Source organism: Stegodyphus dumicola, chromosome 11, assembly GCF_044657685.1.
Source record: "Stegodyphus dumicola isolate Sdum_Otavi_A_Nest chromosome 11, ASM4465768v1".
NCBI classification, from domain to species: Eukaryota; Metazoa; Arthropoda; class Arachnida; order Araneae; family Eresidae; genus Stegodyphus; species Stegodyphus dumicola.
Genome location: NC_140778.1, coordinates 87,553,618 through 87,618,208, shown reverse-complemented (window position 1 = coordinate 87,618,208; position 64,591 = coordinate 87,553,618). Strand labels below are relative to the sequence as shown.

General features: G+C 34.1%; 1 protein-coding gene across 2 annotated transcripts; it reads right to left on the bottom strand.

Moving 5' to 3' along the window:
* Positions 1–24,422: 24,422 nt before the first annotated feature.
* Positions 24,423–64,293, bottom strand: LOC118200208 (pantetheinase-like). 2 transcript variants are annotated; one of them, XM_085826969.1, is made up of 4 exons: positions 64,136–64,271; positions 38,797–39,132; positions 31,861–32,068; positions 24,423–25,849 (listed from the first exon to the last, which is right to left on the bottom strand). In XM_085826969.1, the coding sequence occupies exons 2-4, from the start codon at positions 38,865–38,867 to the stop codon at positions 24,506–24,508; spliced, it is 1,623 nt and encodes a 540-aa protein (XP_085683095.1). In that variant the 5' UTR covers positions 38,868–39,132; positions 64,136–64,271; the 3' UTR covers positions 24,423–24,505. The 2 variants fall into 2 exon arrangements, with proteins under 2 accessions (XP_085683095.1, XP_035228037.1); XM_035372146.2 differs by lacking the exon at positions 38,797–39,132 and having other exon boundaries at positions 64,136–64,293.
* Positions 64,294–64,591: the final 298 nt, after the last annotated feature.

Genomic DNA, 64,591 nt, shown 5'->3' with positions numbered 1-64,591 from the left:
AAATTCATTGAAGGGTTATAAAATATGCAATCGATAAGAAAACAAATTTCAAATTCAAATTAGGGCTTCCACATTCTCACATTTTATGGAAGATTACGTTATTCAAATTTTGATGGCTCTAGGTACCATTGTTTTATCACAGTGCAAGAAACATACATAAGTGATTTGCCGTTTATAGTTTTCGACGCAAAATGCCAAAACGAAATTAATAGTCCTTTTTAGGGTAAATTGCCCCTTTGGACGGGAAGCTTTGCCATAACGTCAACTTATCCCCGTTATGTTTAATAAATAAATTGTAAAGAAGTAGCCACTATACGTTCATTGATTAAGGCCAAGTGTATTAACAGTACACTGTAGGGAACAAACTTCTTTAAATATATTTATTAACTAGAGATAAGAGGGGTAAAGCAAAAGATAACAATTTCTCTTTTTTGAAAACAAATTCGAACGTTCATTTTTTTACATCAAAATCGTTTTTCACTATTGCGATTTGAGAGAAAAAAATTGGAATGCGAAGAATTTGACACATACTGTAAACGATGTCGTCACACCCCTCCTTTCCGGTGAAAGAGTTACATATCAAAGTCTTTCAGTTATAAAAGAAATGTCACTTTTCGACCAGTTCATGTGTTTCTAACGTCAATGTCATGGGAAGATGATTGGTACTAGTCACTGGTTATGAGATTTTTGAGTTATCGGTTACACTTGTCTGAAGATTAGCTGCTACTTAATCTCTGAGACTTAAACCAAGGAGGTTAGAATAGAAGGAGGGACGGTTCGCAGTTCTTTCGGGAAATGAAATCCTACCTAACAAGTGGCGTCCATGTTTGCAATGCCAAAGCATTGCATTACTGCAGTGAAACTTACGTGTTTCTAAGCTGTTCCGTGCATGTATTTTCCAGTAAAAATATGTTAAATTTATCTATCACTATTTTTAAATTTTTGTTTTAAAGTAATAAGGATGATATCCACAATTTACGATGTACAGAAAATTATTAAGAAATGGTTCGAAATCTAAATGTATGTGTATAATATTAAGACTTTTAAAAATGATGTTTCTGCATATTTCAAGGATTTGTTTAGGTTTTATTACTAACCTGTTGGGCGTACTTTCCAGTTTTTCCTTTAAGAAGTGATATTTCTGATTTATTCACAGTATTATTATAATTTATTAAAGAATCCTTTCCTATACAAATGTTTAAGAGATAGGAAAGAAAAGTATTTTTATTTTAGTATGCTTAACAATTCAGCTTTAAGTTGTGACACACTAAAACAGAAATTCACATATTTATTATTGGCATATTTATATTGGCAGCTGTTGAAATAGCTAATATCAGGAGAATGGTACTTGATGCAAATAGTGTATTCTTTTTTAAACATTTATTGGTATACTTTAAAAATTTGAATAATTCATAACTTCAATTTAAAAGCACATTTTTAATTTTTATCCATTTATCAATTTTTTGAAGTTTTTAGTGGGAGGAGAGATTGTTTTTGTAGAAACTTGAAAGTGTTAATTTTGATTCAGCTACATTAAATGAAATAACTTCTTGGAATCAGAAAATCTAAAATGCTAAACAAATACAGATAAAAATAAACAGCAAATAGATTTTCATGATACAAGTCAAAAGCGACAACAAATTATGGGATGGTCGATTTCTTTGGTTGCTCAGCTAAGTTACATTAAAAAAATAAAAGCCTTTTTGAATTCTATTCTAACTTATTTCTAATGCTTTCCTGATCAAAAAATTTCTACGTGTAATTGAAAAATGTCTTTGTCTCATATTGAATAAGAAATGCAACAGTGAAAAAAAATCATGCCCATTTTTATTAAAATTACAATTGTACACACAATACAGCAGTACAGTTGTTCCTAATAGATTACAAAGGTATCTAAAGATACTTTGATACTATTGTTATTATCCTGGCATGCAGCGGGGAATTCCTGCTCTTGATTTTTCCAGTTTCCTGAGTAAATCCCGAATTGGGCCTGATGTCTGAGGAAGTCTGTAAAAAGTATTCTCCAGATGAGGTATAAGCTAGCTGGGAAAAACTTTGAAGCCTATTGCTTCCTGCAAGGTAAGAAATAAATTATATTCAATTATAGTTCAAATGTACCTTTGGCCATTTAAGTGAAAAAATAACGTAAAAAGGACAATTAAGGAGAAAACTGTAAAAAAGGAATAAATATCCTAATAATTTTACATACAAAATCATAAGCCTTCAGAAAAAACATAACTCAGTAAATTTATAGCATTCTGAAACAAATTCCTTTCATTGATTAAGAAACATTTATAACACTTTCTTCTTCATAAAACAGCTGATAAGTATAATAAGATATTCATTATAAATATATTTATCATTTCTGGAAATATGTAACAAAATATTTTTTTTAACTTCAGATTATTTACGAAACCTCACATACAGATAAAATCTAATTTTTAAATGTAATAAACAAATGGTTAAATATGACAAGGTCATGGGCATATCCAGCTCAAAATACGGGGGGGGGGATGCCCGCTACGACTCCTATGGCTATACTTCTACCTATTACAGTATCTTCAAGTATGTGGGTAATTATTACGTGACAAATATATTATGTTAATGACAGTTATATTTATACATAATAATTATATTATAAATTTTATTATTAATAAATTATTATTAATAAAATAATTTTATTAATAATAAATTTTATTAATAATAGAATTATGTAACATAATTATGAATGTAATGCATTTAGTTATCGTATTTATCATTATTACCTTACAAACATATTAAATGCATAACTCAGTGTTTTTGTTTTTCACCTTAACCGCTTTAACCTTCATTAAAACAATTTTAAAAATCATAGTAAAAAAAATAATAAATAACAAAATTAGAATAATGTCAGTAAAAGTACTTCTAGTATTATACGTTCATTTCTGACGTACACACTCATATACATACAAAGAAATGCTAAAAAAGTTTTGAAATTCATGTTACTTTTTCATAATACTTCTATAAAGATAAATAAGTATATAAAATCGATATTTCTATTCTACATAATAAACATATTGAAATAAATATATAAACGTTGTAAGTGCATCATATATTTTGGACATAAAATTAAATTGCAAATAAAAAGGGGGGAAAAAGAAAGCAAAAATGTTTCTGGCCTTTCAATTTTGGTTGGGCAAATAAAATATTCCTGAATTTCATTTTTCGTGGCTGTAAACTGGCAAATATATCAATAACTTTCTCAGCTGATGTTTCCTTGGTATAATGAATACGCGTTAATGCCAAAGAACTTCTGCGCTCTTCCGTCATAGTATCTCGATTATAATTTTGCAACCTTTTCAAAGCACTTACGGTATGCTAACATTCGCAAGATGTTATCGACAGGGTAGCTGCTTTGTGCAAAAGCACATCAATATTTGGGGAAAAGTTTGTATTCGAAGCTTTTAAAGTCACAGCTGGTTTTTCTTGGGAGCTTTGCTTTGGGAATAGACATAAAATGTCGTCGCCAACGTTTGATCTCTTTTCTTTTAGAAGTGTGTAATCTCTACATGTAATCTTTCACACATTTCCACAGCATGATCAAAAATACTCTCAAAACTCTTTTCTACATTTTCACGCCACCGCCCGGACAATAAAGTGGTTAGAAGAACCGACTGCGATAACAAAATTCCCGGGTTCGAATCCCGGAGAAGGCATGGTTGTAACTGTCCGTCCCTTCATAGGAGGCAAAGATGGTCTACCTATTAGGTTCCTTCATAATAAAGTGACCACCACTTCTGGCCTTAGCAGTGGCCAAGCCGAAGTAGGCTGAGGGCCCGCCATTGGAAGAAAAAATGTCACGCTCAGAAAAATATAAAACTCAATTATTTCCTGGACCGTGGTATAGGCTTCCACGATATCAAAAGCTTGCCCCTGAAGTTTAACTGTAATTCCTTCTAAATGAGATAGATAATGTGTTAAGAATGTTACAATGAAAGCAGATTGAATTCAGCAGAAGCATAGTGTCTTGCTTACATTGCGTACTTCGTTGATTATTGAGTACACAATGTGCTTTAGGGCTTCAATGATATCGAAAAAGCTTTGATAAAAATGCTAGTTCGCCTTATGCTGCATGGCCCATCTTGTCCGGTAAAGGTCTAATAATATTTTCCGTCGACCTAAATCGTGATGCATTCTGATTGACAGTTTGACTAAGAATATCATTTCGTTCAAGACTGTTTTAAAAAAAAAATTAATTGGTTTATCATATTGTGAATTTCTTTGCCTGAGTGTACGATTACGAGATATAGGCAATGACAAGTGCAATGCACGTAGATTGCTTTTCGAGCGAAAGCTTTAGTCCGAATATTGAACTCCAACTTTGTTTGATGACATGCTACCTGCTCCATCATAACTCTGATCTCTAATGTTGCTAGCATCTAACCCGAATTTTGAAATTATTGAAATTATAGAGGATGAAATAAATTCTCCTGCAATCCTATCTAGTCTGAGAAATTCTAAGAACTATTCTAGAATAATGTTTTGACTATTGACAAATCTTATACACAATGATAAAGTTTCCGCATTATTTGAAGTGACTTTGTAGAGACATTAGGATTTTTTTGGAAGCAAGAGAAGAGAAAACTGAGCAACGTTTTCGCCGGGAATCGAACTGCGGACCTCTGGAATACGCGTCCAGCGTGCAGACCACCACACCACGAAGGCATGCCAAGAAGGCGGGAGAAATACCTTTATCAGCCATAATGGAATAAAATTTTGCATGAAAGGCTTTAAAAAAATAAAATCAATTCTCAACAAAAATATGAGTGTAAAAGTTTAGCTTAGGCTATATGATTATGGTAAAGGCATTTTCTCAAGGTTAACTGCCTAAGGAATAGGATACCTTCGTGGAGGATTCTCTAATATAAACTGGATTGTATTCATATTATACATGGAGAAAACTGAGAAAAACTCATGCCTCAGCCATCCGGATCCTCGGAATTTCAGCCCCGATGAAAATTACCAGTGTTCAGCAATTTTATTCATAAGCGTAAAATCATTCATAATGAAATTCAGAACGTCTGAAGCTTGAAACTCTGTTTTTATTGAGTGATGCAAAAGTAAAATGCGGTGCATACTAGAAAATTGAAGTTACATGTTTTACATAAATAAACAGTTAATTTTTTAAATTTTAAGGAAGCATCTTCTTCACTTTCCGAACTACATAATGTGTTTGAAAAACAAACATTTATTTATTTACTGTGAAATTATTTATTTTTCGAAATTTAATTTTTTTCTTTTGCCCTATTAATTGATGGAATATTCTCGACTTGTGTTGCTCTTATTTAAATACGTTATCTGGTGTTTTTGTTTTAGTAATTAAACAAAATCCCATTTAAAAGCCTACTTAATATGAAAAATTTATGAATTTTCGATAATTTCGGATTCTTTGGTATTTGAATTTCTAGTTAATAAGTTTTCTATACTATTTACAAATTTCAGAAATCTCTTTCATGTACGTTTTAAAATATTTCACATAATACATTTATAATACATCTAAAGCCAGAGTACTTAAATTATTAATCTTAATCGTAATCCTCGAAAAAATTGTAAAGAATTATTTTATTTACAAAGTATTATGCATAATGAAATAAGTGCGTAACAATGAACGCAATTTTTTTTTTTTTTTTTTAAATAATTAAAAGCTATTTAAGAAACAGAATGCCTTGCCTTGGAGGGAGACTCGATGGTTTAATGTAACCGAAAATGCGAATTTATTAGCCATCAAAACGTTTACACGATAAGGTACAAATACACTTATATATAAATTTAGCCATTTAATGATATTACACAGAAAAGCAAATTCATAATATCATAAGAATAATAGTGAAAATAGAATTTGAAATTTATCGCATGATAGATTCGTTTCAGTTTTTAATCTCAATATAAGTAAAACAATAATTTGAATGTAAATAAAAATGGATTTCAGGCAATTCTTTATCTGTAAGAAGAGTTAACGAATGCTAAGCTACAGAATGCGATTTTGCGCTTTTTATATTCTAGTCAATACCCTGAGGGATTTACAGTTTTTTTCTCTTCATTTAAACGATTTATTGGAATTCATTGATTTCAACATAAAATTGAATTATTTTATCTGTATTATTCAACTTATCTTTGTGAAATTTGAAGGCATTAAATAGTATGAGTCTTTTTTAAAACGACAATCTTTTATTGCAGACAATTTTGATCTTTTAATCAAATAGTCGCCGTTCTCAGAAATATCGTTCACTTTTATAAGATGGCCTTCTAAGGGAGATGGCCATCATAAGGGGATTTCTTGTATTTAATTTGTTTTTAAAACAGAAAAATGAATTTTTCCCCTGATAAATAGCATTCGAATGTGTGGATATATAGCTGGAAACAATAATGATATCTTATAAAAAAAATGATTGCCTTCTATTATTTTTTATTAATTTACTTTTACGTCATTGAAATTATCATTTAAGTATAAAATTACTTTTTAACTTTTATTTTAACTCTGAGTGGATTAGTTTATGGATTAAAATTTTGTGAAAACTTCTATAACACTTTAGATATGCTAGCTCACATTTAAACGTTTTCATAAGCAATAAGTCAAATTACATATTGACTCGGTCTTTTTAATTGACAGAAGCGGCACAGATTAACTTGTTTACTGTAGATTCTTCAATGTAAAAGAGTTAGAGGGCTTTGTATTTTTCTCCTGTCACCAAGTAGAGCATAAGAGATTAAACAATTCAATTCTTGGATGTAGGAGCAATGAATATGTCACAGCGTATGGATAAGTAGAAGACATTTTCTTTTTACAGCTCTATAAAATCGGTGAAGTTGAGACATTATTAGCAAATCTTAATTTAGTCATTCCTTTAGTTTTAGTGTTGCACTTCGAGAAAATATTCAAATAAGAACTAAAATAACTGTCCCCTTATTAATATCATACACTGAAGAAATAATTTTGTTAAGAAAATTATTTTCTCTAACTACGCAACTTGGGAGCATTAACTATCTGTATGATAATATCTCTGAATAGTATAGTTAAATAAAATTAAAATTATTGCAAATGAAGCTAATGTTTGGAGTAAAATTCATAACCGCAGATAATTAATAATTAAACAAATTTACCACCTACAAAAGCTTTCAATTTAGATAAATACATTTAAATAAACAATTGCACGTACTGCAGGAATGTTGAATGGCATAAAAAGTTATTTTTTTATTATAATTATATCTATTATTAAAATAGCTATATAATAGCCAGAATTTTCAAATCAGGGGGAAGACTGCTTATCTTTTTCCAAAACAGAAATGCTTCCGATAGAGTTCACTTCGTTAGAAAATGTACAAGTTTGTGGAGAAAAGAAACTAAATCTTTTTACGCTTTTTTGCATTTTTTCCCAATTCAAGCTTTCATTTTTTTTCAGGGCGTTCCATATTAAGCGATTTATATTAATTCAACACAAATTAACGTATTATTTCTAGTAACACAACACACAGCAAAATTTGTAGGGAAACATAGTAACTTTCGCGGATCTAATTTGTTACTTTTCACTTTCTCATGATAAAATTCGTAATTGGCCGGGCCCCTCATAGTTTATCCCTAAAAACTGATTGGACCTCCTATAGTGATTCTCGCGATTTAGTAAAATACCTCTGTTCTATTCGTCGACCCGCCTTTGTTCTTAGACAGAAGACCGCAAAGAGAATCTAAACTATTATATGATATAAATTGAAGCAGAAAAAATGAAAAATATTTACGTATTCCCATCCGAGGTCAACGGTGATACCCTTTAATTACATAATATTGAATTCTTGTATCTCCTTCGTATTGAATTCTTTTTCTGTTATTTTTCTGTTTTGCATTATGGTCAAAAAGTAAAATTGATTGAAGTTTTTGGTAAGCATATTAGAAATATAGCGTAGAACATCGATTTTTGCAAAATAAAGTTTATGCCAATAAAATTATTTCCTTTGGAAAGGGATGTTGCTGAATCGTGATTTCGGCTTGATGTCGACGATGTATATGATGTTACAATCACATTAAATTTTAATTAGTATTTCATATATACTTGCTACTGTTTGTTTAATTTAGTACGGGAAAGCATACGAAAAGTCTATGGGAAGTCTATGGATATCTGTCTATGGGAAGGGATGCCTGGCATAGAACTCAGATAGAAGTATCAGTGTTCAGAGGCTTAATGGAAAAAAGGTTTAGAGGCTTAAAGGAAAAGAGGCTTCATAGAAAAGAGTTCAGAGGCTCAATCACATTGCCACTGTTGAGCCTCATGTGATTGAGAGATATTTATAAGGGCATGTGTGAAAGACATTGGGTCTTACATTAATTCATTACAATTATCCAAAAATACTTTTCGCATCGCATTGTTGATTATTACACTCATTCAAAGACAGAGCTAACTAATAGTCGACTGCTGTCTGAAAAGAACAAACATCTTCACAACGGTATCGCGGCATAAAGGAGCGTGCACAAAACTGAAGATAAGTTTCTCGCTTGAAGCGGATTCTCTGCACGCTTATGCCAATCTGGTGTTTTTCTGAGCGTACCCCAATGCGTGTCCGATTTCCGTATCAATTACTGTTTAATTAATTAAGCAGAGGCAAAATTCTTATTTTAATCAAAGATTGTAACGAAAAAATGACTACTTAAATGAATAGAGAAATTAGTATATCTTATGAAAATAGCAAAGCTTTTTAATCAAAGATTATTAATGAAATAATGAATGAAGGAGTAAGTATATTTTATGAAATAGGAAATCTTTTTAAATATGAAGTAAAAGACAATTCTATTAAACTTGAGTGCATACAAATGCTAAGTCACTTAATAAACAATCGAAAAAGTTGCATTGAAAATCACATGTACGACCGATATTGTAGTGGCGAGAAGGCGAGGCAATGACCTTGAACTACCAGTAAATGGTGCGAAATTTATGATTATAGTTTTATTAACAGTTCGCTTTATGTTTATGTACCTTTCTCGTCCCGCTACTCGCTGAGACCAGACATTTATGCAAACTGCGTGGCGAGGGGCGTGGTTTAAAATTAGGACGTGATCTTAACAAGCAGCTAAGTGGAACTGGTAGCGGAGTACTAACGTCGTGCTGTAGATGCTGCTCCCAGAATAGGAATTTAGAATTATCGAACGCTTTGCGGTTTCCGTAAGCGTTAGAAAATTACTTAGTTCCAGGTGCGTTCCAAAGTCTGTTACAGATCTGAGAAAGGCTTTGCTATTACAATCATGACATAATATTAGCATACGAGCAAGTAGCAGTTGTTGTCTGTGAATACGAAATCGAAACGTTTAATTTTATTCCCTATATTAAATTATATTACTCGCAAACCACGACTACTGAAGCTTTGTGCTAGTTTTTACTTCGAATTTTATCTTGTGCGTAATAGCTAAACAGAAACCATGGAGGTAGGAAGTAAGATGGAGTCGCCCTAAACAAGTTTCTCCGTACCCTGCTCTGACGCACCGGCGATCCCTACGTGGTGACCAAAACATTGGGTCATTTACCATTGAGTTCTATGGGATTTGACGCGTTCGGGTGTAAATATTTTGTAATTACGTCGCAAATATACATATAAATGTATATATTTTCTTTTTCTACAACACTTCAGAGTCCTAAGTATGTGAAAACAACATATTTTTAAACAACATTTCATTCTGAACGGAATTAAATGCTATACTTTTCACAGGACAGTTTTCTCAGAATGGTTTAATTTGAATGAAATATTTTCACAAGTTTTCGTTAATTACATTAGAAAAAAAAAATTAAGGTAATTTGATTTTATTCGGTTAAGGTACAAAAATTAAGGTCAAAGTTTATTGTATTATTAATATTAAAATTATGCATTATTTCTTTTCTATTTATAGAGCTTCTTCCTAAAATAATTTCTTAAATATGACATGATTTTTTGGCTTCTTTTAAATTGAAAAATTTAAGTCAATTTATAATTAATGCTCTATTCGGTTCATTTTAAATTAGAGAATTATTAGGAATTAGCGAAATACTTTAAATAAGTATTTCGCTAATTAAATTAAATAGGTGTTTTGGCCTCCTCGGTGATTGCGGTGATTTGTGCCCAGAGGGCGCACCGCACAAAAAGTTAGTTGCGTTACAGAACGTAAGGGAAGCGGACACGCCAAAATGTCGGGCGTATTACCGCTAATTGAGGTAATTGCATCGTATCTGTCAGGTGGCAGAAAACTAATATGATCTATCAATTCACATGCCAAGTGGCAGAATATGTCTATCATGTACATGCCAGGAGGCATAACGCTTGTAAACATGCCAGGTGGCATACGACTTGTAAATAAATTGTAAATAAATGTACAGTAAAATATCTTGGTGCAATAGATCAAGGAACAAGCATCAACAACCTTCTGATCATTTGGATACGTACATTTTTTCTGGTGACACCGGACTTGATTTGTGGAGATGAAGAATGGACGAAGAAAATTAGTGAGTTCATGACTGAAAAGCCAGGATTTAACGCGAAGAAATTCGAGGTAGGCCCTTTTTCATTTTTCCAGTTTTGAATAGAATTGTTGAATAAAAATCTTAGTGATTATTATAGTTGATAGAATCTAATGGTAAAATGGAGGCTATGAATAAGGCAAAGAAGTTGCGTACGGTGACGCGTAACTTAACTACCAAGTTGATGAGTAAAATAGATTCTGCATTGTTAGAAGAGGGTGAAACCGCGGATGAGAAATTAAAAGAATTACTCGAAATGTTACTTGAAAAATCGCAGTTGTTGAAACAATACGATTCTGAGATTGAAAAACTTATAATTACGGAACAGGAGTTGGAAACAGAAGTAATTTCCGCGCAGGAATATCAGGAAAGAATTATAAGTTTTAAATGTAAAATTCAGGAAAAATTAAGAAAAAACGCGTGTAAAGTTGAATCTAGAAATTCTAGTGAGGAAACTATATCTCCGAAGTTGAAAACCTGTGAAGTTAATACTTTAAAATTGCCAAAATTAACGATTACAAAATATTACGGTGATCCTTGTTCTTGGCTTGAATTCTGGAATCAGTTTAGTAATTCCATTCACCAAAACGAAAGTCTCAGTTCGGTTGACAAGTTTTGTTATTTAAAATCGCTTTTGGGAGGTTTAGCTTTAAATGCTATTAGTGGATTAACATTTACTAGTGAAAACTATACGGTGGCTGTTGATATACTAAAAAACCGTTTCGGCAGAGATGACCTGCTAATTAATGCGCATATGAATAAATTGTTGAGTTTAGAACCTGTAAAATATTCCGGAAATACGGCTTCTTTGAGGAAGCTTTATGACGATATAGAAATACAAATAAGGAATTTAAATTCTTTAAATGTTACTAGTGGTTCTTATGGACATTTATTATCCCCTATTTTGTTAAAGTTAATACCCGAGAATTTAACTCTAGAATTCACTAGGAAAAGAAGTTATAAACAAAATTTCGATGTTAATGAACTACTAACGTTCTTGAAAACGGAAGTGGAATGTAGGGAAACATCAATGATGTTAGCGCGTTCTAAGAATTTTGATGTAAATGAAACATCAATACGAAACAAAAATTCCCATCAATGTTATCAAAATAAATCTTACATGCATTCTAAAAGAAATATTTACAGTACGAATAAGCAAGGTGCTTCGGTATTAACTAGTCAAAGCGAAACTTCCTCTAAATACTTTCAAAAATCACATTTTAATCCAAATCGAAAGTTCTCTACCCCGCCTAAGAAAGAGAATCAAAATGTCTGCATATTTTGTTTATCTGCTTGTCATATGAATCATGATTGCACACTTGATTTAAAGGCTCGCCGAAAGGCATTAATGGATCGAGGTTTATGTTTTATTTGCTTTTCAAAAGGGCATCCAAGGCGTTTCTGTGCTCATAAAGATGAAAAATGCAGACTGTGCAATGTCCAAGGTTTACATAATTCGTTAATATGTGACGCCGCATCGAAAGATTTAGAGACGGATACTTCCAATCAGACAAAACAAACGCCAATCCTTGAACCTTCTCTTTCGCTCTTATGTAATGAAAATAATAACAAAATTAAACCACCGACTTCCGTTCTTTTACAGACGTTTTCGGCAACAGTTAGGTGTAAAGGGGGGAACGAAAAGGTATTACGTTGTATGCTAGATTCAGGGTCAACAAAATCTTACGAGAAGTGGTTGATTCACTGGGGTTGAAAATTATTCATAAAGAAGCGCTTATTATTTTCACATTTGGATGCAAAGATGCAAAAGAGCGCTTGTATGATATCGTAGAAATCGTATTGCAAAATGTAAACCATCCCAATAAAAAGATAAAAATTAACGCAATAGTCATTGATTCTATAACACTAGGGCAAGTAAAAGTTCCTTCTCGGTGGATACGAAAGATAGCGTTTGAGAAGGGAATAGAATTAGCAGATGCTGGTACGAGTGACGAAATTCAAGTATTAATAGGTTCGGATTATATTTGGGAAATTTTAGGAGAACGAAACGTGAAGATTTGTAAAAAATTAGTCGCAACAGAAAGCACTTTCGGTTTTGTGATTCAAGGCAAGGACGAAGGATCAAAGTGTAAGGACGTAAGAGTTAATCATATAAACGTTGTAAATGAGGACTTAGATTATGAAAGAGTTAAAAAATTGTGGGAATTAGAAGCAATTGGGATAAGTTCGGATAAAGAAATATCTCTATCAGATAAAGAAATTTTAGAGTCATTTGAACGAAATACAACTTACAAGAATAAAAGGTATGAAACTCGATTATTGTGGAAAGAGGGTGTTGAAGGTTTAAATAACAATTATGAAATCGCGAAACAGCGTTTACAATTTTTAAATAATTAAGTTTCAGAAAAATAGCGAGCTCTATTTAAAATATAATGAGATAATTAATGAACACTTGAGAGATGGTATAGTGGAACGGGTAGATACGTATTTAAATAGTAGTTTGAAAACGGGGTATTACATGCCTCATCACGCGGTAGTGCGCGAGCAGAAGGATTCTACAAAGGTTCGAATAGTTTTTGACGCTTCTTCTAAAAGTAAGGGAAATTTATCACTTAATGATTGCTTGGAAAGCGGACCTAATTTAAATCCTGATTTGCTAAAGATTATGATTAAATTCAGGGTACATTCAATTGCGTTTTGTGCCGACATTCAGCGTGCATTTTTAGAGGTAGGCTTAGCTAAAGAAGATAGGGATTTTTTAAAGTTTTTGTGGATAAATGAAGAAGGGTCAAATCTCGATCACAGTAATCCCAATTTACAAGTTCTCCAACACAATCGAGTTCCTTTCGGGGTCAAGTGCTCACCTTATTTATTAACAACTACAATAAGACTGCATTTAAAAAAGTATGAAGATGCCTACGAAGAGGCATGCAGTATGTTAAAAGAGATTTACGTAGATGATTTAATTTCTGGGACAGTTAATGTAGCAAAGGCCTTACATTTAAGCAAGGACATGATTTTCATTCTTAGCGAGGCCAGTATGAATTTACTTAGATGGGTTTCAAACTCACCTGAGCTGAATGAACTATGGAAACTTAATGGAATTGACTCTCGTGAAACATCTGAAGACTCTTTGGTACCGTTGAAAGTTTTAGGTCTTATCTGGGACAATGTCAATGATAATTTGAAAATAGATGTATCTCAGTTTGAGAAGTTACAAAATGTCAAAGTAACTAAACGCATCATTTTAGCAGCATGTGGTATGCTCTTTGATCCCTTAGGAATTATGAATCCATTTACTGTTCGAATTAAACTCTTAATGCAAACTATGTGGGAAAAGGGTATTCAATGGGACGAAAGTGTTCCCCTTGATGCAGAATTCATATTTCAGGAATGGTTAAAAGAAGTTGAAAAAATAAAGTTTTTCGAAATTCCCAGACAGTACTTCAGTGATATGTGTTGGAAGTTAATAGAAGTTCGCATATTTTCTGATGCCAGTCCCAAGTGTTATGGTGCCGTAGCATATTTTAGATTTAAGAAGAAAAATAAATGTAAAACAAGTTTCATAGTGTCGAAATCCCGTTTGGCTCCATTAAAAAGGGTAACACTCCCTAGGCTTGAACTTTTGGGAACATTAATTTCTGCAAGATTAGGTTCGTATTTGCAATCGATATTTCCGCAGTTGGATAAGGAAAATATATTTTACTGGACTGATTCCCAAATTTGCATTCACTGGATCAAGGGATCTGCCAACGAGTGGAAACAATTTGTTAGAAATCGTGTGGTAGAAATCAAAGAGAAAACAATTTTAAACAACTGGTACTTTTGCAGTGGGAAGACAAACCCTGCTGATAAACTTACGAGGGGCATGGATGCTGAAGTTCTAATTAATGATAGTGATTGGTTTTCTGGGCCACCCTGGCTTTCACAAGTAGATATCACATAACGAAATGAATACCGAAGCTGACTTGCAAAACGTTAGTGAAGAACGAAAATGTGTTACTTTGAAAACACTTGTGGAATCTACAGAACCGTTACTAAATCTTGAACTGTACGGAAATTTAAACAAAGTACTGGGAATAATGGCTTATGTTCTGCGCTTCGTGAACAACTGTAAATCCGCTCGTGAAAAGCAACCTGGTGTGCTTACCGCCTATGAGTTACGGAAGGCTTCAGAATTTATTATAAGAAATGTTCAACTTAATGAATTTTCAGAAGAAATTAAGGCTTTAAAGACAGAACAACCGATTAAAACTAAAAGCAAAATCATTTCACCTAATCCATTTCTAGATGAAAACGAAATTTTAAGAGTAGGAGGTAGATTAAGAAACGCAGAAATTACCAGAGAAAGTAAACATCCCATTATATTGCCAAATAATAATCACTTCACAAAATTAATGATACAGCATTATCACGAAAAACATTTACACGGAGGGTTGCATTTAATGTTATCCGCAATAAGACAGAAATACTGGATAATAAGTGCAAAGAATGAAATTAAAAAATGCATTTGGAAATGCATAAAATGTTGCAGAGTACGAGCAGTAACATCTATTCAATTAATGGAAGAACTACCTGCAAGTAGAGTGATTCCAAGTAGAACTTTTTCAAAGGTTGGCGTTGATTATGCCGGCCCATTTTCTGTGAAAATGAAAAGGGGAGGAGGTATAAGACCAATTAAATGTTATGTCTGTATTTTCCGTTTGTTTAGCTACAAAGGCTATCCATTTAGAGATTGCTAGCGACTTATCAAGTGAAGCATTCCTAGATGCTCTAAAACGATTTGCTTCGAGGAGAGGAAAACCTCAAGAAATAAGAAGTGATTGTGGAACTAATTTTATACGTTCAAATAAAATCCTCAAGGAAGCAGTTTCATCTGTCCAGTCAACCTCAGAATTTCAAAGGTGGTTAGCAAATGAAAACATAAGGTGGATATTCAACCCGCCAACAGCTCCGCATCATGGTGGTATATGGGAGGCAGCTGTTAGATCTATGAAGCTGCATCTAAAGAAATGTGTTGGAACTCAAATTTTGACTTATGAAGAGTTTCTAACTCTAATTGCACAAATTGAAGCATGCTTAAATTCGAGGCCAATAACACCGGTCTCCAGTGATCCCAATGATTTGACAGCTTTGACTCCTGGACACTTTATTATAGGGACTTCTTTAACAGCTGTTCCGGAACAAGATTTAACCGAAGTACGAGTGTCTCCATTGCAAAGATGGCAACTAACACAGCAGATGTTCCAAGGGTTTTGGAAGCGGTGGTCTAAAGAGTACCTGTGCCAACTACAGCAGCGTAGCAAATGGAGACAGCCTAGCAGAAATATTCGCCTAAATGACTTGGTTCTCATTAAAGAAGATAATATGCCTTCATTACGTTGGAAACTCGGGCGAGTAATAGAAATGTTTCTGGAAGAGACAATAATGTCCGAGTGGTTAGACTAAAAACTGTGCACGGGGACATTAAACGTCCTATTACCAAACTGTGTCTTTTACCAGTTGAAGAACATTAACTTAAGTGTTTGTTTCATATTCAATATGTTTTATTATTATTTTCATTTCTTATTGTACTTATAATTTTATTTGTTTGTTCTAGTTTAACCCTCATAGTTAACGTTTCAATATAGTAAGATATAAGATGTTTTGCTAGAAGATTGGTAAGTGTAACACGTAATTTTATACTTTTTGAAGGTTTTTGTATGTTTTCAGTTTCTATATTTTTCATTTACTTGTTTGCATATATTGAAGATTGTATTAAGATGAACGTAATTCATCGGGGGGGGGAGGATGTTTTGGCCTCCTCGGTAATTGCGGTGATTTGTGCCCAGAGGGCGCACCGCACAAAAAGTTAGTTGCGTTACAGAACGTAAGGGAAGCGGACACGCCAAAATGTCGGGCGTATTACCGCTAATTGAGGTAATTGCATCGTATCTGTCAGGTGGCAGAAAACTAATATGATGTATCAATTCACATGCCAGGTGGCAGAATATGTCTATCATGTACATGCCAGGAGGCATAACGCTTGTAAACATGCCAGGTGGCATACGACTTGTAAATAAATTGTAAATAAATGTACAGTAAAATATCTTGGTGCAATAGATCAAGGAACAAGCATCAACAACCTTCTGATCATTTGGATACGTACAATAGGTATTAAATAGTATTTGACTTTCTCTGAACATTTCTGAAAGGGAATAAAATATGTTTTTTTTTTTTTTTTTTTTTTTTTTTTTTTTTTTTTTTAAGTTTTATTTAAAACTTGTAACTGAGTTATTATAGTTATTATAAAATGTAAAGGGAATAATTCTTTTAATTATACTTATCAGATTTTTTTTTTTTTTTTTTTTTTACCCTTCATTTCAACAATACATATTCCAAAACTCTTTATTACGTTCTTAAGTGCGCATCTCATAGCATTTGCTTTACAATACCTTTTAACAGATTGCTTTCCAATGCGAACAATTCTTGCTTAAATAGTTTTATAACGTATTTGTCAACAGGATTTCAATTTATGTTTACAATTCAATATTAAGGTTATTATATATTTAGATAACATTTATAATCATTATAAATTAGATACATTTAATCATTAGATTTCTTCACAGTACTTTCACAGTTGTTTATAAGTGAATAAATTCTTCATTTCAAATACATTTATAAATAATTTAATGAATATTTAAGTATTTTGTCAAAGGCAGATACATGCTTTTTGCAAGCACATGCATAAATACCCATACATATTTCCTATTTATCATTTCCGGCATGTGCAAATCTTTAATTTCTGTGCATTCACTATATTTTTCGTGTAAAGTAATTTACACTAATTTAGCATACACCCGAAAGTTTTACATAAAAATATATATGAATATAATTTGAATGAAAATTATAAGTATTATTTTTAATACCCACTCAAAGGTCAGTTTTTCTTCAAAATTCCTCCACGATGGCATCTCTCTCTTTAGGCAGATAGCCCTTGCATGCGTTACTCTAATTAATAAAAACTTAATCTGACCTATGTGCCTAATTACAAATATTTTAACATACATAATTTTATATTTACATTTAGCCATCAAGTTTCAAACTTTTCAAATCTTCTAGAAAATAAATTTTGGCAGATCTCTTTTAGCAATTTTCTTAAAATCTATATTTTTGTAGTGCAGCAGCTTATAATTTTATAAAACAAATTCATAATCAAAATCGCTGTTGTTAGTTATCGAAAAATAACCAAGATGTGATTTTTGCGTAAATGTCACTAAACTATACAAATTGCTATTATCCATCCCACTATGAATGTTTCTTTCATGCGAAAGTGTTTCTTTTTCGATTTCTATGGAACTGTCGTGTGTCGAAATACTATCAGAATCTCGTCAAGCGAGCTTCTGAATGTAAACAAAGAACACCTCGTCTGGTGACCCAAGCTTCAAAGCAGTGCTTCACTTCTAGCGCGGAATGGCCCCTCCTCCCTTTCCTACCTCCATGACAGAAACAGATACGTTAACTCGTTAACCATTAGTGATAACTTCTTCATGATCAGATGATCCGCCATCAGCTTTGAGGATTAGCATTTCCCAATTTATTAGTCAGATAATTAGTTTTAATGTCTTATAAGTTGTTCCTTCTCACATGTTGGAATATGGGAAACAGGGTGGCTAAATGCAGCTGTCCTTGCAACTGAGCCCTCAGAAAAGTAATGTGAAATCATACTAAGCGAAGGAGTAAAATATATACAGTTTCATTATCTGATAAGAATATGAAGATGAAGACTAGTACCATTGTTGTGGAGAATTCTCTTCACCATCTTCTAGAGAAAGAAGACAACGTTGCAAAGACGTAGAAAGACATGGAAGACAACGTTGCAAAGACTTAGAAAACTGAAAGAGGCAAACTGGCGCATCAGAAAGAAAGTGGCATCACTATTGGACATTAATAATGGATCATCTCAACATCATTCTGATTTAAATATCCATAATCTGCGACTACTAAATATATAGAAAAAAAAAACTGAAAACTAACAAGGATTAAACATAAAATTACAACATTAATAATAGGAATCATATGAGTATTATTTTACAAATTTTACTAATCCTTCGAAATTATGTAAGACCTTGCAGACTGAAGTTATAACTGTGATATTTAACTAATTAATCTAGTTATAAAGCCCCATTGAACAGTTACTGTTTATTTACCAATACTTCCACTTAGCAACTTGTAAATTTTTTAATTTATTATTTTTGTAACTTTCATAATTTACATAATAATTCTTTTACTTAAATTAGTGGTCGAAAGAAAATAGAATTTGTTAGTATTGACTGATTTTATAATGAACAGGGGTTTGGGAGGAAATTTCAGCCTCGTTAAAATTTCTTGATTGGAAGGCCAGAGGTAAAAATTAAAATTTCATAATAAATATTTTCCTATTACTCAACCATTGCTTACATGTTATATTTGTTCTGTACAGCAATATTCATGAATGAAATTGTGTATATATGAGAAAAGTTCATATCACAAAGCGTTTTGATTATGAATTAAATTTCTAAGTGGATTTTCTACCACTCGAAAGCCACGGAGCAGAAATCACATAAATTTGTAAAATTCAATATGAGAAAATAGATAAACAAATAAAATCCTAATTGCAATGAATTCCCAGAAATTCACTGTTTAGAGGATAGAAAATGGATATTCAAGAAAAAGATCTTTGTATTTATCTAATTTATTTTATTTAGGAATTTTATTGAATGATAATAATAAAAAAAAAAAAATAACTGTATATTTCGATTTCAGAGAGGAAGACCTTTATCGGGAAAGACACTATAAATTGTTTCGCATGTAGTACTTTCCTTAATAAAATTGTATTTTATATGTAGTACTTTCCTTAATAAAATTGTATTTTATATGTCGTACTTTCCTTAATAAAATTGGTTTAGTTAATATAATAATATAATTATATTTTGTTATAATGTGTGTAGGATTTATAGGATTATTAAATACCACATTAAAAAAAAAGAAGCATATTTAAAGAAAATTTAAAGAAACTTAAGGAAGAGAAATTTCTAAAAACTTTAAAAACATATTTTCTGCCTTATAAACGTACTTTTTAAACCCTGAAATGTAACTGCATTTACTTAAGTTAGTCGTTCATATGTTAATGAAGAGTCAGTGTCTGAAGTTTTATTTTTTGAAGTTGTTTTTGCCTAAAACACTTTGAAGCAATTCTATTTCATATGCTACTTCATTTCTGTTTTGAAAATTGAATTCCATGGTTAGTAAATTTGATAATCCACACTCCATCAGTTAATGTTTTTTAAACTAAAGAAAAATTACTATTAAGTCTAAATCTTTTTCGCTTGGTTAGAATTGGTGTGGAATATTGTTATGCATTTTGAGGAAAGCAATTATGGAATCATTAAAAATCTGGAAGTATTCCAGAAAGTCAGTTTCAATCTGAGGTTAAATTTTGTCTTAATTTAAATGTCACATTTTGGCAAACTTCCCTTTTGTATGAGTAGGGGTCTTTCTATTTTTTTAAAAATAAATGGCAGTTATTTAAAACTGATAATTCACTAAATATTTAAAATTAGGTAAAAAAGGAACCTTATACAAATACCGCTTTTATTAATCTGGCGTCAGGCGGAACGGCTTTAACCCACATCCTTTTTGTGAATTGTGCCAAAGGGTAGTTGTAATAAGAAGTACAGTACAAAGTCCGTAATCCGGACTCGTCGGGACTTCGGCTATTCCGGATTAGGGGTTTTTCCGGATCATCAATTTAAATCTAGTAAGATGGCATGCAGAAATTATACAGTTAAAAATATGAAACGGTAATTTATGAAATAAAGAACAATTATGATCTAAAGGGTATCAAATCTTACAAAAAAAAAAAAAAAAGCTTAATATATATTCGTTTATTTTATTGAACATTTCTTTCAATGCGCGCATGCGTAAAGCATACATTACGCGCATGCGTTAAGTTTGTGGCTTTGAGGTCCGGATTATAGATCATTCCGGACAATGGACGTCCGTATTACGGACTTTGTACTGTATAATGGAAATAATACCGCTGGAAGGCGAAAATGATGTTCGTAGTCATTGAAAAATAAAGGCAAACTCCTTATGCTGAAAACACTGAAAGAGTTAAGATTTTAATGATTGCCTAAAAGAATTTGTTAAGGGTTTTTACGCTCTTGCTGAGCTCGCAGTCTATCAGACTGCTTTTGCACTCATTACTACTAGCTTTATGCACAGTTTTCTTCGCAGTTACGCCATACACAATTCAAGAGCAAAATTGCAAAACTTTTGAAAGCAACCTAGCAGCACATGTTTAGAATTCTCGATGCAGTGTTAAGGATTCGCATATATTTTTCTATTTTTTTTTTTTTCAGTCTTTTCATTGCATAAATGTTTTTCAGTAAGATGGCTTAAAAACCTTTATTTTTGTGTCCTTTTATTACTAATATTTTGAGCGTTAACTTTATTTATTAGATATGACGTTCTTCACACTTACGTCACATGAACTTCAGTTCAACAACAAAATCACAAAATATTTAAAAACAGCATATCTGTAGAATTTCCGATAGACACTATAGCGCATGAAGTAAAAATAAACAATCTGAAAGCTTTCAGATTTTATATTACCCACAAATAGGCTTTTTTTTTTTTTTTTTTTTTTTTTTTTTTTTTCCCTATTACGCACAAACGGGCGTCCTTTAACAACACATACATGTTTCGAGAGCATTTGTTCTATGTCGCATTGTGGTAAAATATTTAAAAACAGCGTATCTTTAGAATTTCCGAAAGATAGTCTTGCGGGCTGGAGATAAAAATATTTTAATCTGTACAGTGTTGCCAATGCTCGCTATCAAATCATTGAGTTTGGTAATGAAAATTTCATTCAGGTTTTACAAAATATTAAATATGAAATTCAAAATCCAAAATTCGGGCTTCCAGGTGCTCATATTCAGGTGGAGAACAAAGTTATTCAAAATTTAGTAGGTACCGTCAGATTTTCACAATGTGAGGAACATATATACACACAGCATACAAATTCTTCGTCATTTAATTTCGTTAAAGATAATACAGGGCAATAGTATTTGGCGGTAAAAATTTGAAAAGTTATTCGTCGTTTATAGTGGTAAATAAAAAATCCTGATAAAATAAAAATTTAGTGAATTCGCACGGTTATTAAAAGAAGGGAAATGCAAGGCTCAAATCTGCACTACGTAGTATCAGTTGAATTTTTTCCTCAGCGCTTGAATGTCTCCAGTGAAAAACTGGTTTTTATAATCTTCATCTCCAGCAACATAAACCTGTGCCGTTCTAAAGCTATCAATAAACTTTTCTGCAAATAATTTCTTAAAAATTTCAAATTTGCTACAGTAATACCTTTATGGAGTTTGAAATCTCAATTTTTGGTTCCGGAGGCCAGCGCTTTATATTAGGCAACAGAAGCTCGTAAAAGCAACACTAAATTGGTGTTGATTTTAAACAGGATTCAAAATCTATCATTATTTTCTCCCAGCATATTTTGCTTTAGATTCTTGTGTGAAAATTGTTAACATATCTCACTTATAGTTGATAATTACAGTTTATTACTCTTAACTTCAGAATTTTCTTATTTATTGTATTGTATTATATTGTATATTATATGTATTATACATTTTTAAATATCATCTGAATTTCTTTTATTAAGATTATTCCATTTGATTTCTTATTTTATTAAAGAAGAAATTTTGGAAGAATATCCATTTAAAAACTAGGCTGTAAAATGAACATTTGAAACGAGCTATCTAAAACTGATGCCTTGTAATATCTTGTTATTTAATAAATAAATATAATTATTGTTGAAGTGGCAACGCCATATTTGTATTAAACCGTTACTCAGCAACGTGAGATATTGTTTTAAAAAAAGATGAGATTCTGAAGATTTTACCAGCTAGGAGTAGTATGAAAATTTGCCACTTAAGAATTGTATAAAATTTGTTTATCACCGTGAACTAGAAATAAAATTTATGTTCTAATAAGAAGGTTGCCTGTTTGTCAATTACTGCAAAATACATTACAGCCTTAAGCGGCAAAAAGTTGAGGTAAAATCAACTTACGCGATCTCCGGCCATCTGGGAAATATCGCCTCTGAGCTCGTTTCCTAATTGGTTACCACTTTCCGCTCCAACGCGTGATAGCAGTGGTGTGAATTGGACTTAAACGGTTAAATTTATTCACACTTTGCAAGCTCGATGTCAGAGAAAATGTCGTAAATAAACTGCAGCGCATTACTCAGCAGATAGAACACTGGTGCACAGTGTGGAAAATCTCTATTAATGCACAGAAGTCTCAGCTTCTAATCATTCACAAAAAGGCGAAAAGAACCCCCGCCGCTGCCAGACTTAAACTTTTCAATGTTGATGTTCCCATAGTGCAAAAAGCAAACTACTTGGGTGCCACTCTTAACAGTAAATTCTCATGGCGCGACCACATTAATAAGGTTCGAGGCAGAGCTATCTCCACGATGAAAAGTCTGTTTCCTTTGATAGGGATTTAGATAGATTTTAGACATTTAATAGAGATGATAGATTTCCTTTGAAATACTCCAAACTGGATCTCCTGAGGCAACAGATATCTCATTTCAAATGTTCATTTTACACCCCAGTTTTTAAATGAATATTCTTCCAAAATTTCTTCTTTAATAAAATAAGAAATCAAGAAGACATGTATATACTGATATTATTTGACCCTTCTTTATGTATGCTTCGCCGGCATAGACGGCGGTCAGCAAAAAGGATTTAAATAAATGGCAAGTTAAGACACAATAACACGCCGAACAAATACTAATTCAGAAGTCAAACAACAAAAAATCAGCGTTATATTTTCAAATTTTCACAGACAAATTTGAAAATATAACGCTGATTTTTGTTGTTTGACTTCTGAATTAGTAAATTGCGAGTTGTTCAAAATAAATACTTAAGGCTCATCACCCAAGCACATTTCTACGTGTCAAATGATACTATACACAACGACCTTAATGGTAGAATGGGTAGAAGAATTTATCAATCGTATGAATAGAAATTTCTTTAACAAGGCCACGAATTGCTCACACTTACGAGAATTCAACACCTTCGAATATGTTATACTACCTGAGGAGGCTAATATCAGACTTTACGGGGCCCACCTCACCTGTGACTCAAATTTCCCGACTTAATTGCACCTTATGTATTATATGTGTATATACTACTTATGTATATATTTTGTATTTCACATTTATTCCTTTATTCTCATTTTACAGTACTGACTTATTTTTAGTATATAAAACTTTGTACTTTATGCATTTTCTTATGTATGTTATGTTAACATCAGTCAGTTACCCACACTCTTGTCAAGCCTGTCCTGGTCTTCGATCTTGTTTGGTTTTCTAAAACCTTGTGGTTTTCTAAACTTTCACAGAGCATTTTTAAAACCTAAAACTTTCACAGAGCATTCTGTAGTAAGTATTCTGTAGTGGTGTATGGTCACTTCCTTCTCTTCACCTCAGACCTCCTCTTACTCCGTCCGACTGTTACGTCATGAGCCTCTTAAGCAGACCGGTCACTGAGCCGGCAACATCGCACATATTAGCGATAGCCTGGTAATACATGTATTGATTGACTGATCGATGTCAGATGTCTTGTTTTACAGCTATTGTAACTAACTTAAATCATAGGCAAGTACAGAGTCAGAATATAGTGCTTTAGAAAGATTACCATTGAGTAAATATTGTCTACTTTGCTGCTTTAATTTAATTATCCGATGAATATTTTTGAAATAAATATTAGTTTATATGTTACAGAAGTAACTGCAGTCGAAAAGTGGCAGTAAAATGAAAAAAAAAAAAAAAAAAAAAAAACAAGGATTAGATAGGTAGACTTAGACCTTATAAATGGACAATGAATCAATATGCACAAGAAAAGAAGACACAAAGAAAATTAAGTATTTTATTTTATTTTATAATGAATGTTGAGATTTAAATTCTTCGGCACAAATAACAATAAAGAAAAGTAAATTTAACGGATATATGGCGGGTCTCGATCATAACAACGGCCCCTTAAATCTGCTGAGAGCAATTTTTCCCCTGCAAGACTTTTAAAGTTGATGTAAGCTTGGTATGCATCAGAAGAAGTTTCCTGAACGTCAAAACTCCAGTCGGTAAGTGAAGTCAGTTTCATATCACTGCTCACCACTGACGGAAATATATCTTTGGTAGAAAAGTTTGCTGCTAGCTGGACATCATAGAATAAAGTTTTGGACTTCATGGGAAAAGTTGAGCAAGGATTTCTGCCATAGGCTTCACATCTTATTAGCGTACACGTCTGCTCGCAAAAAGAGTAACGATAATAAAAATCTGTTGATCCATTGAATACCATCAAGTAAAAATTTTCCGTCAGTTTATTGGAAGAATACTTGAGAGAGCAACATACACCGTTAATACATGATTCAATGTGATCACTATCCTTCATTAATTTAACGAAGGAATAATTAATCATATCAACTTCCGTACACCGAAAATCTTTGAGAATGTCTATTGATCTACCTAAAACTTTCACAGAGCATTCTGTAGTAATGCTTGATCCGGCATTAAGCGATTCTCGAACATCATCCAAAGTTATTTCGGTGATACTGGCTTTTCGTGAAGCAAGTCGGTAATCTCTTTTTGGCACTCTAGCGACAACGACTTTTGATACGCCGTCCGGATTGAAGGTATAAGCCAGAGGACCATCAGCTCCGCGGAAGATTCCACTACCTACTGCATAATGCCCTGGAATCTGGATGTTAGCTGCTAAAAGAGTAGTATTATATCCTAATGACCACGATTCCCAAAACTGGACGGATGATGTTTGAGGTGGAATATTTATCCACATGGAAGATAATGCAATAGCATCTACTTGTTTTCTTTGAGCAAAAGCGGACATCTTTGCAAACATAATATCAAAAGAGATGAAAGTTGCAAAAGTACCGAAGTCTGTTACAAATGTAGGATCTTCTTGTTCTGGCGGTAAATCCATACCTAATTCATAGAATAAACGTTCTTTATAATAACGTAGAAGCAGCGTACCATCTCTATCAAAAACGACATTGGTATTGAATTGGTAAGATCCATCTTCTGGACATTCTTTCTGTCCCTTGCAAGATTCGATGCCTCCCATGTTTGCCACAATTACAATTTTATGCTGTTTAGCCATGCAACTCAAGCTAAATAGAATGCGACGGTTTTGATACTTTTCTCTTTCGTTGCAAGGGTTAACTCTACTCTTCTTGGGATCAGGAATCCTTTCTAAGTAGGGTTTCATCTCGTTTCGGTTATGTGCAGGAAATATACCATATTCTGGGAAGACTAAAATATCAGCTACCTGGGAAAAAAGAAAAAATAATATGTGCACAATTATATAAGCATCATTTCCGTTTAAGATATAATTATGAAAGTGAATTTCTAATTTTACTCAAATTTAAAAAAAATATATGCGTAAGGTAGATTCAAAACGGTTTTGGTCTCACGTATAAAACCCTTTTTGGCAATAAATTCCTCTTGTATATAAGTAGGGGCAATAACTTCTTTAGAGAAATCGAGTGCATTCTTTTTTCACTGTTTACTGAATGAAAGGATATGTTAGTTTGTTCTTGAAATTTTTAAAATGGAGCATCACTCTGTGACAAATTTTTGATTAAAGAAGGCACGTCGTTGTTGTTACTTATCTCACTTGTCTGACAGTGATATCAGAAGAACCTCACGAAATTCATCGCAGCAAGGAATGCAAAATTGCATCTTGGTGCAAGAGCCTTGAGCACCATACGGGTGACAGTACAACTTTGCTGAGTTCCGTTCCCAATTTTGGTGGAGAGTACCTCAAGAGAACGGGTTCGAGGGTAACCCACCCCTCTTCCCCTACCACTAACTTCTCGAGAGGATTTTCGGCTCGTCGCATATTTAGTCTCCCCCTGCCGCACAAACACTATACGTATTTTACAAACATCCCTGCTTTTTCAGGGATTCGAATCCGGGACCTTCGGTGCGGCATTCAGCGTGGTTAATCACTATCCCTGTTGGGCGGCAAAGGAGGTGTTAATCCCAAAGAAATAATGAGACGGTAGTACCGTGTGCATGCTGATTCCTCTTCTTCCTAGTTTACAGTGAAATAATAGCTGAAACAGTTTTGCATCTGCGAGAAACTAGATCGACCATTGGAGGTACTGACATCAGAAAATATCGTTAGTATCCAGAAGGAAATATTGAATGAGGAAAGGTTAAAAGTCAAGCAGATAGCAGCGAGATTGTATCTATCTAAAATAACTTTTTTGCATGTTTTGCATGAACAAAACCTCTGAAAGGACACCCTGACTTCTTTCAGCAATTCAGAAAACATTAACGTGTCAATATAATTTAAAAACAGAGCTGGGTATTTGAAGAACTCAGCCATTCCTTCACAATTCATATTTAATTTAAAGTGATTATCTCTTTCCGAAACGAAAGTATAAGCCTTCGTGGTAAGAAATTTAACGATGATGATGGCGTGAAAAGAGCAATTATGGAAATTTTAAAGACAAACCTTCAAATTATATTTTTAGGGGTACAGAATACCTCATTAAGCGACGTGGAAAAAGTATCGAGGTACAAGGGGATCATGTTTAAACTACTATTTGAAATTACTTAATATATAAAATTTTTTGTAGTTCATTCAGAAATATATATTTATAAAACTTTGACTCTACCTAAGTTGTGACATACCATATATTTTCAATGGAGTACAATCCAGTTTAATCAATTCACTCTCTTCATCCCATTACGAGTATCATATAAATACAGTTTCTATGCTTCCATATGATATGTTTTCAAAATGGACTCTGCCGAAAACATCGCAGTCGAAAACGTCGAGGAGAAAACAGGCAAAACGAAAATATTGTCATACAAAATTTTGTGGGAGAAAAGAAAGCAAGGAAAAAAACATCGCAGATCTAAAACATGGTGGTATGAAACATCGTAGTCGAAGATAAGGCAGTTCAAAAGCATCGAAATTTTAAAAGATCGTCGTAAAAAACATCGTGGTAAGAAATAAAGTACCCACAAAACCTCTCATGACGATAACATTGTAGACATGTATTTTACAGACGAAAAGTTGCAAATGCACCTTCGCATAATGATTTAGTATAAGCGCAAGTAAAAATGAGGAATATTACCTTTATTAAAATTGTGTCATATTTTTGGATTAATTAAGAATTCTTATGCTAAAAAGAGGAAGAGCGGATTTAGCATTTAATAGTTAAAAATGAGTGGAATAGTGGAATTTAATTTTACATATACCACTTAATAGAATATTTAATTTAATTGGTTAAATATTAAAAGTCATTATCTAATTACTCTTTTTTTATAAAGCTGTAATGGCAGTTGTTCGTAAAAGATATAGTCTAAAAAAGTTAGAAAAGGGAAGATGAGTAATTGTATGAGGTTACATATATTAAAATTGCTTAGTTAGTTTTCAAATCGTAAAATTATTTTCTTTTATCTTTGTTAATCTGATGTTCTTTTAGTAAGAATTAAGTCTTCTTTTGTTTCAGTTCATCCGTCTTCTTAAAAGTGTCATTAACATTATTTATGTACAACCTGCAGTTAATCATTTAGACGTTGATTCAATAGTTATGACGAAACATATCAGGAGGAAGCTACATAATATTTGAATAGGGGATTTGGATTTATTGAATTGTTGCTAAGACCACCAGGACTATCTGCCTAATTTGAGGGATGCCTTTGTAGCGGACACTCTCAGGAGCTGTCTCACATCCGCATTACATATTAGGAAAACCACAAATATCGCAAGCAATGCGTTCATTCGCTGGGTTCAAATTACCAGTGTTCAGCTACTTTACCCTTTGCCTACTGGTGGCCCTATTTGAGGAAGGGAATATTAACAAAACCTATTAGTTTTTTACATCATTCATTCAGAAGACCCATTTAAAATTATACCTCGAAAATGTGAACGCAGATTTTTCAGAAAGAATACATAATTACAGTTAATCTTCTTGGGGATTATCTTCTTCAGACGATCAGTGTTTCTGAGACCATAAATAAAGCTAGGTATTAAATAATCTTTCAGAGATGACCTCAATGTGCAGAAGGGTAGAAAAATGTGGATATCGTAATCGATCGCTTTAGACAGGGTTTTTTATATTTAATTTTATATTTAGACACTTTTATAAATAATTTAAGAATAATAATAACTTTTTTATGTAATTTATTCGGCATTTTCTTAGTTATTGCTAGAAGTTTTATAACATGCAGTAGCCCATCGTTTTTAGATGACAAGTGCCAAAAGTAACCAGTATGGCTGTGAAGTCTTGGTATTAGATCCCTTTTTTCTAAGACGACCACTTTCATAGAAAGTTAAAGCATTTAGAACAGTAAATGGTTTAGTTTTTCCATTTAGGTAATTTTTATTTCTTTCAGTAAGCATTTAACTTGTCGATGTTTTTATTTGAAAAATCTGAACTTTTTATTGTTATTAAACATACAATGAACATACAATGACCGTACTTAACATACAATGAATCATTCCGTAGCAGCATTTTCTGGAAATGACCAATAATCAGTTTAGGTATGTATAATAGACATATATTATCTAACTGATTGTTAAACACTGGTTTCCTGCTGGCAGAAGCCACCTGTTTCCCATTCTGCCTCAAAAAACGTTTTATATTTTGTCAGTTGCAAATAGTCACTAGAACCACACCAGTTAAATGGTAATTTTTCCGTAAGCTGAATTTTCCCCCCCTTTGTTTGGTTTATTTGATAATGGAAAAGCACTCGACTATCTGCTTAAAGGGAGGGATACCTTTGTGGAGGACTTTAAGAAACTGGCTCGGATACACATTACCACGAAACCACGAAAACGCCCATGCAGTCAAACCGTTCACTGTATTCGAACCTCTGACCATATTACCAGCGAATAGCAACTTTACTGCTCGGTCACTGGTAGGCTGAGCAGAAAAATGTCAGCAACGCAATTTGCAATTTGATTTATTTTTAGTACATTTGGAATCAGTTTTCCTAATTTAAGAAGAATTAACACTTTTAATCCAGTGCTGAATATAGATTAAAAGATTTAATAAAATTTAAATTCGAGCTTCTAGTTTCATTTAACGAACATTTTTTTACTGAGAAAAATTAGTAAACAGAATTTTTAAATTCGGAGTAAATTATTTAATAATTTTAAAACGGCGCACATTTAAAGGAATATGTCGTTAAATTAAATGTCAGATCCTAGTTGAATATCAACATAATTAAACTGAAATAGCTACAGTAGACAGCTAGAAGTAATATGCAAATGAGAAGAAAGACAGAGAGAGAGATGAGACTAGTCAGAGCAAAAATAATGTTTTCAAATGCCCAGCAGCAGTGAGTTAGCTTTCCAACAAAGCGCGGTTAGGGTTGCCAGAAAGTGGCAGGTAAAGGCAGGGTTGCCAAATTTCGAGCGAAATCACCCATTTGTCAACATACTTGGCTTGAGAGTGATCAACTGAGTCGGGGGTTGTACTTTAGTGCTTTGGCGTGAAGCTCTCTTTACCGTTATAACCTGTTGCTGATTGGTTCAGCCAGTTTATCGTAATTTTTCGACGACTGTAAACGTGTCTTTGGAACTCTACTGTGCAATGCTGGCGAATAAATTGCGTTTTGATTCTTCATCAAGTGTTGTCATTAATCATTCCGAACACACGAACCCGCAGAACGCGACAATATTTATGTTGAATTAAAAGGGAAAGCGTTTTAAAATACATTAGTTCAGCAGGCGGGTTATAGTTATCCGGTATCCGCCGAAAACATCGCGGAGAAAACAACGCAAGGCGAAAACATCATGGTACGAATCATCGTGGGATTTTTCATACATCTGCGTTTCATTTTTCAAGGTATAATTTTAAATTTGTGTTCCGTGTAGTGCCTAAGGGCAGAGCACGTAATAAAAAAAAAAATTTAAATTTGTAGCTTCTCAATGAATTATATAAAAACTAATAAATTTCCATTCGTCTTCCCTTCCTTAAATGGTGAGCAGTAGCCGAGAGTTAAAGTAGCTGAACACTGGTAGTTTGACGCAGGGAACTAACTTACTGCTTGCGATTTTTGTGCTTTTCCTAATATACGAGTATAACGTGAATATGAGAAAATCCTGAACAAAAGCATATCTGAACTTAGATAGACTAGTGGGCTTTGTAACAGTTCAATAAATCCAAATCCCCTACTGAAATATTATGCAGCTTCCTCCTGATATGTTTTGTCATAAGTAATGAATCAAAATCTAAACGATTAACTGCAGGCTATACATAAAAATGTTAATGACACATTTAAGAAGACGGAGAAACTGAAACAAAACAAGATTTAATTCTTACTAAAACAATACCAGATTAACAAAGGGAAAAGTAAGTAATTTTACAATTAAATAACAAATTAAACAATTTTAATGCATATTTAACCTCTCATTCCTTTTCTAACTTGTTTTAGACTATATTTTTTTCACGAAAAACTGCTAGTACAACTTCATAAAAGAAAGTAATAAGGTAATGGCTTTTAAGTACATAAATAAAAAATAATATTAATTGTTTATTAATTGTCTACTCATTTTCAGTTACTGAATGCTAATGTTTCCTTCTTCCTTTTTTAGCAGGAACATTATTAATTAATCAAAAAATATAAAATATGGAGGTAAATATATTCCTTATTCTTCTTTGCGCTTAGAAGTTATTATGCGAAGATGTATTTGCCTGAATTATGCCTGAATGTATTAAAGCCCGAAAACCACGTTTCTCATGTTATTGTCATGTGATGATTTACAGATGCTTTGCTTTTTACTATGATGTTTTTTATGACGATTTTTTAAAACTGCGATACTTTTGAATCATTTATTTCGATGAGGATATTTTAAACCACGATTTTTTCCTTGCTTTTTTTCCTCCTTCGATGTTTTCTACGATGATGTTTTTGTATTGCATTAAGAGTCCCTTATGATACACAAGATCTCCAAGAATGATCGCAGAACTTTATAAAGTCTCTGGAGCGAACATTTGTACGAAATGATGCTCCATTCAGTACTCAATCGAGCTTCAAAGCAAGCTAAAAGGAATATTATGTACAAATGTAGCGCTACCTAGTCGGTGATTTGATAATTACATTTCAAAAAGAATTTGATGAAAAAGAATTTGAGAAAAAAGAATTTGATGTTTATGGCTTACTTGATACGATAATTAGTCCTAATTATTTTTTAAATGATTTACATTCTCTCGCGAGAGGTCAAGAAGTTCTTAGTCGAACTACCGGCAGATCACGATCGACAATTTGGCAATGACTTTCTTAAAATGAATATAGGAGTTCACTTTCACTTACTTTTGACTTGGCTATCTGTACTGCTCTTTTGTAGTGAGCCAAGTTTTCAAATATAATATCATCTGCTGTTGCTTCCGACAAATTCACAAATTGTGCCGATGGACGGGCATGCTCATAGACGGCTGCAGTGAAGTATTCAGCTTCATTCGATAAGGCCACATAGAAACAGAGATAGAAGAACAGAAAACAGGCTCCATAATGTCTCATACTAAACATTTTGAGAAAGAAAAGAAGTGACTTGCAAAATAGTACAAATCTACATGATTTATCTACAAAGATTTCCAAGAATGATTAAAATTAATATACCTACACAGCTTTTTCATGATAACATAACAGAAAGCAGAATTATTCACACATTATATATCTGTTGGCATATTATATTAAAATGCACATTCTCCAATGAAAATATCTAGTATTTACTTGGATCAGAAGAAAGTATGAGCGCATTAATAAAGAATTTTAAAAATCATTTTCCTGAATTTCATCACTAAATTACTCGTATATACAGGCTGTTTCAAATAGTACATCGTAGTTTTGCAGTTATAGCTTAAGATACTATCCTATAAGATAAATTTCAGTTTACGAAAATTTGGATACGATACCTTCTGGTATATGTATATAAAATTAAAATTGTTATACCAGCCTTCTGAGACGAATACTTTGCATTAGTAAGTCATTGATTTTTCTGTTAATGAAAATAAAACTAAATATAATCTTGTTTAAAGTTTGACTACATTTAAAAAAGTTTACAGTTTCACTTATCTGGGAGCGGAGATGAATTGTTAAGATGAGATAACTTTTGAAACACTTACTGAATCTCTGCTGCAAATAGATGTTTTCATGGCCTGAACAGCTATTTAAACTCGGTCGCGGACACTTAACCGACCACAGTTAGCCGACAAGACATTTAGCCGACAGCGACACTTAGCCGACAAAACATTTAGCCGAAATGGACACTTAGCCGACAGGACATTTAGCCGACACGGACAGTTAGCCGACATGACATTAAGCCGACAATGAGTCTAGCTCTTCCCAATGCTTTTAAATTTCTAATACTTTGACATTTCATTACTACTTTGCTCAACACATCACACTACATTCATTCCCGTATAAAGTCGTTTCGCTCCTCCTACTAATGAAATTTCAGTGACATTACCGCTCAGCCGCTGCTGGACTAACAGAAATAGAGTGACCATTTTACTTAATCTATAACCAGTCTCTTCCAATAAAAATTGCCTTTTTAGGCTAGAACTTTATAAATGCATTCAGGAAAATGGGCACCAAAAACTTCCCTATTACCATAGAGCTAAAACAAAAAACGGGAAAGAAAAGGAATGAAAGAGAAAGAAAAAATTAATGAAAAGTGAAATGAAAATTTATACATTTTTAACAGATATTGAGAAAGTTACATTTTATAAGAAAAACATGAAACAATATAACATATTATATTAAAAATTACACATCGCGACTTTTATTTTTTGAAACCAGTGTACATAATATTATCTAGTTACATGACCAAGGCCAACTTATACTCAAGGCTTGCCCAGTGTGAAAATATTCTTTTGTGTTTTCGGTGGCCTTCGTGAAATTTCTACTGACCGCAAGAGGGCGCTACTATTCCGCTACGCTTTGCGACGTTAACAATGAGAACAATGGTACCCGAGACAAATAATTATCTTGTTATATGTAAAATTTAAAAACGCTTAATCTGTAGTAGTCAGAAATTATACATTTCTTTTTAATAAAAATATTTTTATTTAGAAAGAAAGCATGAAATTTCAAGTTATTTTCAAATTATGTTAATTTTTCTTTTTTCATATATAAACAAGACCTGATCTTGATTTTAATTCCTGCTTACATCTAGAGTTATCTATTCCAATTTAAGGGTAATTTAGAGCATGTGTTTTACTTTTAAATTATTTATATAGTACGAAGTTAGCAGGTAGCTTCAGAACATAAACTATTTCAGCGCAAAATTTTCAAGTTGTCCTGTACAACAAAATAATTTAGAGCCACTATTAAATATGTAATTGAGAAATTAATAAATAATGAACTAAAATTTGTTAACGCATAAGAGAAAAAGTATTTATAAAAGAGATTTGGCCTTGCCGCAACCAAGACCAAATTATAAGTAAGTACAGTTCAAAGTAGTAAGTACAGTTCAAAATAGCGTATATCTAGATGTAGGCAGGAATTAAAATCAAAATCAAATAGCTGACAGTTATATATAAACAAAAAAAAAATGGAATAGCTTGAAATTTCATGTTTTCTTTCTATATAAAAATATTTTTATTAGAAAGAAATGTATAATTTCTAACTACTACAGATTAATCGTTTTTAAATTTTGCATATAACAAGAGAATTATTTGTCTCGGGTACCGTTCTGTCGTTGTTAACGTCGCAAAGCGTAGAGCGATCTTGCGGTCGGTAGAAATTTCACTGAAGCCACCGAAAACACAAAAGAATATTTTTCACACTGGCAATCCTTGAGTATAAGTTGGCCTTGATTCTACAAATACAACGGCAGCATTCACCGGAGTCACAGTTCGGGAGGGTGACCTCCCACGTGACTATGGACTTCGTGTTTTCTTCCTCTCTCTGCTGCATCTCATATCTGCAAGCCATGCTATGTTTTCTTTGTAAGAAGGTTGATCCAAAAAAAAAAAAAAAAGTTTACAAGCAGAAGCATTTGAAACGTAATAATTGTGGAGCGAATATTTCCACCCATGGTGGTTGACATATGGCGCTAGTTGTCCTACAGAGGTTCTACGAGTAAGTAGCGTCAGTACGCAGACACTTAAGAGCGACAGTAATGGCATGACGTCTAGAAAAGTGGTCTCGCATAGAGGTGCGAGCGGTAATTCGATTCTTACGGGCCAAGAATGTGGCCGCATCCGAAATTCACAGACAAATCGTTGAAGTATACGGGGACAAAGCAATGAGTAGACAACAGGTAGCGAAATGGTGTCGTTCTTATCAAGCAGGCAGGGAGCATGTGGAAAACCGCAATATGGAAGCGAGCGGCCGTCCAAGTTCTTCAAGGACGGATATCAACACGGCACGTGTTGAAGAAATCATCCAAAGGGATCGACGAGTAACCGTGCGTGAGATTGCCTCAGAGTTGGACCTGAGTAATGGTAACGTTCAGCGTATCGTAACAGATGAGTTGCGATATTCCAAAGTTTGTGCCCGCTGAGTTCCACATGCGTTGTCCGCGGACCATAAGGCCACTCGAATGATGTGCAGCCTCACATTTCCTCAGCGATACCATTCAGACGGGCAACACTTCATTGATCGCATCGTTACCGGTGATGAAACATGGCTTTATTACTTCACCCCCAACCCATCCAAAAGAGCCACGATGGAGTGGAAACACGCTGGATCACCGACGAGGAAGAAGTTTAAGCTCAAACCCTCTGCCGGTAAAGTGATGGCAACCGTTTTCTGGGATACGACTGGTGTTATCCTAATTGAGTATTTGGAGCGTGGCCATACCATTAACATGGACCTTATAAGAAATAGGCTAACCCAATTGCGTTTTCTCCCTTGTCTGGCGCGTTCCCGGCTGTCACCTTGATCACATCCGGAGGAGAAGGGACGACTTCCAGAAATTAGCAATGGTTGGCTATTGCAGCGCGTACAATTGTCACGAAAACGCTGGTGGTAGTGCCTCATTTCACAAGTAAGAATTTTTAAATATTTTTATTTTTGACACTGAGATTGCTTTTTAAATACTTAGCATGTTTTTCAAGCATAATTAACGTTCTAAATAATTATAAAGCTGTTGCATGCTTTCAGGCTTGTATATATTTTTAGCTTTTCCTATGATGTAAGCGAATTTGTAACTTCTTTTAGAAAATAATATTTTAAATCTGAACTAACAGAAAAATTCAACCAAGTAATTTTCTCTTACAATTACTAAAACTATAACTACTACTAAACTATAACTAAATACTAAAATGCCTAAAAATGAATTTTTGAAAGTTTTTCTTTAAAATTTATCATTTTTTGCTGCTTTTTTAAATTATAGGTAAATTTTAATTCCTAGCATTATAACTAATCAAAAATAAGAATATTTAAGAACGAAAAGTATACATCTTATATAGCTGGTTTTGTTGTTAAAAGCTTAGCTTATAAAGTAAAATGTAATATCTGTTTCTCAGCTTTAGTTTCAACAGAACCATATGTTGGTTTGCTAGGTTTCAAATATTATAAATCTGGATGTAAAGGTTTGACTTCTCCTTCCAGTGACGTCCGAATGATCTGCAAAAATGCAGAAATAATTTTTAGGCAGACTGAAAAGGAGTTTAAATTGAATAAAAAAAATATTATAAATTTCATGACTCTAAAAGTCTTAAAAAGCGTAGGAAAACATATATTTCCTTCTCTTCAAGACCATATTTATGATGATGAGCCAGATAAAAACCACCTGATTAAATTAATTAAAGCAGTGATATTTCAATATTTAAAAATCAGAATGCATCATGCAGTTGCATGTTACAATGAATCTAAACAGAGAGAAAATATTCGAAGCAGATTTACTAAATTAATTTTATTTAAGCATCAATAAACCATATTATCTGTTTCTCTTCCTCTCTCTCTCTAAATATATATATATATATATATAGGTGTGTGTATTTACATTAATAGATAAATAGATATAATGTTGTTTTCACAAATATTTGAAATAAAAAGTGAAGTAAGCGAATTTTTCAATGCAACAAATATCCTAAATTGTTTACTTTCATACATATGTATTTATGGATGTATAGTCATTCTGCTTAAAGTATTTACAGGTATATAAAATTACAAGGTTACTTTTTAAAATTTAAGATTGGACATATAATATCTTGTATTTTATAGTAATTAATTTTTAAATTTATTTCTAGTTCCGCACAAGATTTTTTTTATTTACTGCGAATTTTTTTTTAATTTTTCATTACACTCAGAAAAGTTTATGCTCCGAATTTTATGAGTTATTAATATTGTCATAAATGATCATCTTTTAATACCAAAATAATTTTGAAAACAGAAAAAATAAATAAAACAATCCTTGGTTTCTATAAACATTTGAAATGATAAATATTTGCTACTACTGCTTGAAAATGCTCATAAAATTTTTAAAAAATTACCAAATCTTGTTTAATTTTACCTTATTTGTTTCATAGCATCATGTACTATCAATCTTACTTAATTTTACTTTATTTGTAGGCAAAAGTAAATTCATAAATTTTTTGTTTAGAGTTTTTACCGTTTTATCAAGGTAATGATGTTTAGACAAGAATTACACTTATGCTCAAAATGCAGTAAAAAAAATACTCAAAATGCACTAAAAAGTGGTTTCATGAGATATATAAAATCTTATTAGCAAAAACTGTGATTTTTATTATCTCATCATTTATACAACGTGTCACATTTAATAATTAAAAAGAGTTATGTGATACAAACGCCATATGTTTCAATGTTACGATAAACTAAATAGTCTCTACTCTCTCTTCTCGACATGTGTGTGACGCACGCCCCACCCACTGGGTTAGTCTATTTCTTATAAAGTCCATGACCATTAAGGCCGATCGTTATTGTGCCACCTTAACGAAATTGCGTAAAGCCATCCGACTCAAACCGCCTGGATTACTGAGCAAAGGCGTCATTCTTCTGCATGACAATGCCAGGCCCCATACAGCTCGCCAGACTCAGGAATTGCAGCAAAGGTTCAAGTGAGAGGTCTGGAATCACCCCCCCCATACAGCCCCGATTTGGCTCCAAGTGACTATTTCATTTTTTCGGCGTTGAAGCGATACTTATCCGGAACACGGTTAACCTCAGACGATACAGTGAAAACAACTGCCGAGAAATGGCTCAATTAGCAGGGCCCTGATTACTACCAAGACGGGATAAACAAGTTGGCCGAAGTCAAGTCAAGTCGTCGTTCTAGCACTAGGTGTCAACCACTTGAGGGTTTTTACCAAGGAGGTTAGAATAGAAGGAGGGAGGGTTCGCAGTTTCCTCCACTATCGGGGAATGAAACTCCGCCGAACAAGCGGCGTCCATGTTTGTGACTTCAAAACATTGCATTACGGCAGTGACATGTACGTGTTTCTAAGCTGTTCCGTGCATTTATTTTCCAGTAAAAATATGTTAAATTTATAATGAAATCCCTCGCTATTGTTGAATTTTTGTTTTAAAGTAATAAAGATGATATCCATAATTTACTATGTACAGCAAATTATTAAGAAATAGTTCGAAATCTAAATGCATGCGCATAACATTAAAGCCTTTAAAAAATGATGTTTCTGCATATTTCACGAATTTGCTTAGGTTAGAAAATAAATCTTAATAAAATAAAACAGATTTATGTGAATTCATTGATTTCAGTTTATGTGCATTTCATATTTATTAATCTCAAAGAAACTGCCTTTAATTAAGTTGAATTACAGAAATACACCTATATAAGTTTTTGGATACATCTTTCCACATGTTCAATTGTGTAAATATTTTACTTAATTTTATCACTATACTGCCCAGAAATTTGTAAGTTTATGCAAAAAATTTTTAACAACAGAACAGTTTATCTTAACTTAAAAAAATGAATAATAATTAATATATAAAGAAAAGCATTGCTTTATTTAACACCTTTACAATTAATAAAAATAGTAATAATTGATTTCTTACTTTTCATGAAAGTTATAAAACGAATTAACTAAAACGTTCAAATTATACAATTTAAATCCTACCATATAGCATTGTATCTTAAGGAACGAAGATACCAGCTATAAACAGAAACATTAAAATGTATTTAATATATTTTGATTCTAGTTATATTAAATAACCTATTTTAAGTCCTTTTTTTTCACATCTGGAAAGAAAACCACATGACATTGTGATATTTTTTGACATAGTTGTCATATTACATAAAAAAAGAAAATTAATACTTACGTGTGAAAAATAAAACCCGGAATTTTTTTCGAGAATCTATTTGTGCATCCATATGCAATACAAGCTGACATGCTTCAAAAAGAAAAGAAAAAAAGTGTTGCAATGACAGACTTCCTTGCACAAGTCACGGTGATAACAGGAAGATGGCCGCCAAGCTTCACCGTTTGAGTTGAACCTTCCCTCCTTCTATTCTAACCTCCTTGGTTTTTACCTATCTTTGTAGCGGCCTAGGCCAATAACTTTAAATTTGAAATTTAAATGGTGCATGAGCACCTCACCCGAAGGCGAAAACGAAAAAACCGAGGTGGCGAAGCCATGAGGTCGAGCAAGCATTTTCTGAAAAGAGAAAATTTTTCGTTAGTAGATGAAGGAGATTGGTCGGGGACAGTCACGTGAGAGGTCACCCTCTCAAGAGCTGACCCGCGCCGCTGCTGCTTAAAACAGGAGTTTGAAGCGAAGAGCGAAGGAGAATTTTGCAAATAAAATGAAGTCCAATCAATTCTGCACAGAAGTAGAATAAACATTTAATCTTCGTCTTCTGCTATCTTAATTAGGCACATCGCTGCTTAGAAACCTGCAGATAATTTTTAGAAGGTTGACTTTGCTCATTTTATTTTTTCAATATGTTGGATGATTGATTCCAGGAACTTTTGAACTTTAGCGTCGCATAGCCAGGAGACTGCTTCGTTAACTCCGTCGGAATCTGGTTTTTTCTTATGGAGTAATATTTCACTGTAAAGAGATTGGGTAAGCCAACCTCCTTGGGGTAGGCTTATCATTGGGTTTTTCTTTTGGTTTATCTGATGAGATAAGTTGTGGGAATTCTTCACTGTTAGGGAAATACATTTTTGGATTCGTAATTTGTTTCTTTTCTAGCTTTTCAAATTTTTTCTTGTATTCAGGGCATCGTTTGCAAAAAATGCAGGAAGGCTTTTCGTCATCTTTAAGATTACATCTTTAAGAAACTTTAACTACTAAGCTTCTGTGCGGGCCTCCGCATTTGCAGCATTTCTTTGGATTAGTGCATAGATGTTGGGAGTGTCCCCACTCCTGACATCTGAAACACTGCGTTGGTCTCTTTTTTGGATTCCATTTTTCGATGATAACAGCTATGCTGAACATATTATTTAGATTATATACTGCATATCCTTCGGTGTTTCTTTTGAGTTCTAAAAGCCACATAGGGATTTTTTCAAAATTGTTTTACTTTTGTAATCGGGAATTTTCTTCTTTGTAAGTCTTCAAAAATAATTTCTTCGGAAGTGTTGATAGGAAGGTTCTTAAGAATAACTTTGATCGGCTTCTCCCAGCTTAGCCTATATGTGTGAAAAGGTACTGCACGTTTCCTAAGAAGTTCAGTGATTTTTAAATATTCAGCTGATGTTTTAAATTGTACGAAGATTGATTGACCTTTCATCTGAGCTTCAAATTCTTCAATAGTATGATTTCTGATGTCTTTTTCTATGTTAATCCAATTGATCTGCTCTTGTTGAAAGACAATAGGGGGGGGATTTCTTCTTGTTTTGAAGTTTCATCATGATTTGAGCTGGTTGGTTGCTCTTCTAATGTTTGGAATCTGTTTTCTGTTGAAATGTCCATTTTTTCCTGTTCGATATGAATTTTGCCGTCTTTTTTGGTGATATCCAAGCTTCTTTACATGCTTCTTCATTTTTTCGGATTGGGGGGGGGGATTCTTCGCCGGGGGGAACGTTGAAATTATGTGTAATTTTTCGGATTTCTTCAGGGGTATATATATTTCTGTAAAATGTTCAACCATAAAATCATGAGACCAATCCTTTCCCATTTCTGCTCTTAGTTGGTTAGTTCCTTTGCGCCTAAGTATTTATATAGCTTTGGGTTTTTTGTAATTTCTTCTGCAAGAGAGCCTCTTCGTTTCTTCGTTTTGCGTTTAGGTTACTTTACATAATCGGAAATCTTCATTGACATTGATTTGGAAGAGATTTTCGATCTATCAGATTCCGTATCTTCATCATCCGTGGAAACATCATTTGCCCTAGTAGAGGACATTTTTGCGTACCCGAAGGTAAATTTAAATACGTACCCGAAGGTACCTGAGAAAATTTAAAGCGTGCAGTACAGGTGTGAGACACAGAACTGTCCGCCTACGGGACTGGGACAGTTACGGAAATAAAAAAAAATCGGGAGAGCTCAGCAGTGCGTCCTACACGCTTGGCGGCTGCTGCTCGAATGTTGAATGACTGATGACTGATGACTGAAGTTGGTCGAACGTTTTGACAAATGCCTAAACAGGTTTGGCGGCTATGTTGAAAAGTGGAGGCCAGATGTGTCTCTTGATTCCCATTTGTATCTTGTCTCTATTGTTAATAAATACTTTTTCATTTGCCTTGTAAACTATTTTTTGGATCACCCCTCGTATATACCTGTAAATATTTATTGCTGTTCAATCTCTGATAAATTTTTAAACATGAAAACCTTCTTTGACACGGCTGTACTTTGGACTATCTATCTAAAATATCTACATACATTAGTTCCTAGCGTGCCTACGAGATGAACTTTAACTACTAAGCTCCGCCCACCGTTCTTGAAATTTATAGGTCATAGGTCTTCGCTTATTTAATAGGTATACGACCCTGAAGTCCTTATCTATCTATCTGTCCTATGTGGGTATCCCAAGAGTGAAAAAATAATCTCCTCGTAGGTGCTAAGGCGGCTGTAGCGTCCTCCTTCCTCCGAGTCTTGAAGCCAACAGAATATCGTGGGCGTAGTAATTGAGGCATATAACAGAAGTGGGCGGAGCATAGTTGCACTGACCAGTCGTTTAAATTTTTAACACATAACAGACGTTAAAGTGCTGCCCCGGGGGGCGCAAAGTCCATATCGCTTTGCCAACATAATTAAGTAAAGGTAATAAAGAGTAAATAATGAAAAGTAGAAAAAAACATTATATACACTATGTCTTGAAATTTGGAAATCACAGCTCTTTTATGAACTCTGTGTGTAAAATTATCGCGGTATTCACTTACCACGGCTATTACAACTATAAGAAAAATATGTTTTCATATTTCTACACGGCAGATGGCATGTACTCTCGGACATCACATGACATTGCTATACTTTGGACTATCTTCTCAATGTATATCTTGAAAAAATATAAGATAATAAATATAAGACTCATTAGTCGGTACTTTCGTTTGAACAACTATGTTTTTGCTATTTAAATTTAAGTTAGTAATTTCTTTATGTTTACTTGTATTTGATTTGCATGTTACACCACCCCACGATGTAATACTCCCGCAGTGGCAAATGCCACCTTTCTCTTTATTTTTCATATCTTGTCTCTGTGACACCTTCACTGATATTTTTACCTCCAGGATGCCATATTTAAAGACAACTGGCAAAAAGCCTGCAAATCCACACAGGCTAGGCCCAGTATAACAGCGGTAAATGGAAATGGACTGGAAATACAACGATGGCGTACTCGTTTAAATGTACTGATTTATACATTCTTTAACACCCCTAACATTATAATAGTAATGTTTTAAATATTAAAAAAGAATGGCAATCTGCTATGTACAGAATTCTTTTCCACTGACAATCTCGGAACACCTGCTATTGTTAGCTGGGCGAGTTCGATATACGCAGGTGAGAGGAATAGAAAGGAAAGGTTCCGCAATCGTTTCCAACGGAAATAATTAGATCGTGGAATGGCTTGCAGTGGGTACCTGGGGATAAAGGTATATGCTCGCTGACTTATTCCCGAACCGTGGAAGTAGTTTCACTGCCTATTTTTATGCTCCATTTTTATCGAACATTTTGTTTAAGGACTGATTAATTTTTATCAAATTGTGAAACAAAAAAAAACTTCATAGAGAAATACGTATTTGCAATGTAAAATTGTATGCTTATTTAAAATTTGCTTAAAGGCATAACGTTTTGGCGAAATTACGTAATTTTGTTTATTCCAACGAAATTTAATATTTATTAGAACTCTTATTACGGTAAAGTAACAGAGTATTACATGAAGTTACAATACGTAAGTGTAAAGTTTTTATTTACTTTAGCTATTGTAGAAAATTGTAACTGTAAAAAAAAAAGGGCAGACAATCAATAAGAATAATAAATAATACCTACCCTCACAAAGCAGGAGCCCGTTCATTGTAGGCGCTCAATCCCGGAACGACTGAAATTCCGTATACTCAAAATCCCTTTTCCTTTCTTCTCATAGCTCCTCCCTACTTTCACGTACCCTACCTACAAATCTTGGACTCTTCCAGCAAACACGTTCCGGGATTAAGCGCCTACTTACTGTTTTCCTATTCAAGTACGCCACCGCAATCGTGTAATCATTGCCGTGGCCTATGTTGTTAACAAGAAGTTACATCCCTTCCAAGTGAAGCTAATGAGGTGGCGAAAATTGTCGCGGATTTGATGAAGATCGACTTGCTGCTCAGCGCTACCAAAGAATCTCTAAGGAGAAGAATAAAAGCTTCCATAGACACAAACCTGCTTTTAGCCTCTTCTCACGGTTTCCTGCTACAGGACCCACATGATTTACCCTTAATGCCAGGTTCCTTCGAGACATCTCTCATGCTACTGGGAAACCCAGTATAACACAAATAAGTATGTAAACCTGTTTTTGTCTCTGCGGGGGCAGCTATACCGAAGAGCCAAGGCTATGCAGTGAAACAACAGCGCAGGGTGGAATTTACATAGCGTAGCGGGGTAGATAGTAAATGTTTTACTTTGAAATAACTCAAAATGTTTTATTTTCATACATTTCCGGAGTTTTATGAGCAAAATGATGTTAGTTGGAATTATAGAAATCCTATCCAATTTTTACTTTTAATTTAAACAGAGAGCCATACGAATACAAAATTTTAATGAAATAAATTTCTTAATACTTGTCAGGATTCAGAGACTTTTGCTTTAGATAAATTGTGTAGTTGATCTTTTATCTTCTTATCTTTAATTGTCTAGATATTTCGCATGGAACATCCTAAAGTTCAATTGCAAAATAAATAATAATAAAAAAATGAATGAATAAATAAATTTTATTACTTTTATATTCCTTATATTAATTAAAGGGGTAAGTGTTCGTTTACGAGCACGGAACTTGGCAATAAGCTGTGTAATGTGTGGGGTCCAAGTGAGTCGCCTATCTAAGGTAATGCCTACGTATCGGGCTTGCCTAGTCCACTGCAGAGGGGTGTTGTACATCCGGATCGAGTCTTCAGAGTCTATTGTGACTCTTTTTGTGAACCAGATCGCCTCCGACTTGTCCACGTTGATCTTGAATTTCCAGGCTGTGAGCTTTTACTTCCGACATTAAAAGTTTTGTTTTTATTTCTTTTCTACTACTCGGACAATGGCGCCGACCAGTGAAGCTATAGACAAAATGACACAATTGAAACGAAAGCGAAAAGCCGTGCGAAGTAATGTTTCTCGATTTTCTACTTAAATTGATACTTTGAACGATGATTTCTTAATTCAGAAGGTTGAATATATTTGTAATCGCTTAACAACTGCTTTAAATGATATGAAACTAATAGATAACGAAATTCACAACTTCCTTTCTGACGATGAATATGAAAGTGATAACTTACAGTGTGAAAACTACATAGATACTGGTGAATCCGCAATTTTCAAAGCACGAAAAATTATTCAGAACAAATTATCGCCAACTGCAAATAATGCTACTGGTTAGAATATGGATACCAATGATTTGGATATGACATTTGGCGACCCTTCTACTACTGCGTGTATGACTCAATCATATACAGTTAAATTGCCAACAATTAAACTACAATCATTTACAGGAGAAATTGAACACTGGCAATGTTTTTGGGAACAGTTTAAATCTTCTATAGATGCCAATCCACATCTTTCTGCTATTGATAAACATGTTTTCCTCAGATGTTATTTAGATGGTGAAGCTAAACGTCTTGTTGATGGAATTAGTGTAATAGGAGACACCTATGAAACAAAAACAAATTGTTGGAGGAATGATACGGAAATAATGATCGAATTATCCAATCACACTTATATTACTTAGAACATTTAAATATTATTCAAAACCCATCTCCTACGCATCTAAACGATCTTTACATAGAATGTAACAGAAGAATTCAAGCTTTAACTGCTCTCGGTGAAAATATTGACGCGTACGGTAGAATTCTAGTGCTAAAAATTATTCGTGCATTCCCCAATGATATTTGTTGCGGCTGGATTATCTATGCCAATTGTGAAAAACTAAACGAAGGTAATATTACTAGATTGATGCAGTTCTTGGCAGAAGAAGGGGAAGGTGTAGTTGCAGCACAAAGAGTTAAAGGTACGTCTTTTTCTGATCACACCGTAAAGTGCACTGTAGAAAATTTTGAAATCAATTCCAAAAGTAAACAAACGTAAGAAAATTTCGCCATTTTGTGATACTCAGGACATTGGCTTCAAAATTGTGAAACTGTTACAGACTATGATACTCGTGTTCAGAAACTTAAAACTTCCAATCGCTGCTTTCAGTGTACTAACCGTGGTCATAGAGTTTCAAACTGCCCAAGAAAAAATACTGCACGATGCACTAAATGCAAGAAAAGGCATCATGTTTCTATTTGTCCTCCTGTTGAAAACAATCAACTGCGGATTGTGCTGTAAATCATATAACCTTTCCCAAAACAATTTTCGCACATTTGCAAACTGCTCGTGTGTATGTTACTGGCCCCACAGGCATTACTAAATTAAAACGCTGCATTTTTTATGGTGGTGGCCAAGCAAGTTTTGTACACACAAACCTCACTGAAAAACTTAAGCTTAAAGTTGTCAGTTCTGCCTCAATTTCAGTTCAAGCATTTGAATCTTTTACTTCACAAGAACAACGTAGATGTGTTCAACTGTCACTTTCAAGTTTGGAGAGCAACCAAGCATTTTCAATTTCCGCATTTGAAAGCTCCAATTCCTATACTACACATCCTAATGCTCCACCAGAAATAGTTCACTTTGCTCAGAAGAAAAGATTGAGATTTGCTGATCCACCGGATGACTCTTCACTGCCCATAGAAATACTTGTTGATGGTGATCATTATTGGCAAATTGTTTCCGCAGAAGCTCCAATCAAGCTTTCAGAATATTTTGTTATGGTACCGTCAGTGTTTGAATGGGTTCTTAGTAGAACAAGAACAAATGCTACAATTGTTAAGAAGACTTCTGTCCATCAAGTATGTGTGCAAGTTAAAACTGATTGTTTAAATGATCAGGTACGTCGCTTCTGGGAATTAGACTCCATAGGGATACAAGATGCGCAGAAACGAAGAATGACTACTGGCGATGAAGAAATTTTATCAGAATTTCACAAAACTTACAACACTGAAGACAATCAAAGAATTGTGTCTCTGCCTAGAAAACCATTGGTCACACTTTTGCCTACAAACAAAATTATAGTGGAAAACAGATTTTATTCTCTTCAAAAAAGACTTGCATCTAGTGATGTGTTAAAGACACAATATGACAAATGCATGCTGAATTACATTGAACAAAAGCATGTTGAAGTTTGTTCCATAGATGAATCCAATGAGAAGCCAATACCTTCCTCATCATGCTGTAAGAAAGTGTATGTGTATTTTAATTATGGCAAAGCACACTAGGGCTATCTGCCTAAGGGGAGGGATGCCTTCGTGGAGGACTTTCTAAGGGAAACTGGCTCGTATACACGTTACACATGGGGAAAACCACATGCTGTAAGAAAGAAAACGCAATCTCAAACCAAGTGGAGAATTCTGTTTACCGCTTCCTCGCATGCTCCAGGAATGACTTCATTGAACGATACCTTTGAAGCGAAGAATGAATAAAGCGAAGAATCCAAGATGTTGCACGTAACAATTGAAAGTAAGAACTGTAGTTTCTAGCCTGTATGATTGGTTGAGTAGATACGATATGAAAAGTCTGAACTCCAAGTCCAAGGTATCTTCTTTCTTTGCTTCTAAGTTATGACTGTAATCTTTAGAAATAGTATCAGAATGAGGCCAATATTTTGGAGATTTGACTAACCATGGAGAGCCGAATCTTCTTCCTGAAACTATTGGTTGTCTACTAAGATTTCGATTGCATGAATTCACTGTTATATGTGATGGTAAGCAAGCTTTCTTACAGTTGTCACTACATAAAGAAGATAGGAACGTCACAAAATTTTTGTGGTACAAATTATGATCTGATTCATCTCAACCTACTACTTTTGCAGATGAAATAACTGTTTACAGATTTTCTCGTTTACCATTTGGCCTTACTTGCAGTCAGTTTTTACTCTGTGCTGCCACACGAGAATTGGCTGCAAAACATGTCGCAGAATTTCCAATTACTGCACCAATGATAGATAAACATCTCTGTATGGATGACTTTCTTGCTAACATGGAAACTGAATCACGCATTATAATGCTATATTACGAGATCAAGAATTTAATGGCTCTAATGAAATTGCCTATGGAAAAATGTGCTACAAACTCTTTGAAACTCAAAGATATGTGAACTTAATTTGTAGTCGCAACAGACTAGCTCCTATAAAGAAAGTTACCTTACCTCATTTTAAAGCTCTTGGCGGCCCTGATGGAATTAAGATATTTGCAATATTTCTGTGCTGAAACAAACATTTGTTCGTCAAATGTATCATTGGGGACTGATTCTCAAGTTGTCTTGGGATGGATACGCAGTGATCCCAACAAGTAAAAAACTTTTGTTAGTAACAGAGTAACAGAAAGTAGTTTCTATATTAATCCTTCACAATAGAGACATTGCCCTGGCAAAGACAATCCAGCTGACGAACTTTCTCGAGGTGTTTCACCATCAACACTAAAAAACCTGGAAATTTGGTGGAACGGCTCTCCATGGTTAGTCAAATCTCCAAAATATTGGCCTCATTCTGATACTATTTCTAAAGATTACAGTCATAACTTAGAAGCAAAGAAAGAAGATACCTTGGACTTGGAGTTCAGACTTTTCATATCGTATCTACTCAACCAATCATACAGGCTAGAAACTACAGTTCTTACTTTCAATTGTTACGTGCAACATCTTGGATTCTTCGCTTTATTCACAACTGTAGGAAACAAGAAAAGTTAGTGGATGAGTTACATGCCACTGAACTAAATCAAGCTCGTATTTATTGGATGCAGACCGTTCAGAAAGAATCCTTTCCTTCAGAATATGAAGCTCTGTTGACAGGAAAATCACTCCCTAAGAAATCAAGGATAAAAAGATTTAACCCTTTTTTTAAGAACAGTGTTATACTTAGTGGTCGACTACAATTTTATGATTTATCTCATGCTGAAAAACATCCCATATTATTGGAAGGTTCTCATCATTTTACAAGCCTACTGATACGCCAAACACATTTACAAATGCATCATCTCGGTGTTCGGATTATACTTTCTCAGCTTTGTTCAGAATATTGGATATTAAGAGCAAGGCAAGCCATTAAAAAGGTGATAAAGTCTTGCCTTCCATGTAAAGTACTGAAACAAAAGACAAGTGAACAGATAGAAGCTCCATTACCAGCTGAGCGAATTCAAAAGTCATCTCCTTTCGAAACTACCGGAATTGATTTTGCTGGACCACTCTACGTAAAAATTAATAACTCCATTACAAAAGCTTACATTGTCATCTTTACATGTGCTGCAGTTTGAGCTATCCACTTAGAATTAGTTTCCGATCTGCGTACTGACGTCTTCCTTCTTGTATTACAACATTTTGTCTCCAGACGTTCACTTCCTCATATAGTGTACACTGATAATGCCACAACTTTCTGCGCTGCGGACAAAGAGCTGAAATTATTCTGGGATACGATATCCTCTGCCAAAGCACAACAGTTTTATGCCCACCACAACATTAAATGGAAATTCATCGCCCCACGAGCGGCTTGGTGGGGAGGAGGGTGGGAAAGAATGATAAGCTCAATTAAGCGATGCATTCGGAAAACATTAGGTAAGGCTCTTTTGGATGACGCTGGTTTGATCACTGTATTATGTGATATTGAAGCCGCTATTAACAGTAGACACATTGTCCATGAACACAGAATAAAAGATGACTCTAAGGAAGCTTTAACACCATCGCACTTCCTCATAGGAAAGAAATTAACTACTATTCCTTCCAGCTTCACAAATCCTGAAACAAATTTAAATCGTATGTGGAAGAATCGTCAACATTTGATGGACTCCTTTTGGAAAAGATGGTAAAAGGAATATCTGATGGACTTGCGTACATTTCATCAAGTGCGGAATCCATCTGAAACAAATAAAATCCGGTAAGGGGACATTGTCCTACTACAAGAAGATGTTAAACCTCGCCACACCTGGAAAAACGCCCGTGTTCAGAAGCTAATCCTTGGCCGCGACAAGAAAGTCCGTACTTGTATTCTGCGCACAAATGGACATAACATTACCCGACCTGTGCGGCTTCTCATCGCCCTGGAGTTTGAAAAGGGTGGGGTGGATGTTGCAGCAAAGCCAGCGAACTATTAAAAATAACATTACCCTTTTGTAAATGGCATCACTTACGTTTTTTTGTATTCATAAATGTTTTTGCTTGTTCTACACTTTATTTTTATTTCAGGAAATAAATAAGCATAAATTACTATCTCCTAATACCTTACACGACAACCTCGTATTACCATTAACGGAAATCGTATTAAAATAGTTAAAAACTTGAAATACCTTGGAGTTATTTTTGACAATAAATTAAACTGGATCTTAAAAAGCGTGCATATATAATAGCCAAAAAATCTATGCAAAGACGAAATTGGGGCATCAACCCATATCTTCAAAAAATCCTTTATACCACAGTTACGGAAAAAATAGTCACATATGCTGCAGCTATTTGGGCTCAGCCTATGCAAGAACGTAAAATCAGGCATCTCCAAAGTATTCAAAGACCATTCATTTTAAATATAACCAAAGCTTATCGCACTACCTACAGTAGCTCTCTCCACATCCTTGCAGGCTTGTTACCACTCCAAAGTGGAACAAGAAGAAATAGCACAAATTGTTTCACTCTTACGTATGCCAGCAACATTTCATGATAATAGCTTTTCTCCAACTAACTTTAAAGAAAAAACCAGTCCATATGATACGCATCCCGCACTCCAGAGAGTTGACATCTCCATAAGCCTTACAGAAATACCCGAAAGCACATATAACATTACTATTTACACAGATGGCTCCAAACTCGATGAAAATGTTGGTTGTGCATTCGTTGTTCTCCACAATAATCATCGCCTCCATGAACGAAAATGACATCTACACCCCAACAATAGTGGTTTTCAAGGCGAAGCTTCCGTAATAAAACATGCACTTCTTCATATCGAGCACAACAGATAGCTTATCGACATTACATGCCATATTGGATCCTTTCCATAAGTCTTCTATCATTAAATCCATACAAACAATCCTACGAAGATAAAAGCACACTCTGGAAACATTGCCAAAAAGTCGGCTGATTCTCTTGCTAAGGACGCTGCCCAAAATATTAATTCCGATATTCTCCAAATACCCTGGTCAATAGCATATCTAAAACCACAACTCCAATTAAAAGCTCACAGCATATGGCAAGAAGAAAGGAATGCTAATAGCACTGGCCGAAGAACATATTATCACCTCTCTTATGTCAATAGCAGTAGCCTAATAGTCAATCCACATTTGGTTCGTTACATTTTCTGGAATCCATATATAATTACCTCTATTAATCCATATATGTAATTAATAGAGGTAATACTTTTTGTTTTAGGGAATATGGCTTTATTTTTTTAAATATGCTGTGAATGATATTGAAATACTTGGTATTCAACACTAGCAGTCTCAAAATTATATATTTTCTCCATCCCAAACTAGTTGTTACACTTTTAGGTCGAAAGTTTTGTACCACATTAGGTGCTACCACTGAGTATAAAGTATTATACTCTGTGGCACATGGTTAACAGTTGACTGACAGACAGGAGTCTATCTCTTCGGTTCAAAGTTATAGTTAAATTACAGTTAAAACGCAGAGTAAAAAATTAGTAACTTACAACAATTAAACAAACAATTAGAAAAATTATTTAAAAAAATTACTTTACAAATTAATTTGCAAATTAATTTAAATAACTTTTACAATCAAATAGTATTTTTTCCTTCCCTTTATAATTTATTTTTATTTTCTACAATTTCACACTAGCAGATAGCCATCTTCGAAACTGCGAATAAACTGCTTTCCGCATAGTGCAGCCATCTGGTGGTGAGATAGTGAAGTGAAATGTGTTATAACTAGTAATTCATAACGGTTATTTTGGGGAATTTAAGGTGGAGAGGAGGGCTTCGGATATTTCGCTGTTTTCGTACGTGAAATCCAATCGTTGCGTTTCTGACTTTTTTTGTACTTCTATTTTGCTGGGGCATTTCTGCTGTTCTTTAGTCTCGCCTAATTTTTGTTCTTGAAGCATAGAGCTGAATTTCGCATAAATTTCGTAGCCTGGTTGATTTGGTTCCAATTTTGTAATGTCGCCGAATGTTATAGTGTTCAGTTTAAGTCTTTCATCTGGGGATAAGGCTGAAGAGTTTCTCCTTTTCTGAGATGAAGTATTATTCTGAGCGAGTTCTTTCTGCGTTTCCTAAACCTATATTTCCCAGCTGGTGTCAATTTCTAAGAATTTTTACCAGTTCGATCGAAGTATGCCTTGTAAGGCCACTCGTGGTAATTAAAAATTTTTAAAGGTGTAAGAACACCTCGCCCGAAGGCGCAAAAGAAGGACTTTAGATGTGCGATCTGTTGCAGGCTATCCGTTGGTGGCAAAAGTCAAGTGCAGGTCACATATGAGAAAGTTCTGAGTTTAGAATGACAAAAAAACCAAGTACGATGACTTACCTAGTATTTCGGTCGAGTTAGTGGCTAATTATCAGATTCCGCGAATTTCATCAGTTGGAGCGCTGCCTGAAAACCAGCTGCAAACTTCTCTGCAGTATTTCTTGCTGCTTTAATTTTCTGAATGCTTCCTACAATCGTAATTAGGAAATTTCTAATTTTCTTGTTCTGCAGCCATGACGCTGATGTGTACATGGATACAGATCTTGTGCAATTCTTTGACTTCTTCTTTTGATTTTGTGTACCGACCATCTTGAAATTGTGCCTACGTGGCGCCGATCTCGGCGTCAAAAAAAATAAACAAGAGGCACCCAATTGTAAACTTTTACCCTCGTCTATACGAGCCAGTTTGCCTCAGAAATTTTTCCACGAAGGCATCCTTCACCTTAAGCAGACAGCCCTCAAGTCTTTGCCTTAATCACATAAACACGATCTTTCTGAAATACGGGCGGTATAGTCCTTACAAAATGGGGCGTGGCTTAACAGCATACGAACCCTCTACATTTGCGTCTATAAAATTGTCCCAAAATAAGTGCTACATTTGTGGAAAGTAAAAATTGAGAATGAAAATCTAGTATGCAGCGTTACATTCCTTGACATTGCCTAATTTTACTGATGCTGAACTACTAAACTGCATAGAAGGTTATTTTGACTCCACCTACTTGAAATGTAGCAAATAATTTGGGACAAAACTTTCGACCTAAGTGTAGCAACTAGTTTGGGATGGAGGGAATATAATATTTAATGTTGAATATCAAGTATTTAAATATCATTGACCGCATATTTTAAAAAATAAAGCCATATTCCCTAAAACAAAAAGTATTACCTCTATTAATTATATATATATAATATATATAGATATATAAGGATTCGACATGAATCTCTATTACTTCAAGTGCAACCACAAAACACTCAACCAGGTAGACACAAATTCATGCACAGCATGTTGATACATCACACTAATTAAAATGAGATATGTGCTTTAAAATTTTGAAGCTAGCACAGACAGCATTTAAATGTTTCTGGAAGAAAGATAACAAATTTGAGAGCTAAAAAGTAATAATATATATATATTCAGACATATATATATTTAATGCATTTAATATATATATTTAAGGCATTTAAATTCATATGTATATAGATATATAGGAATTTAATACAATTAAAATTTAAAAATACATCCACGTATATGTTTTATACGAAATGCTAATATATATACATGATAGGTTGAAATATCATTTATTCAGGAAACAGATTATCTCCAGTATGATAAAAAAATTATGATATTTTTATTTCAGGAAGACGAAAAATGATATGAAGCTGAACACACGTACACACATATTCAGAAGCTTGTTTATACAAAAGCTGAGGGGGGGAACATATCAAAAGATAAAGCTTTAAAATTTTACGTGATGATGGCTTTTGTTTAAGAACTTTTGTATTATGTATTTGTATTAAATCTGCATTACATGAAACTGATGGAATGACTATCCGTCCAACAGTTATATGTTGGCAATAATTATTTAAATACAATCATAAAAAATTTTTTAAAGGGAAAATCTTTGCAGTATAGCACGCAACAATATACTATCCTATGTTACTATTAGGTACAGCGGCACGTTTTAATAGAATACACATTTCGTTAACAACAAGCCACATTACAAATAGAGAACGTATTGCAAAAATGTAGCGGAATGCGAGCCCCACCTAGTGATGAATTTCGCGAAAGCCACTAAAAACTAGGAACCGGAATTTCGTTCAGTCTGGCAGGCCTTGAGTATAAGTTGGCCTTGACATGACCGATCTAATCAAATCTAGCATCGATAGATGGCACCACATTATGGTGATTTTTCAGGATGTCTCGCTTTGCTCTGTCGTGCTTGGTGCCGCTCTTTCTGCAGATTCCTCTGATTTCTCTTAGGAGATTTTCCCACGTCCGGAATTTCATATCAGCAGCGTTTTCGATATATCAAGAGTGAAAAATGTAGTTTTTGCAGAAATGTATTGAGTTATGAATGAAATAAAATCTTAAAGAATATTTTACTTCTAAATTAAACATAATACACCAGTTTCGTGCTATAAACATTAACTAAGTAAGTATTTTCAGGGAGAGGTGTGGTCAATAAAATGTTACAGAATTTTTATCTCATGTATGGTGGTATGAACAGCCCATTATAGAGGTCAATAATTTATACCTTTGCTTGTCTTAAAAATTCACTTTTTTTAATTGTTTTTAATAACAAAATAATATATATTTCGAAACTAACCCTTCGTGACCATATGTTTCTATAAAAAGTATAATTCAAGAATAATAATAATTTGTATTGCATTATTCAGATTGTTCATGACAAAGAAAGGAAATTTCATTAGTGGGAGGAGCGAAACGATTTTGTAAGGGAAAGAATGTAACATGATGTATTGAGTAAAATAGTAATCAAACGAATTAGAAATTTGAAAGCATTTGGGAGAGCGAGATTGGAAAATTAATATCATTAAGTAAACAAGAAAAATTATTAATGATGTGAAAGTGTTCAAAAGAAGCTAGTTGATTAAATGAAGAAGCTTTACGGATAATTTTTGAAGATCCCATATTAAAATGTAAGTGCCCGCATTACTTAGCTAAAAATTTCTTTTTTTCTTTCGAAATTTCATTCATATTCCCTGATGAGAAATTTCAGCGCTTTTTCAATTTGGTAAATATACACCAAACAGCACGATACATGTCAAACAGTGCTAAATTAAAACAATGATTAAAAGCACATATGAGATCTTAAAGAATCGAAAAATGGATTTTACTGATGGGTGAAAAAAAGTAACTTAAATATTGAACTTATGGAGAAGTCGAGAAGATTTGTAATTGATAGTAAGTTTAAATAATTATTGGTTACGTGGTCAGTTAAACGTCACTGTTATCTTAGTATCCTGTTGACTTGGTATCTTGACAGTTGAGTGTCCCGTAGCTAAATGTCCTGACGGCTAATTCTCTGCGTCGGCTAACTGGTGTCGGTTAAGTGTCACGGACCCTGCGTCGTATTGTACCTTTGCGTGACTTGCCTCAGCGATCGGAATATTCGCTAAGGTGAACTGGAGGAAATACTTTACATTGATTTGTTACACAAAGTAAATTTTTTACTTCGCATTAAAGTTTTGCTGATGATTTTAATAATAGAAAAATATTTATAATTATTCCAACGAACTTAAAAAAACGTACTCCACCATCCATTTGCATAGAAAAGGTTCATATTTCGCCCTTAATTAATAAAGAGCGCTGTTGCTAGTTCCCGTGTTCATTCTGGTGACGCCGAGCTTGTAGGTAGTGCGGTGGTTACTCTTGAATTTTTCTGATACTGACATAGTGCCGTCGGTGATTCTACTTTCTGATAGATCAGTTACCTTCGGGTAAGACGAAATGTCCTTTTTCAGGGCAGATGGAGACGAGACAGACGATGGTGAGCTCAGTGAAATGAGTTCAGTTAGCTCACATCATACGAATAAGACTTTCCCCCTAAGAAAAGAGGATTTCTTGCGTTCACCCAAGGAAAAAAGGAATAAGAAGAAACGGACCAAGTCGGATTTGAAGGCTTTGGATATAGACAGCGGGAAGGAGAGAACCAACGTGAGGAAATATCGCTTTGTTCCGGATAACGCTGAAAGTATGGTTACCCTAGTTGAGCATATTAAGAAGTACGGAAGTGAAAGAATGGAAAAGCAGTCGACGACTGCTATACAGTAAGTAATGGTGAGGCAAGCTATTGAGATAATAGAAGAGCAGGAGAAGGAAAGGAGGCAACAGGAAGAAAAAGAAGGGAAAAGTGCTGATAATGCGGAAGGCAAATGGATTTCGCCGAAGAAGAAGGCAAAACCTACCCGAAAAGATAAGCTGATGGAAGTTTCAAAAGAAAACAGATTTGAAGCTCTTAACCCTGACGAGAAGCAAGAAGTAGCAGGTAGCCAGTGAAACGGAGGAGGTACCCCGCGCCCATAGTATTCCAGCAACACGCAGTTGATTGGTTGAAAGTGCATGAGCTGTTGATAGAAAATTGTGAAGTTGAATTAGATGCTGATATGAAGTTCAGATCCTATCTACGTTAATATGAAGAGTGTTTCTTATTCTTTTTAGTTAGCGAGTGAAAAGCCGCTGCGCGTGATACTGAAGAACCTGCCCAGTACAGTGACTGAGGAAGCTGTAAAAACCGATTTGGAAAGACGTGTTTCCCATGCTTAAAGTCAGGCAGATAAAGAAAAGTAAAGCAAACAACTTTGAGAAACTGCCCTTTTTCATCGTAGATCTGAAGAAAATTGCCACAGGATACGCCATTCACCAACTTGATAATATGTTCAGCGTGAACATCAAAATGTTCAATCACAATCAATCACAATAAGTTCTCTCCCAGGAAGCGCCTACTTCAATGTTTTCGATGTTAGAAGTTTGGACATTTCCAATACTTATGTAACAATCCAGAGAAGTGCTGTAAATGTGGAGATAATCACCGTAGTAACCAGTGTACGCTAAAAGAAGAAGATAAGCCTACCTGCCTGTTTAGTAGGGAATCACATGTGAGTTCATATCGTGGTTGCCCTGAGTACAGGAAAAGATTTCAGAAAAAACAGCCCATTCAGAAGTATAACTCGCAGAAGCAGCACATGAAACTTCCCACCCCTGATGACTTCCCGCAACTTCCAAAGTCCGATGTTAAAGTGACTGAAGCAAGACCGACCTATAGCTCCAGAGCTAAAAGTTTACAGCAGCCACCTGCTGCAATCAACTGGTTGCAAGATCCAAAAATTAGGAGTTTCCTTAGCACACTTATCGCACATATCGAGAAGATTAGGACAGCCAAAACTACAGCTGAGAAGATGATAGCTGGACTCCAGGCAGCTTTAGCAACGCTAAAAATACATGATGACGATTAAATTTGCAACTGCTTAGATTTGACGCTATGGATTATTTCTGTACTTAGTAGGCTTCAATATCATGGATTAGTATGACACGAAAATCATTGGTTAATTTGGAAGTGAAATTTCTGAATTTGTTTCTAACATTTGTTCGGTCGCTGAACACTGGTAGTTCGGTGCGAGGTTCAAATCCCGCGAACGGGCTGGCTGCATGGGTGTTTTCGTGGTTTTCCCCATGTGTAACGTGTATACGAGCCAGTTTCCCTTAGAAAGTCCTCCACGAAAGGCATCCCTCCTCTTAGGCAGATAGCCCTAGTGTGCTTTGCCATAATTAAATACACACACCTAACATTTGTTCGATTTATGCTTAGGTTATTTTTTGGCATAATTCGTAATCACCTAGCTGTGCTACAAGGGGTAGGTTTCTTTAACCCAGGTACCCTGGTGTTACACCATTTCTCCTCGTGTCTGTTCACGTGTTATTCGTATAGGGTAAAGAAGAAGAAGAAACTGCAAAAATTCGTGGAAAATTTCACACCCACTAGATGACGCTGCGGTAATTATAGCAATGTAATTAGATCCTTGCCATGGACCTTATAAGAAATAGACTAACCCAAACGGGTTTTCTCCCTCGTCTGAGGCGTTGTCGGCTGTCACCTTGATCACATCCGGAGGAGTAGGGACGACATGCAGAAATTTAACATTGGTTGCCTATTGCACCGTGTATAATTGTCAAGAAAAATCTGGTTGTAGCGCCTCATTTCACAAATTAGAATTTCTACATATTTTTATTTTTGAAATTGAGATTGATTTTTAAAAATTTAGCATATTTGTCAAGCATAATTAATGTTCCAAATAATTATGAAGCTATTGCATGCTTTCAGGGCTTGATATTCTTTTAGCTTTTCCTATGCCGTAAGGAAATTTGTAACAACAGGAATTTTATTTCAATTATATTTCATAATACATCATAGTGATAAACACTTTTGACTCCTTAAAAATTTTTATACATTTAATTCTAATATTAAAAGTGTATTTAACCGTCATAATTAATTTTCCTTGTATTTTATAGTGATTATTTTTTAATTTATTTTTAGTTCTGCATAAGTTTTTTTTTTTTATTTATTTACTGTTAATTTAATTTATTAGCCCAAAGCGGCGGTAACCTAGAAAGGCTGTTAGTTTCGAAGCGGCATTTTGCGCTGTCTTACTATAAATGTCCGTGTCTCCTTGCAAATTGTTGTTACCAAATATTATCGCCCTCTATTATATGTAAAGATATTAAATAATGTAGGATCTGCATGAATACATGTATGTTTCTCGCACTGTAACAAAAACGACAGTATCTAGAGCCATGAAATTTTAAATAATGTAATCATCCACCCGAACATGGGCATCTGGACGCCCGAATTTCGAATTTGTTTCAATCTATTTCATATTTTGTAAAACTTCAACGAATTCTTGATTAACAAACTCAACGAGTTCAGAGCGAGCACTCTACAGAAAATAACAGTTTTATCTCCAGTGCGGAAATACTAAAGATATGCTGTTTTCAAATGTATGTGGTTTACGGGGGGAAGAACATGATATTCAATAAATATAGGTAACACACAAAACTTTAAAAAAAGGTTCCCTTTGGGCGTAATATAAAATCTGAGTGCTTCTAGATTTTATTTTATCTTTTTTTTTTTTTTTTTTTCCTTCATTACGCTCAGAAAATTTTATGCTCCGAATTTTATGAATTATTAAAATACCTAATCCACTTTAATGTTAATAATTTAATGATCAAATAAATATGATCGTTTTGAATGTTATTATAGTTTGGAAAATCACTGCCTGAAAATGTTCATTAAATTGAAAAAAAAAAAAAAAATATCAGATCTTGTTTAATTTTACCTTATTTATTTCAAAGCATTACGTACTATTTAATTTTACATTATTTTTACGCAAAATTAAGTTCAGAAATTTTGTGCTTAGAGTTTTTACCAAAGTAAAGATGTTTGTACAAGAATTACGCGTGAAAAAATGCGCGAAATGCAGTAAAAAGTGCTTTAATGAGATATATTAAATCCTATTTGGAAAAACTGTGGATTTCATAATCTCATCACTATACAACGTATCACATTTAATAATTAAAAGAGATTATGTGATACAAACGCCATAGATTTCAATGTTAAAGTAAACCAGATCGTTCCTACTCTTTCTTGCCGACATGTCGGTGACGCACGCCCCGCCCACTGGGTTAGTCTATTTCTTATAAGGTCCATGATCCTTGCAGCGTGAGGATGACACAGAGGGGGAGAAGAGTGAGAAACATTTGCTGGTTTAAGCGACATGTGACAACAACGGTTACGTATATTGTTCTATACATCGCTTGATTAAAATCCTTAGGTTTGCGGGGTAGTATTCTATTAACTACATTCTCTATTTTTATCCATAATTTATTATATTGCTCTTCAAATTATAAAATATAATTTATAGTTTTCAGAGTTAAAGAACTGTACTTCTTTTTATTATAAAGCTAGTTTTAAATCCTCTTCCAATTTTTTTTCCTCCAGCAAGAGAATCATATTACCGTTAATAATATGTGAGTAATATGGAGTATAAAGTAGGAGGAGCCGACTAGACGGTATAGTGGTTACTGACCACGACAATCGCAGCGATCGCCCGGGCTCGAATCCCGGGGAACCATGATTGTAACTGTCCTATTTTGGATTGATATTTTAAGGAATGAATTATGTCCTACACCTAATTCACACACCTCTTGATCACTTTGCAACATGATCACTCAAGTCCCTCAGCTAGTCATACTTGCCGTAAACGCAAGCAATGAAAAACTTCTTTAAACAGAATGAATATTTTAAATAAATATTAGGATAGTTCTCGACTCAATACTCATATTATAAATAAATAAATGTGCTTCATTTAAACTGCCACATGTCAACAACCCATTACCTATAATTATGCTTAATGAACGAAGTCTGTTTAAGATGGAGGCGTGGTAATTCCAATGTCTTGTAAGGACTTGATGACAAAAACAAGTGGTGTGGTGTATTTTAATTACGGCTAAGCACACTAGGGCTATCTGCCTAAGGGGAGGGATGCCTTCGTGGAGGACTTTCTAAGGGAAACTGGCTCATATACACGTTACACATGGGGAAAACCACGAAAACACCCATGCAGCCAGCCCGTTCGCGGGATTCGAACTTTGGACCGAACTACCAGTGTTCAGCGACTTTACCGCTCGGCCGCTGGTGGACCTGACAAAAACAAGATCCTGCTCAATTACTGTAATATTTAAAAAGTGGATGTTATTTCAAAATTTTTTGAATTCCAAGTTGTCTCCTATAGTTTTTGGTTTTCCTTATAAAGGTGCGACAACATTTCTAAACTTAGTATTATATATCTCAAAATAAGTCAACTGCAATAGTTTAAAAGAGGCGTACCTAATGAGGTGCATAAAGTCGGAGTTTCGGGTTTGCACATTAGCTGTCGAAAATGTATGTGTGTATACTCCCCCATACGTACACACATACATACACACTCGCACACATGCATACAATAACCATTTCACGGGCGGCATCCCACCTTTTATATCAGTTTTTATCTCCCAGATGAAAGCTGCAAAATTCCATTTAAAATACAAACAATTACGCCTTTTAGTTCTATATATGTATAACAGATGGCAACATTAGTAGTCATTCACGGAAATAATGTAAAATAAAAATTCTTCACAGGTCTAATTTTGAAGCAGTTCTTTTTATTTATTTCTAATGCAATTTAAATTTTCTGAACAACAACTTTTGGTGTTAGAATGAATATTTTTATGTGAAAGTTTCCTTTTAAAAAAAATTATTATTTGAATTCATATATATTAATTAAGAATGGTTCAAATTAAAAGGTGGGACCAAATACGTCCCACCGCGCATGTAGGAATTGCTGCTACGAGATGGCAGCACCGTTCAAATATTTTTAAATTTAAGTATTATGTTCGTTTTATATGTTGATAATGTAAATTTATATCTTTTAATAAATTCCAATAATGTTTAATCTTGAAAAATATTTAGTAATTTTTCCGAAAGAAATGAAAATATAACTCTGTAACATGAAATGCCATTGAATACTGAATGGATATGTAAGTGTGATTCACCATAGAAAAATATCCTAAGCAGAGAAAAGAGAGGTGAAATGTAAATCATGATGACCTTCTAGAAATCCGGGAGCGACTGAAGCTGTATCGTCGAGAGCACCGCGAGTGAGTTGTAGCTTGGAAAGTCTCGAGAGTACGTAGAGTTCCGAGAACGACCGAGGAGAGTCGGGAGCTATACTCTAGTGCTTTGCCGTGAAGCTGTCTTCACCGCAATAGCCTGATGGCTGTGTCGCTGATTGTTCTAACGTGTTTATAGTAGATCTTCGACGAATGTAAAAATTGACTTTGGAGCTGTCCTGATTAATATCGGCTAAATAAGATAGCCGATATTAATCAGTGTTTCGATACTTCATCAAGTGCCGTCGTTATTCACTCCAAATCTACGAACCCCGTACAAACGTGAAGGAAGAAAATAAGGTAACAATATATAAGTACAAAGGGGGTAAAAAAGGGCAATTCACAACTTAATATAGTTGCGCTCTGAAAGCAGCAACAATGGTGTTTAATAATGCAACGTAAAATAAATAACAACATTTAAAATCCATCTCATGCTGAATTCTGCACAAACCATATGCAATAATAATAATGTTTTGTGTGTTACCTTCATTAATTAAATATCACATTCTTCACATTTAAACCATAAAACTCAATTCAACAGCAATACCAAAAAAAAAAAAAAAAAAAAAAACTTGCGCATAAAATGTCCGTGCTTGGGGGGGGGGGGAAGATGCACGCGATGCTAATGTTAATGGATTGCTTTGAAATCGTGGACTTTGTTAATGGAAAATTCGTGAAAGTTTTACAAAAGATGAAATAGGTAATAAAACAAATTCCAAAATTTGGGTTTCTAGATGCCCATATTAGAGTGGAGGATTACTTTTTCAAAATTTGATGTCCCTAGGTTCCGTTGTTTTTTCACAATGCAAGAATGTGCGTACATTCACGCAGATTCCTCATTATTTAATTTCTTTATAATGCAGGGCTCTAATATTTGGTAGCAACAATTTGAAAAGTGATTCGGACTTTTATAGTGAACCAAAGCAAAATGCCAAAATGAAATCAATAGCCCTTCTGAGTAAATTGCCCTTTTGGGCTCCTACTGCTAATAATAATAAAACAAAAGCACAGTGGTTAATTGCATGAAAGATACAAAACAGTTTAAAAAATTGAAATGGTAGCAGAAAGAAAAAAATAATTTACATTTATGATCGCATCGTCACCAGACGTTTTGTGCTACAAAAGAAATAATTACATTCAGACTTGTAATTATTACACTGGCAAACTGAAGGATCCATGGAACAGAAGTATACATACTAATTAGTTGATTTTGTTTAAGACAAAATACGTGAAAGCAGTCTCCTAAGGAAGAGATGCTTTCATGATGAACCTAAGAAAGAAAAGCGGTTTATATTCATATTGCACATGGGTACGAACTACGAACTGGGTATGAACATGAGTATGTTCTACGAAACTAACTTTGCGCATGGGTATGAAGTACGAAAACGTCTAATCAGCCCTTTTGTTCGAGGAGATCTGAAATGGATTCAAACTTACCAATATCCACTTTCTCATTGGGGTGTCAAGAAGAAGCAAATAATAGAACAACTTTAGAAACGACTTTTACAATTATATCGTTAGCCGGATTGAAAAAGGTTATTTTAATTACGGCAAAACATGAAAGAGCTACCTACCTAAGGGAAAGAACGCCTCCTTCAAAATCTTCCACAGGGAAACTATCGTATTTACGATACATACAGAAAACACTACTAAAAGCTCTTATACAGTGGTGCGTTTGTCAACGTTTGAGTCGAATTACCAGTGTTCCGGCGGTTTTAACGCTGGACTGCTTGTGAGTCTATACGACTGTTAGAAGCATAATAATGTTAAATTTGCTCATGCTATTTTTAAATCACGCAAGTTTGTGAAAGAACTATACTGCTATAATTAGTATTTATCAAGGGAAGGAGGAATAAAATTAGCGAGCACTCGTAGGATTAAGTACTGAAAATTTATAACAGTACCGCGGTTTGAGATTTTCTAACGTCTTTGTGAAAAATTTCGCAGTTGAGGCGTTTTTAATATTTTGGAGGAATTTTTAATATTTTGGAATTTTTAATAGTCCGGAAAACATTAATTTTTCTGAAAATATCAAAATTTCATCGGAAAGACATGACATCTACAGTAACAATACATATTACTGTACACATCTACAAGATATGTATAGTAACAATAACTGTCAAGTAGCTAAATAAACATTGTACCGACATTGTACGTTTTTACGAAGTCGTTGGGGCAGCAATAAATGTTCGTAAATAAGAATGTAAATGAAAAAGCAGTTAAATATTGGGAATGACAGTATAGTTCGTTAACTGGAAGCTCGAAAAAACAGTCTATTAAGTTACATATTTTTTTATTGATAACTGCATTTACGAATCAATCAAATAATGCAAGCATATTCAACACTGCTATTTTAGGTTAAAATTGCTATTTAACTGGACGGCGTTTTCGTACGTACGCAAGTGGATTTTTTAAATTGAGCTGCACGCCGGGAGAAAAAAAAAGTCTTTAGCGTCGCCACTGTTAATGGTTGAAAGGAAGGAACGGGAAACTGAGTCCCACCAGTTTGTTGAACACTAAATACTGATAGTTCGATCTGAGTTCAAATCTCGCAAGCTAGCCGAATGCATAAGAATTTTGTTGGCTTTGCTTATGTATAACGTCAGTATGAGCCAGTTTATCTTAAAAAGGTCTTCCAAGAAGGCATTGCCTCTCTTAGTTTTCATCTACGTTGGTTATAGAAATAAACCTAAACCTAGACCACATAACGGAGGACGATTTTATGTAACTTATAAAAGGGACTTTTTTTTTTTTTTTTTCCGAACCAGAAGTTAGCAAAACTTAAAGTAGTTTAGAATTCTAATGTCGTCTCTATGAAAGGATAAGCAGTATAGTTTTGAGAAAATTGCTACGGAAAATAGCATGGAAATTTATTCAATGTAAAAATAATGTAATATTGAATTAACAAAAAAATCATCGGAAATATTTAAAAATTGCCAGAAAATTTGGTAATTACAAAATGTTAAAAATAACCTGCAAGATTTTCAAAATAATCGCTGGTCCTGCGATCGATCTTCTTGGCTGCCCTAGTTATAATTTTATAATATAATTACGTTTCGTATAACGGAAACAGCTCTCCCGGCCTTGTTAGTGATGAAAACAGCAGACAGTAACTATCAAAATAACGTTACAAAATGGGTAGAATACATACGGTTATACCATCAAAGCGTCCTGATAAATGAATATTTAACTTACATTTTGTTACAGATGAATATACGAAGATAAATGCTAACTAACACACTAGGAGGACTTTAAAAAATACTGCAGAATTGCTGTTGATAGATAATGAAATACATTTATAGGAATGTAAATAACACTTACATCATGTTCATGAAGTACAGCCTTCTACATTTAAAGGCATGAAGTGGAAAGTACCTTTTACCGCTCTACCTGATTATTATGAGCCACGTGTGCTCGTTTCCAAAGTTGTTAAACAACTTTCTCTCCCCAGAGCTTCCTTGTTCGGGGGGCGGATGCTCTTCCCTGTCGCATGTTCCTAAAACGTACTCGTTGTACCTCCTACTGTGATAGCTGCTTCGCTGCTATTGGTTAGAAGAATACAAACGTAACATAGAGCTTTCGGCGTCATTTGTTTTGTCACGTGGTAAAGCTTCTCGAGCCCATGTAATAAAAATCCTTTTATGGCGTGCATCGGTTATGTTTTAATCCTTTAAAAAAATCAGTTAAGAAGTCAGAGGTGATTTTATGTACAACTGAATTAATTCATATGTTAATATACATTTTTACTTTATGCAATACACCTTGAGAAATACCGGA

What these genes read in the sequence shown, in the direction of transcription:
- LOC118200208 (XM_085826969.1), bottom strand. Translation starts at nt 38,867, where the DNA reads ATGTCAGCTTGTATTGCATATGGATGCACAAATAGATTCTCGAAAAAA. An exon ending in CCGGGTTTTATTTTTCACAC is followed by an intron (nt 32,069 to 38,796) that starts GTAAGTATTAAT and finishes CAAAATGTTTAG; the next exon opens with TATGAGACATTATGGAGCCT. An exon ending in TACAGATAGCCAAGTCAAAA is followed by an intron (nt 25,850 to 31,860) that starts GTAAGTGAAAGT and finishes CTTTTTTCCCAG; the next exon opens with GTAGCTGATATTTTAGTCTT.